The sequence below is a fragment of the Amborella trichopoda genome, chromosome 8 (assembly GCF_054954075.1).
Source record: "Amborella trichopoda isolate Santa Cruz 75 chromosome 8, AtrichopodaSantaCruz75HAP2 v2.0, whole genome shotgun sequence".
In the NCBI taxonomy this organism is placed as follows: domain Eukaryota; kingdom Viridiplantae; phylum Streptophyta; class Magnoliopsida; order Amborellales; family Amborellaceae; genus Amborella; species Amborella trichopoda.
In genome coordinates, this window is record NC_142343.1 from 26,287,455 (window position 1) to 26,359,543 (window position 72,089).

At 35.0% G+C, this 72,089-nt stretch overlaps 1 protein-coding gene, 3 long non-coding RNA genes and 1 pseudogene across 5 annotated transcripts; 4 read left to right on the forward strand and 1 right to left on the reverse strand.

The window, feature by feature from the left end:
- Nucleotides 1-9,116: 9,116 nt before the first annotated feature.
- Nucleotides 9,117-28,040, forward strand: LOC18433142 (uncharacterized). Of its 2 annotated transcripts, XM_088874421.1 has the most exons (4): nucleotides 9,173-9,286; nucleotides 9,393-9,582; nucleotides 25,972-26,146; nucleotides 27,219-28,040. In XM_088874421.1, the coding sequence occupies exons 3-4, from the start codon at nucleotides 26,125-26,127 to the stop codon at nucleotides 27,887-27,889; spliced, it is 693 nt and encodes a 230-aa protein (XP_088730547.1). In that variant the 5' UTR covers nucleotides 9,173-9,286; nucleotides 9,393-9,582; nucleotides 25,972-26,124; the 3' UTR covers nucleotides 27,890-28,040. The 2 variants fall into 2 exon arrangements, with proteins under 2 accessions (XP_006843301.2, XP_088730547.1); XM_006843238.4 differs by lacking the exon at nucleotides 25,972-26,146 and having other exon boundaries at nucleotides 9,117-9,286.
- On the forward strand, nucleotides 22,120-22,229 carry LOC148780979 (U6 spliceosomal RNA; annotated as a pseudogene).
- On the forward strand, nucleotides 22,930-24,859 carry LOC148780980 (uncharacterized). Its single transcript, XR_016061200.1, has 2 exons — nucleotides 22,930-23,405; nucleotides 23,714-24,859. It is a non-coding gene; the product is annotated as an uncharacterized LOC148780980 (long non-coding RNA).
- Nucleotides 28,041-31,715: 3,675 nt separating the features above from the next.
- Nucleotides 31,716-38,859, forward strand: LOC105420563 (uncharacterized). The gene is made up of 5 exons (XR_966640.3): nucleotides 31,716-32,567; nucleotides 33,815-36,135; nucleotides 36,269-36,326; nucleotides 37,153-37,251; nucleotides 38,420-38,859. It is a non-coding gene; the product is annotated as an uncharacterized LOC105420563 (long non-coding RNA).
- A 487-nt stretch (nucleotides 38,860-39,346) lies between these two features.
- LOC105420562 (uncharacterized) lies at nucleotides 39,347-42,874 on the reverse strand. The gene is made up of 2 exons (XR_016061201.1): nucleotides 42,284-42,874; nucleotides 39,347-40,110 (listed from the first exon to the last, which is right to left on the reverse strand). It is a non-coding gene; the product is annotated as an uncharacterized LOC105420562 (long non-coding RNA).
- Nucleotides 42,875-72,089: the final 29,215 nt, after the last annotated feature.

Sequence of the window (72,089 nt, forward strand, 5' to 3'; positions counted from 1 at the left end):
TTAGGTATATCACAAAGTTCAAGAAAATTTCTTTTGAACTTTGAGCTTGATCAATAAAATAAATGTAGCCACCCAATTTCACATCCAACAGTCAAGATTAATAGTGATCATCTTGTACCAAGGGTAAATGGTCTCATTATATACTTTCTTAGAATTAAATAGGCTGGGTAGAGGAATAATTTTTGCGGTAAATAATGAAATAAAGTAAGTGTCAAAACAAAGGAAGTTTTGAGTTAAATAACAGTAACTCATGCAAGCATAAATTTATTTAAGGGTGTGATTTGTAGAAGGCCGAGGCCCAAAAAAATCAAAGTAAGGCGCACCTTCAAATAATGTCGAAAGATGTTGTTTCAGTATTGGAAATCTTTGTGATGATCTAAAAATTTATTTTTCTCTAATTATAAATTTTAAGCTTACAAAATAGTGCAAATTGATCCGATCTATGAACATTTGAAAATCTTGAAAATTGATGGTTTGAAAATGCATTATAAGATGTACTATTTCCAATACTTGAAATCTATTTTTTCTCATGTCCATGCATCGCGAGGTCAAGATGATCAATTTGAGGAATTTTGGGCATCGAAACAATCTCCTCTTGTGAAATTTTTAGGTGACCCTTATTGATTGTTTAGGGCCTTGTCCTTATATAAAAATTTTCTTTTATTTATTGCTTTTTATTTTCATAAAAATATGATTACAAATCTTGTCATTTCCATTAAAATATGGTTACTAATTCATATTTCGAGCCATAAGCAAACTGGTTTTAGGGAATTTGAGAAATCATGTTTTAAAAATTAATAATTTTCTGAATAAATGTGGGGCTTTTGATCCATATAGTTTATTGAAGCATATGGTGTGTGATTCAATCTTCTTTTTTTTCCCTTTTTTTTTTAATTTTCTCAAAATATATGTCATATTTCATCTTTAGTGAAATTTTGTTTTTTTTAAATGTCATGACATAAAAATTTATATAGTTTATATTTATTTTTAATTTTATGATATGGAAGTCTCTTCCAGTATGTTTTTTACTCATGTTTGATGTAATATTATAATATTATAATTAGAAATTATACATTAAGAACCAAATCTAGTATTTATTTATATTTAAATTACAAAATACATAATATATTATTTTTTGTTATAGTTGTACAAAAGATTTTTTTAAATTAAATGATATTGTAATAAAAAGAAAAATTATAGATTTATTCTTAGTTGTATAGTAAAATAATTATAAAATATGAAGCTAAAAATTACAATTTTAGTATATAGTATCATAGTTGGTTAGGTTGTGATAACCTTGGATGGGTAGCATGTGACACTAATTTCATTTTATAATGTTATAATTTGGAAACTTTTTATGGTATTTTTCGAGTCATGTCTAATGCAATATCATAATATTAGATTATAATTAATTATTATACAAATGTCGAGATGGAGAAACAACATATCAATATTCACGTTATTTTACAAAATAATGAAAGAACATAATATAGCAACCCCAAACTTTTTTCAAAACTCAAAAAACACCATTTTTAAGGTTTTTTAGTGGTTTTTTTACATTTTTTTGAAGCTTAGATAGGTCGATCCCTTCTAAAAGGGTCCTGCAAATTAAGCAAAGGCAGTCTTTCAAGCCTAAGTGTTGTGTATAGCTAAGTGTTTGAATAATCGGTGATCCGATTCGGAATCAGCCGATCCGGATTGGGAATCGGCTAGACCATTCCGAAAGTGTTGTGTACAGCCATGTGTTTGAAAAATCGATGATCCGATTCGGAATCGGGCGATCCGGATCAGGAATCGGCTAGACTATTCCGAATTTGGCCATAAAACGGGATTCAACGTTTTTCCTGTACTGCTGACATCACGAATCAGAATAAATCGCGATTCTGATGTCATAAACTCGGACACCTCACCGATTCCATGCTGAAAATTGGAAGTTACCGCGGTTTAAATGGGATATGAATTTTTTTTTTTTTTAAATGCAATACTTACTACATGTGTCCCCACCCTATCGTAAGTCAAAAAACCGCCACATGCTCCTCATGGCATGCGAGTACAACTCATGACGGTTGAATTAGTCTTATAGTGCTTTGTAGTCTCGCAATTTTTCGATGTGGGACACTGTTGTTGGGCGTCATGCATTTAGACGATTAGGGCCCCAAGAGCGTTAACACATTTATATGACCATTGATTATACGACGAATTATACGTATTTATTAGAGGATTTGAAATACTATTTAAGGCACCATGCATTTATACACATTTTTAAACTTTATTATTGGTGCATATTCAATAGAATTTTAAAACCTTCCTTAAATGCATTCAATAGTATTTTAATACTTTTTTATCATATTTATTATAATATTATAATTAATAATTATACATTGATAATCAAATTTTGAATTTGATTTACTATCTTGTTTGCATTATAAATTATGTAATGTATTATTTTTTCTTATAGTTGTAAACAAGGATTGAAAACTCGACGAGTCGGCATGGAATCGGCCGATTCGACCCGGGAATCGATGATCACATGCCGATTAGAGGGGAATTGGTTGTGTTTTGGTTGAACTCCTGGTTGGACAAGTGAATTTTTGCTATTGATTTCATTATGCTTATGTCACTGTTTTAATAATCATATATGATGAAATTGTATGGTTGCTAATTTATCAATAATGAACTTTGACAGCCTCGTCTTTCATTCTGGTATTAGGTCAGATTTTATGAACTGTAAGCTTTATCGTAGTCCACGTATGATTATATACTTCATCCATGATAATTCTATGCTTCTCCTTTAGTGTGATGTAAATTTAATGGTTAACAATAGTTCATAAAGGGAAAGAACATCTCAATATTTGCATATTAATGCAAAAAAATGAAAGTTATTAATGTAGTACCCCTATTTCATATTGGATTCCTAAAAAACAACATTTATAATGATTTTTTATTTTATTTTTTGAATTTTTTTAAGGTTGAATCCGATCGATTTGACCGATTTCTTATTCACCGATCCGAATTGCCGATTCACCGATCTAGATGAGTTTTTGGAGTGCCTGGTCCGTTTTTAAATCATTGGTATAGCCTACTACTTACACAAAAGTTTATGGTGGGGGAGACTCTCATAAGCAATTAGGTGTCGTGGAGAGCAGAGGTAATTCAATGGAGCACTGGAGGTCAAACTGTCCAGTAGGCTCTTGCTCCCATGAAATAAAAAACATAAAGTTCTCCATCAACATAGATGTCTATTGGGAAAAAAAACTTGGAAAGTACATGCACTTGCCAAGGGTGGTGCCCCCATGGGCAGGGGTCCTATCCATGATTGGTGGTTAATAGCTCGAAATTATCTGTACGTATTCACATTTTCATATAGGAAAAAGTTTATATAGGTGTCAACCTTATACTGAAAGTAAGACCTATGTGACCTTTTGCCGATGAATATAAATTTTTTTTTTTTAATTGCCTCTATTTTCTTTGGCAAAAAGATCACTTACAGATGGTCTTAATACAATCAATAAATATTTCAAAATAAAAGCAACTTAATAATAAAATAAAACTTAACCACTTGATGCCATTTATACAACTAAACACTACGCTTGAGAATAAAAATAAATTTTCCATGAAATAAAAAAATATGCTCGAGATTACCCCAACTGGGTTTATTACACCCCACACCGAGTCACCAACATCTAATGGTGCGGGATCAGCGGTCTAACTTCAATCTCGAACTAGGAAAGCCAATTTCGGTCAAACTGAGTAAGCACCCTTAAATCTCTACAAAACCCTAACCCCAAAACTAATTTAGGCTTAACCCTAATTTTTCAACCCTTAGTATCTATAGATCAAGAGAGAGAGAGAGAGAGAGTAGGAGGCCTAGGTTTGGGGCGTGCCTCCTATGGGTCTTTAGGAGAGAGAGAGAGGGTTAGAGAGAAGGTGTAGAGAATAAGAGGGAAAAAAGACCCCTATTTATAGTGCAAAGTTAGGTTTAGGGTTTCTTAAGGTTTCCCATAGTTTACCTCTTTTTTGAGATTGAATATTGACCGTTGATCAAGATGACTTATAGGGTGAGAGATCTGAACCATCCATTCCATAGATGGGTCATCAACATTATGGAAGTGCATGGACCATTATCCCCATTTCCTTAAACCACTTTCTTATCAATATTTTATAAATAAATTAAATCTAATAAAATATTTTTCATTCCATAGAGTAGCATATTCTATCTCATATATTCCATAAGAATATGTCAAATATTATCAAGTTAATATATGCTATCATATATAAATAAGATAAGGTCAATGTTTACTATATACTCAAATTGACCATATCCCTTAAAACATACTTTCCATAATACAAATTTCTTGCACATAAAGAAACCAAAAGAGAATCCAATGGGTGGGGCGTGCCATTCTCATGTGGCACATGTGGTCCCCACCCACATACCACATGGTGGGCCCATATGCACTATGGGCCCCCATGTAATTTTATAAATTTTTTAAAATAACAAAAACAATTTTAAAACTTTTATTTGAATTTTTATAACTTTGTAAAATCAATAACTTTATTTTAGAAGTCTAAAAATCACAAATAAAATATTAAAAGATTCATAAAAATTCAAATAATAAATCTAAAATAATTTCAATAATAAAATGAACACAATTAAATTAATATGATGGGAAATGAATTCTTATGGTTCAGGAATTCCATCAGTGATCACGGGGCACTCCAAGCAGGGGCTCATTAGCGGGTCTCCAAAGTCTGGCTGATGAGCCAAAAGGGTTGCAATCCCAGTACGTGAATTACATGTCATCCCCTAAAGACGAGTCAATGTCACCACGGCCTGATGCGACCACAGCTCTATGGTGCATAGGGGTATCTCTCGCACATGCATACGCTTCATCCAAAGGTGGATATTTGGCTTTCTCGAACGATCTATGGATATGCATGCCGTGTGATGAATCATAGATGAGGTTTTGGCCCCTGTCTCTGTAGGCCTACCATCACACACAAGGGTTACACAGTCCCTCGGCTCACTCATCTAGGCATAAGCTCTAACGCATAACCATTTTCGGTTTATTCTCTATGCTCAGGTACCTTGGGTTTTTCAACCGACTTGCCTAGCTTGTCAAGCACAGTTCGATATCAACAAATATTATTTGCTTCGTATGGTCCTCGAGGGACCACACTCCCACTGAATTTATGTTCCACTATAATAAATGTTTTACATTACACACTCATAAGGCCTTTAAAGGCCATATAAACCCAACATATACCGTATGAGTAAGGTGTAGTAGATAAAAAACCCACTAGAGAAAGTTGTTTCAATGCTGAAAAGTCCTCAGGTCGATCATCTTGACCTCGAGATTCATAGGCATGAAAAAATGGATTTCTAGTTCTAAAAACAGTTCATCTTCTAACACATTATCTGGACCATCTATTTTCAAGATTTTCAAGTATAATAGATCCGCTTACACAATTTCTTGAACTTTAAATTTTATAATTAGGGGCACCAATGGATTTTCATATCATCGCAAGGCTTTGCAGCACCAAAATTACATTTTCAGTATAGTTTTAAGGTGCACCTTATTGTAATAATATAAGGTTGACACCTTATACAAATCTCACCCTTTGGTACTCATACATACACATTGTTTTAAAAACTGGCAGGCCACCCGATCTTGCAGGTTCCTAATGGAGTTTTATTTTTTTCAACATGAAACAAACCTTAGAGAATACAGATCCAGCTCGATTCGACATGTGACATATACTTCAAAGATGAATGAGCAATCAGTTTGTTAACAATTTCTTTTTTCTAAAAATGCATTGAAATACTTTCTCTTGATAAAGCATAAAATTGGAAAAACACATCCATTTTCCATTTTGGGGAAGCACATTAGCAACACTAGCAAGCGTACCACACACACTGCGTATATATACCACAATAACCTTCACTCATTCTGCAGATAAATACGAACCTGTCCTCCCTAGTAGAAATGGGTAATGGAGTAAGTCCCATAAACATTATATGGGCTACCTATCAAGATCAGATTAGCTGTGAGATTCAGGAGGATCTGGTCAAGTCAAAATTGATTCATTTGCTAGTCAAACCAATTAGATTATATTAATACAACAAAAAAATAATATTTTAAAAATATAAAGAAAAAAGTTTACATAGGAGGTTCTAAATAATCAAATTAGAGGGCACATAAAAAATTTCACTAGAAGAGGTTGTTTTGATGCCCAAAAATTTTCAAATTGATCATCTCAACATCAAGATGCATGGACATGAGAAAAAAATGGATTTCAACTTTTGGAAATAGTGCATCAATAATGCATTTTTTGACCGTCAATTTTCAAGATTTTCATAGATCTGCTCGATCTACACTAATTTTTATGGTTGAAATTTTATAATTAGAGATGAAAATATATTTTAAGGCTAACACAAAGATTTCCAATATTGAAACCACATTTCTCGATACTATTTGAAGGTACGCTCTACTTTAATTGTTTAGAGTCTCAGCTCTATATAAACCACACCCACATATAAATTATATTATAGAAATTACTTGACTTATTTTAATTTATTCGTCTAGTCAAAACCAGCTAGCTATATTAGTCAAACTAATCAAAGTTTATTTTAATTAATTTTAGCCAATGTCATTTGCTGCATTGAACTGGACCAACCAAGACATTATACTAAAAGGTAGACTTAAAAGGCTCGTTGGTTAGATTCTATATGGGTAGCAATAACTATGTTGCATTCTATAAACTATAAAGTAGTATTTTAAAACCCAGATCGGTGGAGTAGTGTTGGGTTTCTGTGACCTTTAAAGCCTTATGAGTGCTTGTAAAATGAAATGATATAGTGGAACATGAACTCAGTGGGAGTGTGGCCCCTCTTGGAACATACTAAGCAAACGATGATTTGCTTATACCGATCTATGCTTAACGATCTAAGCCAGTTGGTTGGAAAAAACTCATGTTACCTGAGTATGAAGAACAAACCGATGAGGATTTATGGGTTAGCCCTTGATGAGGTCGGAGAACATGCCCGGATGAGTGAGCCGAGAGACTGTGTGACCCTTGTGTTTGATGGTGAGCTACTGAAATGGGGGCCAAAACCTCATCCATGTTTCATCACACGACATGCATATTGATAGATCGTTCGGGAAAGCTAGATGTTCACCTTTGGGTGAAGCGTATAGATGTGCGAGAGATACCCCTATGCGCCATAGAGTTGTGGTCGCATCAGGTTGTTGTGACTTTGACTCGTCTCTAGAGGAAGAACTGTAATCCACAGACTGGGATTACGACCCCTTGATTCATCGACCTGACTTTGGTGACCCACTAATGAGAAGACTGTGGGTCATGGGGAATACTGGGTCGGTTTGATAAAGCTAGTGTGGTCTGTAGTCCACAGTTGAAAGTGGAGTACCCCGTTATTACAGATTGGATTCCTAAAACCATATGGTTCATTTTCCCATCATATTAATTTAATTATGTTTATTTATTATTGAAATGATTTTAGTTTTATCATTTGAATTTTTATGAATCTCTCAATATTTTATTTGTGATTTTTGGACTTATAAAAATATAGTTATTGTTCTTACAAAGTTATAAAAATTCAAATATATATTTTAAATTATTTTACTCAATTTAAAAAATAATATTATTTTTTTTATAATATTTCATGAGGGCCCATAGTGCACATGGACCCACCATGTGGGATGTGGGTGGGGGCCCACATGTGCCACAAAAGTGTGGCACGCCCCACCATCTTTGGATTCTCTTGTTTGCTTTTAAGATAAGGTTAGTTTGATTTATGGAATGTGGTCAAATCTTGGAAAGGATATATTGGCTATGGCTTTATCTATTTTGTAGCAAGTTTGTTTTAAAGAGATATGGTCAATTTGAATTGATAGGGATCTTATCTTATTTATATTTGGTAGTATTTATCTATTTGATATTATTTGACATATCCTTATGGAATATGTGACATGGATCGTGTAATTTTATAGAATGCGTGATATTTACATGGATCGTGCAATTTTATAGAATGCATGATATTTACATGGATCGTGCAATTTTATAGAAGGTACGATATTTATTTTATTTAAATATATTGATAGGAAAATGGTTTAGGAAAGGAGGATAATGGTTCATGCACATAATGTTGATGGCCTATCTATGGAATGGATGACTCAGATCTCTCACCTCACAAGTCACCCTTGATCGACGGTCTATGTTCAATCTCACAAGAAGAGGCGCTAAGAAAAACCCTAATGTTATTCAAAGCCTATAAAAAAGGTTTCTCTACCCATAAATCTTTACGCCTTATCTTTTGTACCCAATTCCCATCTTTCTCTCTCTTATCTCAAAAAGGGGGTACACACGACTCTATCATGTTTGATCTCTCTCTCACATTGTGAAAGAACCTAAGTATTTAGGTTATGAAGGTCTGCTTTCTTATCTCTCGAATATAGATTTATGGCTAAGGGGTTTAGGGTTTCGCAAAAAGAGAATCTATCTCTCTCAAACTAGGATGCTAAGAGAATTCACTTAGGATTTGAGTTTGTGATCAAAGGGGTTTATGTTTCAGTGGTGTGGCTTGGTCGAAATTTGCTTTTTCGGTTCGAGATTGAAGCTAGACCGTTGATCCCGTACCATCGGATGGTGGCGACTTGGTTTGAGGTGTAATAAGCCCAGTTAAGGTTATCTCTCACACTCTTCTTTTTGTTTCTCGCAATCTTATCTTTTATTTTCAAGTATATTGCATAGTTGTTTCAATGACATCAAGTTGTTAAGATATTAGTTTTACTGTTATGTTGATTTTGTTTTGAAATTTATCGTATTATAATAAAGATCACCTGTAAGTGATCTTTTGCCAAAAGAAAAGGGTGAAAAAAATAAATAAATAAATAAATATATTTCCTGATAAAAGATCACATAAATCTTTCTTTGAAGCATATGGTTCACCTACATATTCGGTCCAAATTGATAATCTAAAAAATATTTAAAAATAAATAAAATAAAATAAAAATTGGAAATAAAGGTTTAAAGAGTGGCGATATAGTGGCACTTGAAAAAACATTCAATAAGCTTTTTTTTTTTTTAAAAAAAAAAACACAATTACATTGAAATGAGGGTTCTAAATAGGACCTCGGACTCATACCAAATCAAAATTGCGCTCTCTTTCCCAACGAAACCGCAGCGAAAGTTTTCTCTCTTCCCAGCAAAGGCAGACTCTCGCCAAGAACTATTCGCGGCCTTGCGACCTCAACAACTACCTCCAGTGAGTTCTTTGTTGATTTTGCATTTTTTTTCTTGCGAATTTCGGATTTCTTGGGCGACACCATTCTTCTGAGGGTTTTTTTTTTGTTGAAAACCCTACAAAACAGTCCTGTGAAGGACATTTTTCGTAGACGGTCCGACGACTGAGGGCATTTTTGCATTACATACTACAAGCTTTCACGGCTCCCGAGCGTCGAGTATAGTTTCATTTGGTGATAGCAATGGCGAGAGCATCTCTCTCGCGCCTTTTGAGCTTGAGCTGCTCACAAAAGCTCTCCAAACCCTATGCTGCTACAGGTATCTCTCTCTCTACTGGGGCCTACTCCATATTTCTCTTCTTACAGTGTCATCTCAGGCTTCTTTGTTACGTGAAATTTAGTGTGCTTATGATCGTTATATTGGATGGGAGTAATTTCTTCTTATATCTTTGCATTATTTTCAATCTCTCTTTTGTGGGTTCTTCTGGGAATCCAAATCACAAACTTTCAATGTTTCAATTAAATGTTATTGCCACACTCCCCTATGGGAGAAATGAGAGAAGAGGAGAACGATTTATTTTGGGTTTTGTGAAGAGATATTATTGGTTAAAATCCATGCAGGGCTTATGAGGGGCTATATTATCTCATCCTTTATTTCTATCTTTTATTTTCTGATTTATTTATTTATTTCTCCACTTCCTTGAATCACCCACTCGTTTATAACTAAAGATGATTGTGGAGACATGGAGGTTGAAATTGTTAATGGGGATATCAATTTGTGGAGTATTTAATGTTTTGAGATGCTAGCCTCTTAAGGCTAAAGAGACTGATATGAGTATTGAGTTTAGGCAAATGTTTAGTGACTAAGTTGAGGGAGGAATTTTGGATACATTCAGACATATTATTTGAGCTGATAGAGATCAGGGAGATTTATAGGTAGTAGGTATAATAAATCTATGGGTGCGGTTTGCATGCGGTGTCAACCTTGAACAATCGAAGTAATGCACACATCCAAACTTTTTCGAAAGATGTAAATTTGGTATCAGAAATTCCTAGGGTGGCCTGAAAATCTATTATATGTCCAATCATAAAATTCAAACTCCAAAAATGGGGCAGATCGAGCTGATCAATAAATACTTGAAAAACTTGAAAATAGACGGTCTAGATAATCTATTACAAGATGCACTAGTTTTAGGACTTGAATTTTTTTTTTTTCATATCCATATATCTCGAGGTTGACATGATCAATTAGAGTTTTTTCTTGGTGGAAACAACATTTTTTTGATGGGTTTTTGGGAGTGCCTTCTACAGTATAAGGTTGACACCTTATATAAACTTTTTCCTAAATCTGTCTTGATGCGCAATTTTTGGTTTTATAATTGCTAGTTATGTTTTCATGAGCAAAAGGTCTCTACTTGTTTGAGAAACTTCAACTTTTCTTGAAATACGAAGAAGTTGGAACCACTGATCTTTAGCTAAATCTCAGCTTGATTAATGATGAATATCAGGTCACACTGCTGATATGATTATATGTAAAGCTTAGGTGAAGGTTGAAATCTTCTTGTTTTGTTTCATTCGATGGGTGTATCTCTGGTGGACCCTTGGCATGAGACCATGCAGGACCATACCACTTCATTCTCTCCATGTTTGTGCCAGTCTGAAAGGTGGAAATCTTACTGATTTGGTACAATACTATTAAATGTTTAAGTAGTTTCTCTAGGATTTAAATTGTTTAACTATGAGTTATGTGTTTAAACGGACTTGTCTTGTAATCCAGGTTTGTGCTTGGGCCTTGGGTAACTAGCCAGTGCTTTGGTATTGCGGACTGTTCATGCAGTACTCAAATAACTTTTCTGTTCTTTGTTTGATTGAGCTTCCATTGACAACGTTTGTGTTTCCTTTAGGCAAACTTAAGTGTCTATAGTCGTCAAAAACTTAGTAGCTCTGCTCCTCAATGTTGTTCCCTTCCTAGAAATTTGAAACTGATCATGTTCACACGTTTTTGAAATCTTATTTGCCTGAGCCATATTGGATTTTATTGGATACCATATTTAAAAACAACTTTTCTTGAATCAATAGTTTGAAACTGACTCAATCATTATCCTATTTTATTCGTTCACTATGCTACAATATGCTATGATTGATAACCTGCTTTAGAACTAATTAGTTTTAGTCACGCCTACGTCTTGTATGTCGATTCAGTGCATCTTTAAGGGTCTCTTAATCTTTGTACCTATGTTTTAGAACCCTTGCCCTGGGACTTGCTAGGTCTCTGTGGTGATTCAGCTGGTGGAGTTCCACGTCGACTTGGTGAGTCTTATTATATAAAACTCAAATATGTTTTAAGAATATCCAATTTCATATTTTTTGAGAGAAAGAATATTTAATTTCTTTTTAGGACTCGAACAAACTCGGATCAGAATCAGATATAGCTTATCAAGTACTTAAAAACTTGGTAACTTACTAACAGCCCTTTGTTACGAAAGTTGTATTTTGTCTTGATCTGAATGTGTTCACCTTTTTTTTTAATCAATTTTCTTTTGAGTTCTAACTTCATTTGGCTTTCTTTTACTTGGGTTGTTTAACTTTGTTTTTGCTCTTATTCTAATCATTAGTACTTTTAGGCTTTGTGAATGATTTGCATATGTAGTCTCTTTATATCTATTGTATACTTGAATAAATGGCATGAGGGATGGTTCCTTATCCAAAGTTGGTGGATCTATTGTTATTTGCAGGCTCAAAAATTGCAAAATCCCTTCTGATGGCAATCTGTCTTTGTTAGGGGAGAGGTTGGCAGGAATATGATTGTGTTTTAAATGCCGAGAGTTGTTCGATTCATGATTCATGTCCTAGGACTGTAGTGTCTTATACAAGATTGACATGAAGAAAGATAACCATGTAACCATGCCATTGGAGTTTGTAGATATGATTCTTCACATCAATGTGGAGTTGGATTTGATCAAAGGATCCTCTCTTATGCTAGGCATGTGCATATTATCTTATCTTCAATGTATGAATGATACCTAGTGTTTGAAAATCCTCTAGGTCTGTCTCGGGCTTGGTCTAGACACATAGATCTAGCAGGGTGCTGGGTCCAAGTGGATAACCTTGTTAACCAACTGACTCTCACCGGGTCACGAGGTTTACTTGTTTATTTGTTATCTTTTTTAACCCTTTTCCCTCCTTTTGAAGATTTCAGTCTCAAACAAGGGTTTGGGGTTCAGTCCAACTCCCCAGAGCCATTGTTGAGTGTCTTCGAGAGATCAAAACTTCCAAAAGAAGAAGATTTTTGAGAAAATTTTTGTTGATTGAAAGAATTTCTGAACAGTTCGATTTCTTGTGAAATCGACTTTCTACCCTATACTTGTTGTGGTTTGAAGTGATTGTGAGAAAGAACCCTCGGTAGCAAACAGTGACCGATTCGAGCCACGATCAATTGCATTTTGAAAAGTTTGTTCATTTTTATGATTTCGGGTTTCGATTTTTTTTTCCAAATTTGGTTTTTGTTTTTGTATTATTTTTTCCAATTTTAGCTTTGGATTTGTGGCATAGATTCAAGAGTTTATGGTTCGTGTTGAATGATATTTTACAGAGATTGGGTAACCGAAGCTTAATAAAATATTATTGAATTTAATCCCAATTGATTGTTTTCCTACTTTATTGGTATTAAATTTGTATTTTGATTAAAAGGGGCAATAATGTGGATTTCTTTCTATTTTATTGCCCATTTTCCATTTTTTGCTGAGTTCTTTATTCAAGAGTGGGTTATGGTTTGTGTTTAATGTAGGGATTAAAAAACGGCGAGTCAACCCGGAATCGCCCGGGTCGACTCGGGAATCGGACACCCCGTGTTGATTCCGATGAAATATCGGAAACCAGATGTTTCTAGAGCTGAAACGGCGATTTTTCGGAAAAATCGGTGACTTGCTATAGTAAATCAGCGAGTCGCTACAATGAATCGCCCCCTGTAATGTCATGATTGCCCTGATTTATGCAATAACTTTTCATTTTTTTTTTATTTTTCAGTTTTTCTATTAAAAAGGTGAATTACTTGGCCCTACCATTGCTTACGTCGGCGTGTTCCATACATGGCCCCACTTACACGTGGCCCTTTTCACATCATCAGCTAACATAACTCATTGGGTTGCTTCTTTTAAAGGGTCTCTTCATCCTGCATCTCTTCGATGTGGGACAATTCTTATATATACACTTTTGCCTTTTACTAACACCTGAGCTTTTAAATTAACATGTGCCTTTTACATACACTACAACGATGGTGTGCTCGAGGGTGTACGCCCGATGGTAGTAATTAAGTTATATGATAAAAAAGGAAAATTATTAAAAATAATAATTGGGTGCTCACCACCTCTATCTTTCACCAAAAATATTTAAATTTACCTACCCAAATAAAACATAAATACTCTATTAGGCTATTATCTCATAGGATTATTTCATCATATGATTAATAATTAATTAAGTAGTTAATTGAGATTAAAAATTAGTACTAGCTCATAGGATATTAAAAAAATAAAAAATAATACTAATTCTAGTTTATTGAATATTAAAAAATATTAGTTTAGAGGATATTGTAAAAGAAAAAAATAACACTAACTCATACCACTTTAGAATTTATTTCTACATTGATAACCAAATCTTTTATTTTATTTATTTTAATTTAATTGCATTATAAATTATGTAATGTAGTATTTTTTCTTATAGTTGTTAATAATACATTTTAAATGAGATGATATTATAAGATATTTTGGATTTGTTATTATTTGTATAATAAAATAATTATAAAATGTAAACCAACAATTTCAATTTCAGTATATAATATTATAGTTAGTCAGGTTGTAATAATTTTGGATTATAGTTAGTTAGATTGCAATAATTAGGGGTTTTTTTTTTTGCCGGATTAGAATTTTCCTTCCAATTCGAGATTTTGGTGGCCATTTTTTCATCGATTTAATCAATTCTTTATTACATATATATGATTATATACTTCATCGATGATAATTTTATGTGGTTTTTCTTTTGTGTGATGTAAACTTAATGGTTAATATAAGTTCATACAGGGAAAGAACATTTAAATATTCGCATATTGATGAAAAAAAAGTTAATAATATAGTACCCCCATTTCTTATTCGGTTCCTAAAAAACAACATTTATAATGAATTTTAATAATTTTTTTAGATTTTTTTAAGGCTTAATCCAATTGATTCGGCCGATTCCCGACCCGGATCGTCGATTCACCGATTCGGATGGGTTTTTTGGGTGCCCGATCTGGGGCACCGATCCGTTTTCTAAACCATTGGTTTAATGACATTTATTAAGTGTCATTGAACTTAGTTCCAATGGATTTTTTTCCCACTTTATTGGTCTAGTTTTATAATTTTATTAATGCCAGAGAGTCTATTAAATTTGTATTTTGATTGAAAGAGGCAAGAATGTGGATTTCTTTCTACTTTATTGCCCATTTTCCATTTTTTGCTGAGTTCTTTATTCAAGAGTGGGTTATGGTTTTTTTATCAAAAAAAAAGAGTGAGTTGTGGTTTGTGTTTAATGACATTTATTAAGATTGGGTAGGTAGCCCAATCTTAATAAATGTCATCGAACTTAGTTCCAATGGAATTTTTTTCCTACTTTATTGGTCTTAAATAGTTTATAATTTTAGTAATGCATGAGAGTCTGAGGGTATTAGACAGTGTTTTCAATATTCTTTTCAGAAATATAGTTTGTATGATCAATTTGGGAGGTTTTCATTCAACCCAACCCCTCAAGCACCATTCTAGCATCATTTGTTGGATTTGGTGCCTGGGCTGTTGTTAATTGGATCACCTTTTCAAGGCTACCTGGAAAAAGAAAAAAATCCCGATTTATTTTAGTCTCTTTTTAATGTGAAAGTTGTTCAAGAACATTCTAGATAGGTTCAGTGGTACTTTTCATTATCATCTTCTTCTTCTTCTTCTTTTGTTTTTCTTTTGTATTTTTTTTATTTTTATTTTATTTTTATTTTTATTTTTATTTTTATTGAGAATGTTTGACTTGTATTAATTAATAGGTAGGTCTTAACATAGTTATTATCCTCACGCCGGATGCTCCTTACATACAAAGATACCCACAATGAGGTCTATACAATCTCCCAACATCATAAAAGTTGGGATCTGATGTACATAAGTGTAAGGAATAAAAATAAACTGATGAGTTATACAGTCCCATAACTCCAAAAATGGTGGGGATACTGATAGCTATTCTCAGTTGGTCTTCCTGTGCACCCTCTTTGGCTAGAGTATCAAGTATCTAGTCAGCCTCCTACTCAGTGGGACTATTTGGTGGGTGGAATTGACATAGAGAAAGGGTTTTATATTGTCCAAATGAACAAGATTTGTCCAACAAAGGACAATAGCGACGTTGGAAGTTGGTAACGTTATTCTGACTAAAAGAGCACTCACTGGAAAATGGTTGTATATATAAACATAGATGATGATGAATTATGGTGGTATGTGTTGCCTGGGAAATATGTAGTAGATTGTTCATATGATTTGTTAAAGATAACTACATATGGATCAGTTAGATCGTGATTTAGGAGTTCAAAGCTTATGGGGTTTCTCTTTTGAATCCTTGTATAGGATGCTATGTGGGACCAATTCACCTTATGTTAGGTGCAAATGTGGATGCTCCTTTATTAGTTACTATTTTGTGATTTCTGTTGTGGAAATAGCATTATTGACCATTGGTAACATTTAAAATGATATAAAATGAAAAGATTGACCATCTTCTGTATAGAAGTTTCCCCCAGGCTAATATGTGCTTTCTATCTATTATTAGGGAAGTTTTCATAGATCACCTTTTGTGTCTGTTGTTTTAGTATCTATGTTACATTTATTCGTCATCATATGGGCAATCAATTTTCGAAAGAAGGAAATTATATGTACAATTATTCCTTTATTAGTTTGATTGGGGTTAGGTGCCTATGGCACTCAACCAGCCGGAACAAGCTCTATAGTGAGCTTGTTTTTTTGGCTGTGAGCATAAAGTGAGAAACAAACTAAATTTATTATCAAAGGTAGAGAGTACCAAGAGATATTGACTGATATGATATCATAGAAACATATATGTCTGGATGGGCCTTGCCCAGAGGTTTTTGGGAAGGAGGACTACCTTATTAGGTTCAAAGTAGAAATTTGCAGTCACAGGGAGTTTTATTGCATCAAGATGGTATACTGTTGTGAAGAATGGTCAGTCTCGATTTTAGGTAATGAGGAGATCTTTATTGTGACTCAATAGCACATTGTTTGTCACAATGATTGCGAATTGCTGTGGTAATTTATTTTATAATGTGTACAAAGCTTCATTTTGTCCCATAATAGTGGTGATTATTCCTTGCCTTTTCATAAATAGGCGGACCTTGTATCCTTGATTTGGAATTTGATGGAACTTTTGGGGTCTAAATTATATTTGTTTAATTTGAGCCAATAAAATCTAATGACAGTTGCTTCAAAGCATAGTTTTTTGAGAAATAAAGAGAATAGAACCCTATCTCACTTCATGAGAACCAAGAAAAATCATTGCAGTCAATCCCTATTAAGCTCACTGTAGCCAATCTCAATTCTCCAAAATCTGAAATCTTCATTTTACCATTTGTAAAGTGTCTCATAGTGATATTACTATTAAGTAATTCATTTTCAGCTTTTCATAAAGCTTTTAATTACCTGTATATTTATTGAAAAATGATGGCAAGAGACTACAGAAGAAGGGCTTATAGCACTTGAAATGGTCACCAAAGGCATGTAGTTCCCCTACCAAACATCCTATTGGATGCAAATGAATGTACAAGGAAAAGTTCAAATCAGGACATCCTATAGATAGAAAGGTTCATGCAGTCATAAGGTTTCGATTTTATTTTTACATTTCATATAACAATTCATATGCTCAAATATATATAGCAGAATAGTAAAAATCATATATCTGTGTAAGCTCAACTATTTCTTGGGAATTGAAGTAGCTAGGTCAAAGAAAGGGTTGAGCTAGTGGAGTTTTACCTCCCCATTTGAGGATTAATGATTATTTCAGGAGATTAGTTCTGTATGCACAGAATGATCACCCTCTTTCGAACTTACAAGAAGGGTAGCCAATGTGGTAGTGGACACTTTTGCCTACAAGGGCATTGGGCTGGATACTATTTTGATCAAGGAGTTCTCCTTGCTAGATCCTTGAGATGCTACTTTGGCTTCCTTTTTGTATTTTTATTATATTTTATTTTCAACTGTTTTTGTTTTTGCTAGGGATCACCGAACAAGAAACAAGAAAATGAAGAAACTTTCTTTTCCCATAGAATTTTAGACCTTCACGTAAAATTTGGGCTTCTAGCTGAAAAATGGTGTACCATTCCATCTGAAATGTAATTTATCAAAACACTAGTGTGTGCGTATGATTGTGCGTGTGCGTGTGCATGTGTGTGTGTCCCTGAGCATGTGTGTGTGTTCAGTTGGGTGGGGGGAATACACCAGTCGGATTTGAACCTAGGAGAATCAAGCTAGGTGCCTATATCCCTGTTTTTTCATCATGTAAACTGGTTATTATGGAATTGTGTAGGTAAGAGTCCATGTAGAGTACTTGTATGATATCTATAGCCTTTGGGACTTGTATTTAGACTTTACTGCATAAGTGCTTTCTCAGTAAACCAGAAATAGGATGATTCAAACCTGTCATCTAGTTCTGCACTGAACATCTCGATATTTTCTTAATCCATCAAAGATTCAGTCCTACACGTGGTCGCCTATTCCCTTGCCAGGTTGATCCTCTATTTTCATCCCCAATCGCCTCCCTAACTAGAACCATTGAGATCACATCTTGATGCTCCATATCTACCCTCATTCCAAATTCTAAAGTTCCTTCTTTCTTACACTCCTTGAAACTTTACTGGACTATCCCTTCACATGCTACAATTTCACCTCATAAAAGGGATGGGTGTGAATGGGCAAATCATAGTTGTTGGGATCTCTCAACAAGGTGGATACCCTGCTTCAGAATCTTGATCTAGCACTTTGGAAAAAGGATCTACAAGGGATATTTGAAATTTTTTGAATCTCGATCCCCATTGTTAGGGATCTTGATCTCTATCTGAAAGACCAAGATGAGGACCAATCTGGTGATTTTCTTTATTTATAGCCACCTACCAATGCAACTATAGATTTAATATTGTTGCATTGCTTGTTGGTTACGAATAAAGAGATCTATACTTTGAGGAGTATATATAGTTGTAGACTACATTATTCTTTTTAACATTGGTAGCAAGATCCTTAAAATGTTAGGGATTGAGATCCCAAAAGTTTGGGGTTGAGATTCCCAAAAGGTTGAGATTGAGATTCCTAACATTTGGGGATCTTGCATTAGACAAAAGAAGCCAGAGCTTATATTCAAAATTGACTGGGAGAAGGCGTATGACCTCGTTGATTGGTCAATTCTAGAACAAACTCTCTCCAGAATGGGATTTGGCGAAAGATGGAGAATGTGGATAAAGATGCTACTCTGGTCCTTATTTCTCCGTCTTAGTTAACGGATCTCCTAAAGGTTTCTTCCCTTCTTCTAGAGGACTAAGACAAGGAGACCCCCTTTCCCCCTTCCTCTTCACTATAGTGGTAGAGGTCTTCAGCCAATCAATCTCGAGGATGTTCCAGGCTGGATTACTACCTGGATTCAAAACAAGTAGAACGGGGCCAAGCGTGTCACACTTACAATATGCAGACGACACCTTGCTATTCCTTGACGCAAATAAGACCGAAGTTCAGAACCTAAAAATCTTCCTTGCTTGCTTTGAGTTGGCCACTGGATTTAAGGTCAACACGGCGAAATCCAAAATGATGGGAGTTGGCCTTAATCCTTCAACAACCAGGAACCTGTTAACAGATTGGGAGTGTGCAGTGGAGGAAATCCCAACCTTTTACCTAAGGCTCCCCTTAGGCCTTGGAAAACCCAATAAACTGATGTGGGCCCATGTCATTGATAAAATAGATAAGTCTGGCAGGATGGAAAGGGCGATATCTGTCTATGGCTGGCAGATGTACCCTAATCAAAGCATCCCTTGCTAATACCCCGATTTACTTCATGTCGCTCTTTCAAATTCTTGCTTTAGTCTCTAAAAGGTTAGAACAAGTTATGAGGAATTTTCTATGGTCGGGTTCAGTGGAAACAAAGAAAATCCATCTAGCATCTTGGAAGAAGATATGCTCACATAAGAAGAAGGGAGGTCTGGGGATAAGAGATATTAGGAAACAGAATTGGGCACTTTTGGGGAAAAGTTGGTGGAGGCTAGCAAATCATGAGAACCAACTTTGGACACAGGTGATAAGAAGCAAATATAAAATCTCCTCACAAAAGTGGCTGCCAAAGACCGACTCTTGCTCCATAGGATCAGGTATCTGGAAAACTCTGATCTCTATCCTTCCTTGGTTTAGAACCAATACTCGCTTTCTTGCAAGAGGAGGGAATAGAGTGAGTTTTTGGGAGGATTTGTGGATGGGCTCTGCACCACTAAAAGAAAGATTCCCCCTACTCTTCGCCATCGCCAACCACAAAGAGTCAACGATAGAGGACGGAATGACCTTATCCGACCACAATAGGGCGTGGAACCCATCTTTGAGAAGGTCTCTGGCTGAGGACGAACTCCTTCAATTTGCAACTTTAAGCTTTGAACTACATGGAGTCTTCTTACCACAGTCAGGGATGGAGTCCATCATTTGGTCCCCATCAAGCTCAGAATGGTTCACAGTTGCTTCTTTCTATAGAGTCTTGGTAGAGGGGACAGACTCCGATGGCCCATCATATAGAGCGTGGGATTCTATAGCCCCACCAAGGACTAAACTCTTCCAATGGTTAGCGATTCAAGGGAAGCCTCTAACCTTAGACAACCTTCAGAAAAGAGGATTCCAATTTCCTAACAGATGTATAATGTGTCTTAATGAAGAGGAAACAGTAACACATCGGTTATTACACTGCAACTTCGCATACTCAATTTGGAGTCTAACTATTCAGTTATTTTGACTCTCGTGGGCTCTTCCACATTCAGCCCAGGCTTTGTTAACACAGTCCTTTGAGGACAGTTTTAGGAAGTCGGGGAAAATCCTATGGAAAGCTTCGGTAGCAGCTACCCTCTGGCACATATGGGGGGAAAGAAATTCCAGGATCTTTCGAGGAATTAAGAATAGTCCCCAGTCCATGTTCAAAAAAACAACGTCCTCAGTTATTTTCTGGGCCTCCCACCACAAATTATTCGTGAGTACTTCCGCCTCTTCCTTTATGCGAGATTGGGAAAATCTTATTAATCTTAGTCATCGTCAAAGCCGAAGTACCCCTTGATGGACCCCTCCTCCAGAGAATCAAGTAAAGCTCAATTTCGATGGTAGCTCCTTTGGAAACCCCAGTATGGCAAGAGTAGGGGGGGTGTATAGGAGTTCCGAAGGACAAGTCCTTCTCACCTATTCTGAATACATAGGTATTCAGGACTCGTAAACAGCAGAAGCCAAAGCCCTGCTAATTGGAATCAAGAAATTTAACCATTCTTGGGGAAGAATACTACAGATCGAAGGAGATGCCAAAAATATTATCAAGTGGGGTTCTGGGATAAGTCATCCACCTTGGTATTTGATCAATATTTTTGATGAGATTCATCACTTATGCAGGGACCTGGAAGTCACTTGGAAGCACACCCGAAGGACCGCAAATGAGACCGCAGACACACTTGCTAAAGAAGCTGCCCGGCAACACACCTAATTGGATACAGTTGGTCTGAGTGAATTTTTATTCGCCCCTTGTGTAACAGTTAGTGTAAAGGGCCAATACTATAAGCCCCTACCATGCTTTCCTTTTGTTCACTTTTGTAATTGGGCATATCTATAAGCCCTTTTCAGCTATTGTGTGTGTTTGGGTCTGTATCGTCTGGTCCTCCTCTCAGGGACTATGACACAGCTGAGGTCCACGAGTGGTGGACCTAACTTTTACGGTGTAACTCCTTTTATTTTAAGTTTAGTCAACTTCTATCAAAAACATTTGGGGATCTCAGACCCTAATATATGCATTGTACAGATGGTGCTCCCAACTATAGGGATCTCTTAGCCTTTCACAATCCCAAGCTCATGATCCTTATCCAAACAACTATGGAGCAAATCAATGCTTCTCGAGTCTTTGCTGACATTCAGTGGAACCCCAAGTGGCTAGTGAAGTAACATTAACCCTTCTAATTAAGTGTAGAAATTGTCCCTAGACTTCCTGTCAGACAAATTTGGATCTGATTTGGCTATTGAAAGTTGTTATTCTGAAAATGGTTCCCGTAAGGATAATATCTGTGGACTGTAGCAAAAGCCCAACATGACACAGTGACCGGGCCCTGCAGGTCCAGCAGGTTTACTGATTTTACACCCAATAGAAGGATTTGACCAAGTGTACAATGACTCCAACTTCTGGACCATGTCTTTCTACCCACCTCTAGCTCCACGAGTCGCACCCTATTTACCCAGTCTAAACCTATGGAAAAACCATACACATTTCTCCCAAAACAACAGGATTCAAAATCATTTCTATGCACTGGTAACCTATAGAGACTAAAAATCTCAATAGTCATTATTAAGGTCACCCCGTACCACATGCTCACGTGGAAGCTAATCCTGCTACTGCACCCAATCCTAGAAATAATATCCTATTCAAAAGTCTGCACTCCATCTGTTGCCCTACTAGTGGTCGGGGTTTACTTCAACCATTGGACTATTTACTCAAAGACTATTTGAGATTAATACTTCTCAGTAGCAGATGCAATATATTTGTCTTTTGCATTCTCGTCATTTTGTTATCTTGTTCTGAAGCCTTAAAACTCTTTGTAGACATCTGATAAAATTGGAATGACAAATAAAAGATTAGAATGGCCACTGTACAAGCATGACACCCGCCATTTGAGGATCATGGTAAAACAAAAAAAGAAACGAGAAAATTTTTGTACTTCTATAAATATGGTTTTCTTGCTTAATGATTCTTTAACAAGTCCAGAGAAAATACAGTGAACTATCCTAAAGGATTTACCCAAACTGCAGGTTCTTGACTGATTTGGATTCCAGTAGGTAGTCACAAATATCTCATGATTTGCAGCTTACAAAATTAAGGCATGTGAAGGGTGTCTAGGGTGCTTGTGAAACCGAAGAATTGTAGTTGTGCTACCTCCTAGATGGTTGAATTAACACTTCTTAATGGTTTTATATGCAAACTTCTGACTTTTACAACTAGTCATTTTTTAACATTTTCTTTAGTGAAAATTCTTTCTTTGTTCTTTTTCTAGGATTTCTTGAAACATCAGAGACCTTTTAAAAGTTGCTTAATACTTCATCTATGAAGTGCAAAGTTTACTAATAGAGCACATAGAAATCTGAATTTAGTAGCTCGAACGCTGAGACAGGGAGACTCCCTCTCCCCATTCTTGTTTCCAATTGTGGCTGGAAGTCTTCAATTGCTCAATTCTCGGATGTTTCAACAAGGTCTTCTCAGCTGCTTTAAGTCCTCAAGGGGGAGGCCGGGAATTTCATATCTGCACTATGTGGATGACACTTTGATCTTCTGCAACAAAATACCCAACAGGTTGATACTTTGTGGCTCTTCTCAATGTGCTTTGAATTGTCTGTAGGTATGGGATTCAATTTGACTAAGACCAAGCTCACAGGAATAGGAGTGGAGCACCAAATACTAGCTGGCTAAATGACTGGGCTGTGCGGTAGACTCGTTGCCTTCTAGTTGCTAGATTTCCTCCTCGGCCTAGGTGAACCGAGAAAACAACTTTGGGATGATATTGTAGAGATAGTTGAATGCAGGCTGGCAGCCTGGATAGGAAATTTCCTATCTTTGAGGGAGGATATCGCCCTCATCAAAGCAGCTCTGTTAACGTACCATTTTTCTAGATTTCTCTATTTCATATGCCTGTGTCTATCATCTCTTAACTCGCTAGACTGATGAAGGAGTTCCTTTTGTTCCATGATGGAGCACCGGCGCAAATTTCATTTGATGTCTTGGGAGAAGGTGTGAAATCCAAAAAAGAGAGGGGGCCTATGTTACATGGATTCTTCTGTTTGGTGCCATACCTGTGTTGAAGATGTATTAACATAGGTACTGATGCAGAATCTTTGGGATTCTTCTTGTTGTTTATCAACCATTGCTTGCATCATTTTTAGAGATGATCTTCTTTTTTGTTTTGAGCAGACATGAAAGTTTTGGAAAATGTCTGCAAAACTTTCAAACTATCTACTTTGATTATCTCTTGCTCCTCATCATGAAACTGGGTACTAGTAAAGTATAGTTGAATTTGGTTGTCTTTTCATAATAATGCCATGTCATAGAATGCTCTTCTTCATGGCATGTGGAATCCAACACCCCATACTGTGCAGACACTAACACACATACACATGTCTATACAGCATGGGACGAGGGGTCGGTATTCAGAATCTCAGGAATTGCAGTGTTGCACTTTTTGGGAAGCATTGGTGACGTGGTCATACACAAAATTGGCAGTTGTGATAGACAGGCGCCCATCAATAGTGCGGCCTCAATGAGACCGAGTGGTTTTCCAAGGGCGTTGCGGATGCTTGGGCCTCCAGAGCATGGGAAAGATTGGTTTTGAGCTACCAAAGTTTCAGGAAGCATGTTCATTCAGGATTAGAAGAGGAGATAAAGAGTGAGGTATTGGAGGGATCTGTGGTTTAGAGATTGCACTTCAGAAGAGCACTCCCTAAGACTCTCTGTTAGCCAGAGACCAAATGTCAGGGTCACACAATCACATGAAGTTTTAGGGTGTAATAGAGTCTGAACCCCTACTTTCAGGAGGGCTTTGCTAGATATCGAGATCCCTGATCTGACTACCCTCATAGACTTGCTTCATTTGGTATGTCTGCCTCAGTTGGTTTGTACTTGGGCAAACTCTAGTCGATGCTCAATGTCCTCTATTTACCACAGTGTCCTATTCCCACCTGCCCATCCATTGTGAACAAGGCCTGGCTTTTACCTATCCCACCCAAAATCCAGGCGTTCAACTGGCTCCTGCTCTGTAGGAGAGCACTTACAATCGACCAGCTCCAAAGAAGAGGGATCTAGATCACGAATCGTTGTAACATGTGGAAGGAATCAGACCAAACCAAAGATTTCCTATTTGCCCATTGCCTAGTCACTATCAAGCTTTGGTCAGCCCTACACCAGGGTGAGATCCTGCTGACTTTTACAGGGGGCATAGGCATTGTTAGCTCTGCAATGGGAGAAGCTCTTGTGGTCTTGCCCTTCTCAAAGGGATAGAGCGATTTGATCGGAAGTTCAGAACTAGGAAACACTCTAATGAAGGGCGCTCAAAATGTGAGATTGTGGCCCTCAAAGGTCCACTCAGTTTCCTTGGGGACTTTGGCCTATTTTTGATAAAATATATCTGGGCCCCTACGTGTAACTTTCAAGCACATCTAGCACGAGCATAATGTAATCACTGATCCATTAGCCTAAGAAGGGCTGCAGGAACAATGTTTTTGATCAGTTGGCAGTTTCTTGAGAGTTGTTCATGTGGGGGTTCCCTACCTTTCCCCTCTTTCCCCCCTTTTTGGTGGTTTTAGTCACTTTGTTATTGAGCATCTGGTTTGTCTGTTGCCAGTTTATGTAGCCATGTCTATCGGTATTTACAGTACATAATACAAAGTTTCAAGTTACTCAGAAAAGAAATATGAATCCAGCACAAACTTATACTTTTTCTATTGGGTATTCTTTATTTGTAAAATGTTCACTTTGAATTAAAAAAAATTGATCATACATAAGAAGATTACAGATTAGCAACAAAACATCCAAACTATGTAGTAAGGTAATGAACACTATCACCTAGCAATAGAAGAAAATACTCTTGTCTGGGGATTAAGATGTGTGCGTTTTTTTAGTGGACAGTGAATATTTGCTGTGAATTATGCTGATTTCTGGGCTGAATCTTTGACCAGTATCCTAAAATATTGGTAGAAATTCTGCAACAGTTTTCTTGTTTTAGTTTTTTCATTATAAAGCGTGCTTTTCTTGTCATTTTGTTTTTAATCCTTCTCCCGCATATTTCATCTTTTTTATTTCATTTTTTTATTTATTTCATTTGTATTTAGCTATTCGGCCTTGTTTCTATTCATTAATTGCTTTCCATGATGCCTACTTTCCATTTTCATTTATGTCATCTTTCCACTTTGAATTGTCCTTTTGATTTTTTTTCCTAGTATTGTTTTTTTAGGTTTTCTACTCTGGTTTTCTTCTTTTTTGTAATTAACCGTCACTATTTTGTGTTTCCAGTTATCTTCTTTTTTCTTTTTCTAGTTGTCATTTTGTTGTGTGTTTTGTATCATATTTCACTTTGTTTCTCGCATCTCATTATTTGTGACTTCATTTAAGTCTCGTAGCGCTTTTGCCCTTTCAGTAGTTTAAGAAACCAGATCCATTATGACAAGTACATGCTTGCATGGAGCTATTTTCTGCAATGGACATTAAGAAATTTTGAAGTACTGTACTATCCTCTTCCACACTTGCAATCTAAAGGAAAGAGGACAACCCTGTAGCCCCATGTTATTTAGATATGTGCTTTTTTGTTAGTGGAGATTTATTTTAGAAGTATCCAGATGTTTGTCTTTACCCTTGTCACTTTCTCCTTCTGTAATGTGTATCACGGAAACAGGTACTTATCTGAGGGGGGGCGGCCAGGCCGGGTTGGCTAGCTGAGTCCTGAGTTTTCTTTGTGAAGCTCGTCTTAAAGAACTGCAAATGTTAACAATGTTCATTGGGTCATTCAATGATTCAGAAGAGTTTCGTCAAACCTGGATAGACTTGGATGATGGGGATTACTTACTTTGGTATGCCATCCGTTTAGAAATTCGAACTCTATCCTAAGATCCTGGAAAGGGATCTTCTATGGCTCTAGTTTTTTAGATTTTCTGATCTTGATCCCTAGGACATAGGGATTGAGTTCCTTAGATTTAATGTTGAACAGACATCAAATTCCAGCCTCAATCATTTTTTAATGAAACATATGCAGATAGCCAGTTGTATTGGCATGCAACACTTCAAGTGCACATGCTATAGAATCATACAAAGTGGAAGATATCATATGAACCTGTATAAGGAGCTCATAGTGACTAGGCTATGATGCTATTTCTATCTAATTGGGGAACTTGATCCTATGTAATTGGGGATCTCGATCCCTGGAACACACGGATCGAGTTCCTTGGATTTAATATTTTACGGACATCAATCCCTATCATAAGGAGCTGTCCGGTAGCCTCGATCCATTGATTTCACCCCTGATCATGGAACTGTTTCCAACAACTATGCTTGGATTACTTAGTTTGGATCGTACAGAACTGGCATCCTAGTAGGGTGCTAGTTTTGAGTTGTTTGGGCAAGTCCGACTTTCCCGAGTTGGACTTGCAAGGTTTTTAAACGCTGTTTGTTCTTGCATCTTTTCATGAGTTCCACAAGTTGGGATAAATTGGTTTTTATGTAATAGGGTGCATAACGTAAGCATTGATCAACTGCAGAACTTGCAAAATAAACCTAGCAATAGAATTTATAAATTTATTCTCTTAGTTGCAACACGTGCAGCTTGGGATTGATAAACCTCATAATAGAATTGATCAAATTGCAAAACATGCAAGAGAAACTTTTATTTTGGTTTGTGGTGAGAAAAGTTGAAAAGTGAACTTTTTTCTTTTTTGGAACCTCAACCCACTAATGGTTGGTCTGTTTTTAGTTTCACCATGACAGCTCCAAGGTAAATCACAATTACCTAACAAAGGAGTTGCATCCCAACTTCATCTCTTATTACATACTCAAATATCATTTTCTCTGTTACTATGATCCATCTAGAAAATACTGGAATGAGGTTCTGGAGTATAAGTTCTATCTCGCCTCTTGTTTCTTTTCCAGGCTTCAATTCTTGTTGCCATGGGAACTGGAAACATTACTCTGCCATTCGAAGGGGACACTCTATTTTCAACACAGCTACGAATGTGGAGATTTCTCACAAGAGATGGCAGACTTCACAAGCTGCAACTATGGCTACAGTTAGAGAAAGTGAGAGCAAAATAAGCATAGGACCCCACCGCAAAGGTGAAGGCGTGGAAGATGACACAGGTGTGGTCTATTATGGGCCCATCTCAGGAACCATCAAGAAAGTGAAGCTTCTCTCGCTCTCTACATGCTGCCTATCTGTCTCTCTCGGCCCTGTAATCACGTTTCTAACTGCACCTGAAATGAATGTGATCCTCAAAGGGGCAGTTGCTTCTTCCGTCATATTCCTCAGTGCCTCAACCACTGCAGCTCTTCATTGGTTTGTTAGCCCTTATGTTCACAAGCTCAAGTGGCAGCCTGGTTCTGACAGTTTTGAGGTAGAGATGCTCTCATGGCTAGCGACGCACATACCAAGGACCATTCGATTTGCAGATATCAGGCCACCAGAGACTCAAAGACCTTTTGTGACATTCAGGGCCAATGGGTCCTTCTATTTTGTTGATGAGGAGCACTGCCGCAACAAGGCTCTCTTGGCAAGGCTCACTCCCACAAAACCAGCGCAGGAATCGACTTTTAAGAATTTGTGACTTCTAGAATACCCTGTTCGTGTTATTGTCTGCTTTTATCTGGCTGAGTGCAGATGTGACTATACCTTTATGTTTTTATCGGATATTAGTGCAGGAAACCCAATGGTTCAGTCCAAGAGATCCATATAATACAAATAATATTTTGGAGGCAGTCCATGTTTATTTGTTATCTTTGGAGTTGCAGATGGAAGAGTAGGAGTTTAATATTACCCTCAAATTTTCCTTCAAATGTCATTTTCTTTTGGGAAAAATTCAGATATTCTATAGATTTCTCAGATTAGGGAATTGAGGGCATTGTTCGTTTTTTTTTGACAAGATTACATAGGAATGGAACTTGATACGCTGTGCTATGAAAATCCAGACTCTACTGTCTTGACCCAAGCTCGATTCCACGGGCATTGTTCTAATTAGCAGAACATCCCCCTGTTACATCGCCTTGGACAACTTTTGCGTTCATACCAGATTTCAGTCACTGCCTCAAGCGCTCTCTCTCTCTCATACACACATTCTGCATGTGTACTATAACGCTGCCATTACATTAGAATTTAAATAGCTGCCTAATTTGTCTACATCACATCCAAATCAACTTAAGTTTCTAGAAGGATCCATCTGCCATGATCCACATAAGATGTTGAGCAAGCTCAATGTGATTCTGCTCATTTGGCACAGGAAATGGTGAATGCAAGGCAAGGTATACCGTATGCAACTTGCCCTAAGCGCTTACTTGCATGCTTTTGACAAGCCACCACTCTAATCTTGAACTGGTGAAAGGCAATTTTCACCAAAATGTTGGTATACGGCTTCTTTCAAGAGGTGCTGAGCGCTTTTCTCTTGATAAATTTACTTGAATATCCCATTCAAAGAATGTAATTATAGAAAGGGAAAAGTTTATATAGAGCCTAGGCTCTAAACAATCAAATTAGAGCATGCATCAAAACTTTCACTAGAAGAGGTTGTTTTTTATGCTCAAATATAATTAAATTGATCATATCGACATCAAGATGTATGGACATGAAAAAAAATAGATTTCAAGTTTTGGAAATAGTGCATATTGTAATGTATTTTTAGACCGTCAATTTTCAAGTTGTCATAGATCTAGTCATTCTACATTATTTTTGAAGAAGATGTAATTATAATTTAAGGCTATTACAATACTTTCCAGTATTGAAACTATACTTCTCAATAGTATTTGAAGGTAGGCTCTAATTTGATTATTTAGAACGCCGGCTCAATACAAACCACACCTTGATAAAAATCCCCCTCAGTATATATTATGCTTATGCGCCTTTTGTCTTCATTTTTTTTTTTTTTTATTCTATTTCGAATTTTTCGCCTAGCATCCGGATCAGAGTCACGAATGACTTTGTATTTTCAATGTTCGTGGTCATATTTTTTTTGGTGAAAAAAATTTATTTTTTGGGGAGGGGGGAAGAATGATTAGCAGTTACATCAAGATAACAAAATATCAAAAGCTATGAGAGTTCCCTTCAACTACGGAGAAATCACCAACCTGCCTCTCCTAGTCCTAGAATATCACTAAGCTCCGCCTGCCTCCTATCATTGGAGGTTTCAACTTAACATAAAACTAATAGATCAAATCAAAGTTTAAAAACCCGGATTAGTGACTCAGATCGTCTTCACCCGTGCCTATGTCAGATCGGAGAATCGACCGAATTGATTAGTTTTGTCTCAATGTTTTTTCAAAAAATCACTATTCTTTTAGTTTCTAAAAGAAATTAGGAGTGACGAATTATGTGCTCTCATTACTTTGTAAAAATAGGTGAATATTGTATACAAAGTCTAAATGAAACATAATACTATGAAAAAACAACTTAATACCAAAACGAAAGACGGTTTCATTCTTGCTCGTCATGGCGTTGATGCATATCTTTGTGACCCACTAATGTCACTTGAGTCAAAGGACATCCGTGTTTTGGGCATCAAACTCAGAATATATTTTTTCATTTAAAAGTTATGTTCTCATTGCAATAAGTGGCTTATGTTGAGTCCCGTTTCAAGTTGTAAATCACTCTTTCACCACCGGTGCTTGCTTCAAGGAGCAAAAGAGAGATCATGTAATTTTTAAGTTGGGTGTCCACACATCAATATAATTCCAATTTTGCATTCCAAGTTAGTTATAAAAAAGTAAATTTTCTCCCATAAATCAAAATACAATAATAAGCCATCATGCTCCAAATCAGAATAATTCCAGCAAAATATAAAATGCAATTGTAGGATAAGAATAGGAATACTTGAAGTATTTATGATGAACATACATTTTATTGCATGAAAAAAATGACAATATAATTGAAAAATACAAGTTCTTTTCTCATGATATTTATAAATTTATGACATAGAATTGAATATAATTACAAGAAAATATAAAAATGGTATTATTATATTGTTTGTCTCAAGAACATATATTTGTTAAAATTCATAATTTTAATAAGCAAATTAATTTAAAATTAATTACTCAAAAAACTCTGAAATGTATTAATATGTATCTTGTGAAATGATCCTAGAAATCAAGTTTAATCATACGAATTAACTTCATGATCATATGGACAAAATCAATAGCTTCAAGATGCCTCAAAATTTACATAAAATGGATCAAAATTGAGGCCATAATAATAAAAAAATGCTCGATGAACCCTACTCGTAGTGACAACCACAAAGCATTTGAAAAGAAAATTAATATATATGGAAAAGAATTGGTAGATTATCGCTAATATACCCGTATTTTCAAGAAATTGGAAAAAAACCCCAACTTCCCAAAGCCTGATCTACACCCTTTTGCTCCATTTTTGTGAAATTTCAGACGAAAATGCCTTTTACGATAGTCATCGTACTGTAAAAACAATTACGGTCATTTTTATGACCGTAATGTTTTTTAAGAGCATTACAGTTCTAAGAGTACCGTAATGCTCATTACGGTACTCTTAGTACCGTAATAGTCTAAAGAGTACCATAATGGTCTAAAGAGTACTGTAATGGTTTTTTAGACCATTACGGTACTAAAAGTATCGTAATGGTTTTTTTTTTCTTAATTATCGATTTATCCTAATCTTGGACTATTACGGTATTGTTAATACTGTAATGTTATTTAAAACCATTACGGTTCTAAAGTACCATAATGGTTTTTTTTTTTTGCTTATCTTGGAGCATTACGGTACGCTTAGTACCATGATGTTATTTAAAACCATTACGGTACTAAAAGTACCGTAATGGTTTTTTTTTTTCTCTTAATTATATCGATTGACCAATCTTAGAGTATTACAGTACTCTTAGTACCATAATATTATTTAAAACCATTACGGTACTAAAAGTACGGTAATGATTTATTTATTTTTTTCCTTATTTATATTGATTGGCTAATCTTGGAGCATTACAGTACTCTTAGTACCGTAATGATTTTTTTTTTTTCTCTTAGAGCATTACGGTACTCTTAGTACCGTAATGTTATTTAAAACCATTACAGTACTAAAAGTACCGTAATGATTTTTTTTTTATTTTAATTATATCGTTTGACCAATCTAGATTACGGTATTAAAAATACTTATAATTATTTTTACGGTACAACGACTACCGTAAAAGGTATTTTCGTTTAAAATTTTACCAAAATAGAGCAAAACGGTGTGGGTGAAGTTTGGAAAAGTTGGAATTTGTTTTCAATTTCTAAAAAATATAGGTATATTAGAAATAATTTGCCAAAAGAATTCGATACGCTCAAGTTTATGGATCGGTATGCCAACGGTTAGGATCTATTTTCTCGATGGAGATCTCGCGGTCCCCAACGCTTACCCAATCTCTCCCTCAAGCTGCAGTTGCCATCTGACATTTGCAGAGGGCGTGACGGCTCGCGTCTTTCACTCTGAGGAAGCCCCCCTCTCTCTCTCCTGACTCTCACGATGGCATGTCTCTTTCCCTTCTCCATATTCCACCCCTTTCTCTCTCTCTCTCTCTCTCTCTCCTCTGCTGTCACTCTCCCCACCCACTCTCTCTCCATCCCCCGCTCCCCTCTCTCTCCACCCAAACTTGACAGGCCTCTCACTCTCTCTCCTGATGTCTCACGATTGCAGCTCTCTCTCCCTCACTCGCGCTCCTACTGTCTCTCACGAGGATGGCAACTCTCTCTCTCTTCTCAATCTCTCACTGCTGCCGATCTCTCCACCCAAACTCCATCTTCTCCCCTTCTCTCTCTCCACCAAACTATCTCGCGCTCTCTCAATCTCCCTCTTTGCTGCTGCAAACCTCTCTCAGACGATTGGGGAACCCAAACTATCTCGCCCCTCATTCAATCTCCCTGTTTGCTGCCCCATTGCTGCTGCCCTATCTCAATCTCTCACGCTGCTGCTCCATTGCTACTGCAAACCTTTCTCAGATGATTAGGGCACCCAAACTATATCGCCTCTCACTCAATCTCCCTCTTTGCTGCCCCATTGCTGCTGCCCTCTCTCAATCTCTCCCTCTCGCTGTTGCCCCATTGCTGCTGCAAAACTGCTCGATTGGGGCAATCGTCGGGATTTGAGGTGCATCCAAGGTTTGCTTCTGTAAAATTGATGCTGCTCCATTGCTCGATTGGGGTAATCTTTGGGATTTGAGGTGCATCCAAGGTTTGCTGCTGCACCATTTCTCGATTGGGGCAATCTTCGAGATTTGAGGTGCATCCAAGGTTCAGGTATGCATCTGTGCACCATTACTGTTTGATTGATACTGTGGGCAATGAAGTGCAACATTGTTTCATCCCTCAAATGGTATTCCACCACCACCTTGTGGATACTAGAGTTCTATGTGAGTGTATTATTATTTCTGTTAGAAGAATACATTAGTTTCTGGATCTAAGAAGATGTGAGATGTATCTGAGATGATACAGGAACATGGAGAAAGATGGGGTTGGGTTAATTTGATTGCTAGACCTATTTGAAACGAAATGATCCTATTTGTGCCTTACTTGGAAAAAATCCATGAGTCAAGTGTTTCTATAAGTGTTGTGTGTGCATGCGTGCTAGTTGTTGTGGGGTACATATGGATGAATGTGCCCCCTGTTAGAAATGGAAATTCGTGAAAAAATTTAATTGCAGAGAACATATGAATGCGTCTTCATGGGGTTTTACTGAAAATGCAATCCAGTTTGTTGCTTAAATATGAATGTACTTAATGTTGTGACGTAGAATAGATCATACTTATGAAATGGCCTATAATCAGTCCAAAAATACTAACTGCATTCCTCTTCTCTATTCCTTTTTCTAATCTTCTTTATCATAACTATGTCCGTGCATTTACTGTAACATCACTTTTGTAGAGGCTAGTAATTGATCCTTTGCCCTGATTATTTTATTTATGAATTTAGAACATCCATAATGAGTACATCCATAGGTGACATTCCTTTTGTATCATGGTTACTTTTACATAGATTTAATCCGCCTTTTTATTATTCAGAAAAGCATATAAGAGATGCTTTAATGAAAATGCAGGACATGACATTAGACAAGACCGAACTTTTGCACATAGATTTCGATTGTGTGTTCCTTGAAAAACCTTTCCCAATCAGTCCTTCCACCAACTATGCATTTCCCTCATCAATATGAACGCATGCACCAGTTTTCTACTGCATCCAAACATCATAAATTGAAATGGTGACTTAGTTGCTCATCTTTTTGATCTATTACTAAGCCAAACAGGCAATTATAAGCTTTTGAAAGTGAATTAGATAGTCCAACAAGATATCAAAAAATTTGTAAAGTATTGACTCATCTTACTTTATTGTTTGTTTGGTTAAAAACATTTTTAAAACTTCCATAGACAATCTGTTATGGTTATTTTTTTGTGATGTTTGTATATATAGTGTTTTGATAGGACAACTCAATTGATTTTTGCAGACAATATTTGCAGACATCAACTTATGTGGTTTGTTTTTTTATGTAGGGTCAATTGAAAGATTTATATGGACCCTACCTTATCAGTTGGTGTGATATCTTCCCCGTGCCCAATTGTAGACAACACAAATGACACCATTAAGACCATGGAGCAGGTCCTTATCTTATAGAAATGCGAGATGGGGAACATGACTCATCAACCAAGGGCCTACAAATAGAAAAACCATATATGGGGATGAAGTTTGGTTATGAGAATGAAGCATATGAGTATTATAAGGAGTATGCATTAGTCAAAGGTTTTGGCGTTCGTAAAGGGACTACCCTCAATAAAGATGGTCCAATGATTGATAGAGAGCTTAATTGTTTTAAGGAAGGGTTTCGCCGTGAGAAAGATCGGGTAGGTGCAAAGGTACACTCTGAATCAAGGTATGGTTGTATGGCTAGGATGGGCCTAAGTAGAAATGCAAATAATGAGTGGGTTGTTACTAGGACTGTTACGAAACACAATCACGATCTTTTGTCTTCAAGAAAAGCTTGTTTAATTCGCTCACATCGAACAGTGTCAGGCGCTACAAAGTTGATGATAGGTTCAATGAGTTCGGCATTGGTGAGGGCCATAAATATTCATGACATTTTCATAGAGCAATCTGGAGGGATTGATAATGTTTATTGTACACAAAAAGACATCCAAAATGTAATCGCCAACTCCAGAAGAAAGCTAAGAGGAGAAGATGGAAGTTTGTTATGCAATGATTTATAAAATGAAAGAATTGAACCCATCTTCTTTTTATAGAGTGAAATTAGATAATGTGATTGACTTCACATCCTGAGCATCTTATGGGTAGATGCCTTTTCTTGCGTTTCGTACTAGTGCTTCTCTGATGTGTAACTTTTGATACCACATACAAAACAAACACCTATGGTATGCCATTTGCACTCATTCTTGGTGTAAATCACCATCACAGTACAACTTTATTTGGATTTGCACTCATTTTTTAAGAAAGTTGAATCATTTATATGGATATTTGAAAATTGGTTAGAAGCTATGGGGGGACATCAGCTTGGAGTTATTCTCGTTGATCAAGACCATACAATTTCGAATGCAATGAGATAAGTTTAGACCAAAGTAAGCATTATTATTGCAAGTGGCATATAATATTAAAGATTAAAGAAAAAGTGTGCCATATCTGCGTATGCATCCAAATTTTTCAAAAAGCTTCAGGAGGTGTGTGGCTAGTGCAACAGTGGAAGAATTTGAATTGGGGTGGAAAGATATGATTGAGAATTATGGGCTGGAAAGTAATGAGTGACTTACTAGGCTCTATAGTTGTCGCATGCAATGGGTCGATGCATACTTGAGTGACATGTTTACAATGGGTATGACTTCCACTCAAAGGAGTGAAGGGATGAATAAACATTTCGACACATATGTAGCCTCTTCATCATGCTTACGTATATTATTAGAAGTGACTGCAAAGGTGCAAGATATGAAAGTGCGAAAAGAAAGGGAAAATGGCTTAAGAGACATTAATACTACTCTAATATTAAGAACAACTTCTTTTATTGAGGCCCAGGCAGCAAAGATCTATACTCAAAAGATTATGAATCTATTTGGGGAAGAGGTGGTGATTGTATTAATTGGATGAGCGAGGTAATTGAGGACAATAGATTGCTTGCCACTTTTAAGGTAGCAACACCAAGAACCTTGTCGAATTCAATTCCAATGACAAGAGCGTTTGTTGCAGATGTCACTTATATGAGAGGATGGGTCTTCTTTGTAGGCATGTGTTGAAGGTTTTTATGGTGAATAATATATTTGAAATACCCCCACAATATATAATGAGACGTTGGAGAAATGATATAGTGGCAATCAAATTCAAGAAACAACTCAACTACCATGCTCCACTCGATATAACGAGGTCTATCCGGCAACTTGATACCTCGCCGAGCGTGCTTCAGAGAGTGCGGAGCTCCATGAATTTATAATGGCCATAATACGCAACAGAATTTGTCAGGTTGATAGCCAGTTTGGGCGTAAGGGAGGTCCACAAAATGACGCCACAATCAATTGTAATGCTGAAGAGAATGGTAATGTTGAAGCGAATGCTAATATCGATGAGAATGCAGCTAGTTGTAGTGACACACCAATTGAAAGTGACAATTGCCAAAATATCCTTGAGCCTCCATAAGCACGGACAAAGGGAAGACCTACAATAAAAGAAAGAAAGCGCGATCAGAAGGGTGGAAGCCAAAGGATACCAAGAAGCTGAAAGAAAATGCCAAAAAGTCGAAGGAAAATACCAGGAAGTGTGCAATTTGCAAGGGCAGTGGGCACGACAAAAGAAATTGTCCATCATTCATTCATGCAAAGTAATAATGCATACCATCTTGAATTTTCATTGTACAAGCTTTTAATTCTGGATGTAGTATAGCTTACTTATAATTGTAGAACTTTTAAATGTAATATGAAATGCTAACAGTGCAAATTGTCTACCTTCTTCAGGTTTGCTGACAAAATGTGCCGAACGGTCTGCTAGGAATGCCGAAGAAAACCATTGATCGTAAGGAGAACTATGAATTGTAGTGATTGCTTGCTAGTTGTATAGTGATTGATTGTAGGGTTTGGTTTTGATGTTGTGGATATTGCTGAATAAGATGGTCATATGATACCAAATTAGAAGCTGCTATTAAAGTGTTTATCTGTAAACCCTTTAATTTTTGAAGCACCTGTAAATACTTGTATAGTAATTGATTGTAGGGATTGGTTTCCATGTTATCCAACACTCCCTTTAGGGTCTGCATTCAACATCTTGGGAGATAGATGTCCTCTTTGGTACTACAACTGAACTATCGAAGAGAAGTTTTAAACATGAATTGGAGATGTCTTGTTTGGCAATAGCTAAGGAGTCTTAGCATGTCAGTTTGTCGAACTGCTTGTCTTTGATTATAGTCCTGGATCATAGCAATGTTGGTTTTTATTTTCTTTTTTATATTGAGAAACAAGAATGCAAATGTTCATCTATCCGATAAACCTTTTTTGTCCTTCATTGTCTAGGCACATGTAATCTCATGAATTGGTACTGACATTTTAGTACTAGGCCTGCATTAATTTGTCCTTTAAATGTGGGATCTGGGTTTCTGTTCATGCGTCTCCATTTTCGAAAGACTCTTAGACAAGACAGAAAAACATGGATCAAGTTCTCTTGTATCTTTTCTTTCCTTTATGTTACAATTTTTTGTTGGCTTGGCAGGCATATCTTTTTCGTTTGTAAAATAATTTTTTAATGGATATTAAATGCTACTAGTTAAGTGTAATAGCTTTTTGTTCTCTAATTAAGGGTATTATTAGGAAGATGGTTTAATTTCCTTTTCTTATTTTTATTACAGGCCGAATGGGTGTGAGAACAAGGTTTTTGTTTCTTCTTCTGTTGACTATCATTTGGACCAATGTGGATGCTAGAAACTATTTGACCCATAAGGATCTTGGTGAGTGTTTACAATGATTTTGTACCAATTAAAGTACCCATATATCGGATTTGTATTCTCTTTTCGTGGATCCAATGTAACAACAAGATGTCAATTTTAAATGCTCTGTTCATATATGTATGAATGTATCTGAACATATATCATTTATATTCCTTTTAAGCTAGCAGTTATTTTTCGCTTCTATGGGCTACTCACAAGATATGCTTGGGATGTTACTTTCTTATATCTATTGCAATCTATGGTCACTTCAATTGGGTAGATATGGCTTCAATGAGCATGGTGGAATTTTATTTAAAGTTGATTTTTCCATTCCTTGGTTACCAGAAACTCTTAGGAAGTGATGCAGATGTAGTGAACGATGATCGTCCATTAGAAATCTACTTGGTACCATCGGTTTCAGGGGCATTATTGTTGCATAGACATCCTTATTTGTGCTTATGTAGCTCATCTACTTTCAATCAGTGGAATATTCTTAACATAATAATGCTTTTCTTTTTTATAGCTTGTGGGTCTATATGAAAATCATAAAGTTTTGATGCTAATGAGCATTCACTTCTTGATGACAGAGCTATGTCATATGCAAACCATCTTTCCACTGCTGATCAAAAGTTTCCCTTGCCCGGGATAGTTTTCTTCTTGAAGCTCTTATGTAGTCCTGCTTGATCCTTAGTTCTTCTGTGTCACTTCATTAAGAATGTTTTAATATTTTTCAGCCCTTTATTTGTATGAAAATATTTGAAATTACCAAATCTTCCTCAATAAATAAACTTCTTGTTTAGACTTGGGAGTTAGTTGCCTCCTCACTAATTAATGGTTAAGAATTCAATTGCATTAACAGCCTAAGAGGTGTTCATTGCTGCAATCATCTGTATTAACTATAAAATATTGCTTGAGTGCTTTTAAAGAACATAAAGACTAGTAATCATACTGTTTGGATATCCTGTCTTGTATAGCTACCTTTTATCGTCTAGACTATCTTATTTTGTCCATCTACAACCCTTTAATTTTCCTGTCTTGTATAGCTACCTTTTATTGGATACAACCCAGGTTTAATGTTTGAATTGTCAATGATTGCTTGTTATTGATTGCAAAATTTATAGAACATGAATATGATTATTGAAATACAATGTGGTTTTGTGAATTTGGTTGGGTGTAACAAAATGATCAGCAAATTGGTGGAAAGCAATAAAGTGATCGTCATTGATGCATACAAGAGCAGATGGTTCTCAACCATCTCAGGGAACACTAGGAAGAAATTTGTTGCTGCAAACTCAAGATGTCTATTTTGGCTTTTTCAATTTTCTGTTGCGGACTCAAGATGTCTATTTGGCTTTTTCAATGTGCAGTTGCGGACTCAAGATATCGATTTTGCCTTTTTTTGTTGTATGCACTTTATAAATGAACATTATAGAATACATGTTCATTGTGTGGGTACACGTTTCTGGATATGTCGGCATCATGGGCACCTAGAAAGGAAAGAAATGAGGATATTACACTTGTCATATTCGGGATCAAATGTTTCCCTTCAATGTGACTGTAATTTCAGTATTGCAATGAATCTTGTCTATAACATTGATATTCTCTCTTATAACAATCAAATTTGTGCAATGTTCATATGTGCACCTCACGTTTAGTTCTCAAGTGTCGAGTTGCAAGAGTGCTTGTCCTCCATAAAATTATTGTCCATTCAAATGCCATTCACATTCGTGTAATGATAATTGAGTTGTATAACTGCTCACTATGCTTGGGGAGTGCATTGCATGGCTTCTGGATATGACATCCGTATTGGACTTTTTTAAAGGAAGGAAAACTGCTTATTACAAAACATCAGTGCCCATTCTAACTTTTCTTCTATTAAGTATCAGTGTATGCAGTTAGGAAATAATGGGTGTTGCAACGTGCAATGATAATTGATTATGGGAGTTGTTGTGTATGTCACTTTTAGATGTTTTTTAAGTTCGTATACCGCCACATTTGATCTCTATTGTTGGATGGAAGGATCAAAACGATAGGGATATTATTCTTCCACCCCTCAATTAAGAGAGAAAAAAGCGTATTTGATTTATCCCTCAATTAAGAGAGAGAAAAAAGCGTATTTGATTCATAATAACTACAATTGTAATAATATTTTTTAACCTACTAACCATATTACAATACATCACCAAATAAGAAAGAGATATATGACAACTGCATTACAGTTGTAATGATACCATGAAACAAATACCCGTTCCTTTCAAAAGAAAAGGAATGGCGAACATCAGCAATATAAGAACAATTCCGCTTATAATAATAATAATAAATTTTACAATAACTACTTTCTCGGGGACCATAGCAACAACTTTGAGCTTCTTTTCTTCATATAGAGCAGGATGTACTCCATCAGTGATACCAACATCCGAGCAAGATGTACGCCTTTAGTGATACCAACATCTGGCATATGAGCAGGATGTATGCCATTAGTGATACCAACATCTGGCCTCTGTGACACGAGCTTTTTGACCATGGGTTTCCTATTTTGGCCTAGGATCTTGTCACACCACACTAGATGGCCGCATTCCACTTCATTCTAGTGGTTAACTTCATTCTAGTGGTTAACATAAACATATAAAGGGTTTCTGACCATGGGTTTCCTATCTTGGCCTAGGATCTCGTCACATCACACTAGATGGCCGCATCCCACTTCATTGAACGATGTGCTTTTACATTATTGATGAATGAATGTCACATACCTTCCAGTTGGAGCATTTGTAGAAAGGTCTATTGTAGTTATCTCGTGTTTTTACGATAAAGATGTGCATTCGACCACATTGTGGTCTGTGTTTACAAAACCATGGTGGGAACTGGTTGTCGAGATTCATTCTACATAGAAGTGACGAGAACTATGAAGAACTTCATCGTTACTATTCTAAAAAGAAAAGAAAAGAAAAGAAAAAAAAAGAATACTATATAGAATTTCATCAAAACCATATGAAACACAAATAGTTAAATTCATGCATAAAGCTCTCAACACTTTACATTATAAAATTATGATGTTACAATGTCAATTTATGATGTGTGGACACAGTAAAAAATTGGTGCATGTGTTCATATTAGGTATTGATTATTCAAGTAATTCTCTATCCCAACCTCTTATGCATTCTGGTGCATGTGTTCATATTAGGTATTGATTATTCAAGTAATTCTCTATCCCAACCTCTTATGCATTCGATCAGTAACAAGTATACACATGTTCTTCAGAACCCAAAAATACTTCTTCACTTGAAAGATCATAAGTGAAAGTTATTTTTTGCGTTGTTATTTTTTGCGTTTTACATTGCCTATGGTAGATATAGCTGCTATCCCAGTAGCAAACTCAGAATCTCCACTTCAAAGGGCAGCCTATATGGAAATTACCAAATTTTGGTGACTATAACTCAAGAAACACTTAAAAAAATTGTATGAATGAAAGAAAACACCTTGGCATGGTACATGCAGGTTTCACGCAAATTTTCCAAAAATTTTTAAGTTAAGTTGTTATTAATTAGCAGCTGACAACATGAATATTTCCTTACAAAGTAGAACAAAACAAAAAAAATCATAATCAGTTTACAGGTAATGCAAGTTAAAGATACCAAAAAGCTTCAAAGACGAGTAATCTCTGTTAATAAGTATGACTGGGTGAGATAAACTTATGATGAGCATGATTGCATAATGTGCAGTACATTACATGAGAAGCTAGGAAGAAAAAGAAAACTTACCCACAGATTTGTGTTGAGATTTTCATGAAAAATAGTATGATGAGAATGAGACAACAATACAAATTAGAGAAGTAGGACCTATATTTCTTTAAATTTTCTATAAGTTAGGAAAAGAGACCTGATATAACCAGGCGACTGCTCAACTCCTAGGAAGTGGGTGGGGGAAGGAAGGTAAAACATATGCCACGAAAGGAAAAGAAGAAATTGCAACCAATACCTCCACATACCAGACCCAAATAAAAAAGAAAACTTGTTTTATCATATTGAGAACAAATCTCAGAGTAAAGCTTGTGATAAGCACAAAGACAACCAAAACCCCCAAAACCCAAAACAAAAGATTGATATCACATGTAAAAATCAAAATAACGCACTAACATAGTATTCTAAAAAAATAAAGATCAAAAAAAAAAGCACTAAAACATATTCAAAGATATCCTAAAAACATAAAGAGATTGACTTTAGAATTCAAACTAAAGCAATAATAGGGAAAATATTGAAAGATAGCGTACCTGAACCTCGGATGAACCTCAAATCTACTGAAGATTGCCCCAATCATCTTTGTAGCAACAATGGAGCACAATATGTTTTAGAAATTTCAAAAAATTTCTGTGTTTTAGGTTGCATTTTTCAAGAGAGAGGGACATTGAGAGAGAGGGGACCCAAAAAGAACTTGATGGAGGTTAATTGCAGAGGAGTCACAAAGGTTTGTTAATCATAACCTTCATGCATACTAACTAAATCTTGGTGTGGTCTCAAGTAGATACCAATAACTACAGGCTATGCTTGTCACTTAGCCATTGTCATTTCTTTCACAGTGAGAAGAAGTAGAGGGATGGTTTTGGTTTCCTTAGTGACTTCAGCACCTTAGATGGTTTTGGTTTCCTAAGTCATTTTCATCAAAATTGACGGTTTTGGTTTCCTTAGTCGATTTCATCAAAATTGAGTTTATAGTACCTGCACATTTGCTTGGGAGACCTGGATAGTTTGTCAATGGAATTGGTGCTACTGTCGACAATTTTATGAGCTATGGACAGTTCAGCTGTGCCAAGGCAGGTGGGAAATGTTCACTTCTATGTTTCATGATTTTGGTTAGGAATTCTATCACTTAACCTCTCAGTTCATTCTTGCAGTTTATTGAAATTGTAATATATTAATGCGTACAGAATTTTTATGACCATAGTTTTGTTGCTCTGTATCTATTCACAGTAACACATTCAACGACTGGAAAACCAAAACCCCCAAAACCCAAAATGGAACAAACAAAATCGAAATGCAAAGATTAAACGATAGCGTACCTGAACCTCGGATGAACCTCAATCTACCGAAGATTGTCCCAATCGTCTTCGCAGTAGCAATGGAGCATAGAAAATTTGTGAAATTTAAGAAATTTTCAGAGTTCTAAGTTGTATTTCTAGAGAGTGAGACGGGGATAGAGGGAGATTGAGAGAGAGGGGAGCGAGAGATGTATAGAGAGGGGCGGAGAGGGGTAGGCCGAAGAGAGAAGTGCGAGTTTCAAAGAGATTGAGAGAGAGGGGCAGCGGGCCAGCGAGGGTTTGTGAGAGAGGGTCATCGAGGGTTTGAGAGAGAGGGGCTCGCCATAGTCAGGAAAGGGATGAGAGTCATATGGCTACTGTATTGGAGCAATGAGCAGCAGGAGAGAGAGAGAGCCGTCAAGTTTGGGTGGAGAGAGAGAGGGTGGGAGAGTGGTAGTAGGAGAGAGAGAGAGAGTTGCCATCGTGAGAGACATCAGAGAGAGAGGGGGTCTTTCCCAGAGTGAAAGACGTGAGATGTCAAGCCCTCTGCAAATGCCAGATGGCTACTAGCTATGGCTACCGTAAGTTTAGAAATGTCGTTAGCATTATACTACGATATAACTATTGTATGTAATCATTATCCATATATATATATATATATAAAAGAAAACTATTATATTGTCTATAGGCGAAAACACGAATATAAGTGTAATTTTGTTTATCTTCATCACGATTCAAATTTCATCGTACGATCACAGTTGTTTAATAGTGTTTCAATTTTTATTTGTTTTCTATAAATCCAAATTACTTGAAATTTGGAGTGTGTGTACATCTTAGTGAGGCGCACTTAATAAAAATATGAAAAAAATAATTCGTAAAACATAAATAGACCAAAATACCTCGTCAAAATTTAAGAGTATTTTGGTCAATTTATACTTACGAATTATTATTTTTATATTTTTGTTAGATTCTTCTATTTTTGATGACCACATGCTTCAAATTTTAGTTTATTCTGATTTGTAGAAAAAAAATAAAAATTGAAATACTTCCAGATAACTATGACCGTGCGATGAACTTTAGACGGTGATGTGCATAGGCGAAATCACTGTTCATTTTCACCTATAGGCGTTGTATAGTATTTTATATATATATATATATATATATAAGAAGACTTTCAACTACTATCAAGAAAAATTATTGAAAAACATAAAGACAATAATTATAAATATTTACACATTGGGTTAATCCAAATAGCCATTAAACCTTTAACCCGACTAGGGTTAAACACTTCTGTGCTTGTATGCCTATGAGATACAAGACACAATAACTTTGCAGATGCACTCCTAAGTATGGCAGAATCCAGCCTATGTAGTGGACCAATATATTTTAATTGTTTTCCAAATTTTTCTATTTTTTAACAGATCCAAACATATTAGATATATTAGCTATAAATTTGAAAACTCATGGATTTAATATGATGCATGGTTCTCATAATTTAGCAATAGTATGTAGAATTTATTACAAAGTAATGAATACCCTTTGTCCTAATAGTATGCAAGTTGACAAAAAAGATCAAACTATATTATTTCAAACAAATATAAAAAAATCACATACAATTGTACCCAAAACAATTACTTGGTCCGATATTATTTTGCCCTAGTCTTGGGCATTACAACATGCAAACCAACCCCAAGAAGCACCTAGAAATAATATTCCAAATCAAATAATTGAACATCCAGATGGAAATATTGAAATAAAATTCCAACAATCTAAAGTCAAGGATGATATAGATATTAATAGGAAAACAAATAAAAAACTATTAATACCTGCTAGAAAATCCTGTCATACTACTCCTGATGTCATCATACTTCCTTCTACTTCACAACCTACACCATCTTCAGAATTCCAACTACAAGGAGTAAGAAGAACGACTGATCATGTAGTTCTTCCTACATATATTCCTGAACCTAATATAGAGGAATTTCAAATACTAACATTACAAATAGAAAATGACATAGAAGAAGAGATAAATACTAATAATACATATGATGATGAATATATAGCAGCATATTTAGCCGCTAAATTAGAACGAAAAAAGAAGAAAATCAATATTGAATATCTTAAAAAAGATTATCTTTCTGTAGAAAATCAAAATATTAGAAAATGGTATCTTCAAACCTTTCAACCTAGATTAATAGAATTAATACATAAAAAATACAATAAATTTCTCAAAAAAGAAAGAGAAACAAAAAGATTTTTTATATGGTTAAAAGAAATATGTATTCAATATAAAATAAATATTCTTTCATTCGATAATCTTCAAACTTTAGAAGAAAAAACATATATCAGCACGGATGGTACTACTACTGCTAGTACACACCCTCCTGAAAAAAGTATAATACTCAAAGGAGTAACCCCATCAAGTAAAGGAGAACCACCACAATCTTTATATGATATAATTGCCACACCATATAAAGTATTACCCAAAAAAATAGGTAAAAAACAGGAACTTATTCCCCATATTGTGGAACAAAACAATTATACTAATCTATATATGCAGTCTTTAGGAAAACAGGCAGAACGTATAGAGAGATTAGTCTCGAAGGAGGTAACTCCTTCCCTTCCTAAAGCAGTCCTGTTCAAACCACCTCCAGAGCTGAATAAAAATAAATTTCATATTGGTGAAAATAATAAAACCTTAATGGATCAGTTATTAGCCAAATTATCTCAATTAGACATAAAAGGAATTCCTTCTCCCAAACTCAGTATTCCCACACCAAATATACCTGGTCCATTACCAGAATCTTCAGATAAAGGAAAATCCAAAATACCAGAGCATGAAACAATGATGCTCCAAGAAGTAGAACCAATTATTAAAGATACTATACAAAACCAAGAAAATGCTTTTATGGATACTACACCTATTGATATAAACAGAATAGCCTATGGTAAAACTTGGAAACCAATAACAGCTTTACCATACTATAAGAGAGCTACACCTGTTGATATCCAACTTGAAGAAGATGCCATACAACAAGTTGTTTTCTATTCAGGAGATCAATAGTTAATTGGACAATAGATGGTTTATCTGAATTAAAAATATTAGATGTCATGAGACACATGACAATGTTTGCGTCTGCAAACAAAATGACAGGCAACCCAGACCAAGAGGTTGCTAAAGCAATAGTTAATGGATTCACTGGCTGGTTAAGAGGATGGTGGGATTTCTATGTTGATGATGAAACTAAAAATAGAATCCTTACTAATACAGGAAAATGGACCACCAGGAATGAACAAAATCAAGAAAAATTTATTGCTGGTCTACCCTATTTATTTACAGAAAAAGTCAAAGATAGACTTAGAAAGAAACATAATGGAATTATAGTATATTCAGCCTATACACTTGGAGAACTCTCAGCAGAAATATGTGCTGAAGGATTAGCTTTATGTACTGATCTTAAACTAAAAAGACAGTTAGATAAACAACAAATTACCAAGCGTAAAGAACTTGGTGATTTTTGTGAACAATTTGGATACCATATAGATAGGAAAAATATGCCTGAAAAGTTATATAAGAAAAAGAAAAAATATAAAAAAGACAAATATAAATCAAATAAAATACATAAACAATATAAAAAGTCTAAACAAAAATTTATAAATAAATTTTCTCCAAATACAAAGAATAAAAAGAAACTTCCAGTATGTTATAAATGTGGAAAAATTGGTCATTACAAACACCAATGCAAATTAAAAAAGAAAATAGAATCATTACATTTAGATTATTCAATTAAATCAAAATTATATAAAATAATCAACTATGATTCAATATCTTCAGATTCTACTGACTCACATATAGAACATATTCAGGATGATGACCTTTTATGGACAGAATCATCTGATTCTTCAGATTCTTCGACAGACACAGAATCATCCAATCCAATAAAAGATACTAATTGTAGTTGCCCTATACCTACACATAATCTTCATATGCTTACTCAAGAAGATAATTTAATATTAGATATTATTGAGAAAATTACAGATCCAGAGGAAAAAAGATCTGTCATCACCAAATTTATTACAATAGCTAAAACAAAAGCAAAGACACCTCCAATAAATAAAACACCTGATGAATACAATTTTGCTTCTATTATGAAAAGAGTAAGTGAACAACATACTTTTCAACAAAAAGAACCTTCTATTTTAGACTTAAAGCAAGAAATCAAAGAAGTTAAAAAAGAAGTATTTCAATTAAAAAATAGGATCAAAACTTTAGAATTACAACATTTATCTCAACCAGAAACAGATACAGATGAAATAGAATTCGACCAGCTTGTGACTTATGATCCTGATCCACCAGAAGATATACCAGAAACCTCAGAAGCCAAACCTCATCTAGTAACAATACCCTCTGTTAATCTGATAGATAAAATTATTATTAAAAAATGGTTTGTTCAAGTCAAGATAATTATAGCAAAAGATTATAGCTTTCAAACCTCAGCCTTAATAGATTCAGGGGCTGACCTTAATTGCATCAATGAAGGTTTAGTACCTTCAAAATATTTTGACAAAACAACTCAAATCTTAAATACAGCAGATGGTAGTAGACTCTTTATCAATTATAAATTATCTAATGCTTTTGTCTGTAATAATCATCAATGTATTAATACACCATTTATTATGGTCAAAGGATTAAGTCAAGCAGTTATACTTGGAGTCCCATTTCTTACACTTCTATATCCTTTATCAATAGATCAAACAGGAATATCTTTGAATTATCAAAATGTACCAATACACTTTGACTTTATTCATAAACCAAAATTAAAGGAAATCAATAATGTCAAAAGTCAGTTACAGAATAAAGAAAAATTTCTTTGTACTTTAAAACAAGAAATCAAATATAAGTATATAGAAGAACAAATACAAGATCCTTTGATCCAACAAAAGATTCAATCAATTCAACAACAGATAGAAACCTCTATATGTAGTGAGCATCCCAATGCTTTTTGGGAAAGGAAAAAACATAGTATTAGTCTACCATATGAACAAGGATTTGATGAAAAACAAATACCTACAAAAACTAGACCAATACAAATGAATACTACTTTATTAGACATGTGTAGAAAAGAAATTAATGACCTCCAAACAAAAAAGCTAATAAGGCCAAGCTCATCACCTTGGAGTTGTGCAGCTTTCTATGTCAATAAAAATGCTGAAAAAGAACGAGGAGTTCCTCGATTAGTTATTAACTATAAACCTCTTAATAAAGTTTTAAGATGGATTAGATATCCTATCCCCAATAAAAAAGATTTATTAGATAGAGTAGCCAATGCTTGTATCTTTTCCAAATTCGATATGAAATCTGGATATTGGCAAATACAAATTCAAGAACAAGATAAATATAAAACAACATTTAATGTACCATTTGGACAATATGAATGGAATGTAATGCCATTTGGTTTAAAAAATGCTCCATCAGAATTTCAGAAAATAATGAATGATGTCTTTAATGCTTATTATCAATTCATGATAGTTTATATTGATGATGTTTTGATCTTTTCTGAATCTATAGATCAACATATCAAACATATTAATACTTTTATTCATGGAGTCCAGAATGCTGGATTAGTTGTATCAGCCAAAAAGATAACTTTATTCAAAACTAATATTAGGTTTTTAGGACATATGATTCATCATGGTACCATTATTCCCATAGATCGATCTATACAATTTGCAGATAAATTCCCTGATCAGATACTCGATAAGAAAGAACTTCAAAGGTTCTTAGGATGTTTAAACTATGTAAGTGATTTCTATCCAAATCTCGCCATAGATGCTAAACCTTTACATGATAGATTAAAAAAGCATCCTTTACCATGGACAAATATTCATACTAAAGCAGTTCAACTCATTAAACAAAAGGTAAAAACTCTTGTTTGCCTTTCCCTTCCTCATCCTACTGCTTTCAAGATCATAGAGTGTGATGCCTCTGAAATAGGCTTGGGTGGTATTATCAAGCAACGCATTGATAACCAGGAACAACTACCCAGGTATACCTCTAAAGCCTGGAACCCAACCTAGAAAAACTATTCCATGGTCAAAAAAGAATTACTGGCCATTGTTCATTGTGTTACAAAATTTTAGAGTGATACTCTCAATCAACAATTTCTCATACGAACTGATTGCAAAACTGCTAAAGATATTCTGCAAAAGATGTTCAAAATCTTGTTGCTAAACAAATTTTTGCCCGCTGGCAGGCTATCTTGTTCGCCTTTGATTTTACTATTGAACATCTTCCCGGGTCTTCCAATTCTCTTCCTGATTTTCTTACCTGTGAAGTTTTACAGGGGGCAACATTGACGCCAACGACGAAGAATCACCACTTTCACTTGCACTACAGCTCTTTGCAGCTAATAGAAATAATACTACTCTATCACATCCACCTAATCTCATGGGTTCTCGTAGCAATTCTCGCAACGAAAAACGCCCACTGAATATAATACCATTTGAAGGTGAATTCCCCCCTTTGGCAACCCTTTCACCTTCCAATTCTCCTATTCACCAAATTACTTACCTAGATGCTAATACATCGACTCCTGCTTATTCTCAAGCACAGTCTAAATCCAATCAGAGACCTAATTTGCCTAGGTCTTCATACATTGAAAGAGCACCTTATGGACATCACCATTGATGACCATCATACAAATATGGACCCCATCAAACTCGCTCCGTTATATTTGATAAACCATTTAAATCCAACCAATGGAGTCAAAACCAGAGAATATTATGAAGCAATTATTATAGAAACAAGATCTATATCTGTTGTCCATTACTACCAACAGAATACTAGAGTCATTGCTTACTCCAAAGTCTAGATTAAGAAATTACTCTCTTATGATGAGTGGGGTTGCAATCCTGCTCAAGGAAAGAAATTGCATAACCCTGACTTTTCATACAAATATTATAAATATGCCGAATATATAGAAGCCGGCATAAAATGTTTTATTATCAAAATCCAAACAATACTCATAGCTGGTATATCCAGTTCAGATTACCTATTTTCGAACGATTCCCCAACTGGTTTAAAAATTGGTTTTCAGTTTGGGGATCAACTACTTCAATTTTACCTCCTGCTTTCCAAAAAGTGCAGGAACAATTTGTGCAGTTCAATAATAGTGATAATAATACTGACAATCACTTATACTTTGTGGCACTATACCAACTCCCATGGATAATGAAATGGGAATATATCATCTCTGTTAATAATACAGCCGACCATACCTATATTCCAAGACTGGGAAAAACCATCTCAGTTAAATGGTGGGACATCTTTAATATGGATCCCACAACTATAGTTCCTAAAAGAATACATCCCCAATGCTTCCAAAGAAATATTAGAACAACAAATGAAAGAGATCTTTGGAGAAGCAGGAAGAAAACTGGTCTCATCAGATGAAACCGTACAATCTTCACCATTGCACGTCAACAAATACTTCCCACTTGAAGAAGCAGATCCAGAAGACGAAACAGACTCAGAAGAAGAAGACCCAAATGAATTCAGCCAAAGACCATAACAGTACCTGATCACCTGTCACCTCAAGATATTATGCCTTTCACTATGCTGCCGACATATACGACAAATACTTGATAACTGTCACTGTAGCCACCAGCATAAGAAGACAAAAGGATACTGTTCACAGATGCCTTTTCACTGTAGCCACCGACATAAGAAAACAAAATGTCACTGTACAAGATGCTTCTTTAAGCATATTCTTTTTCCGTTTTTGTCGTTTTCCCTTTTAGCTTTTCTGCTTTTTGTCTTTTCCCTTCCTTTTCGTCACATCAGGTCATCTCACCTTTTCCTTCGGAACGAAGCAACCTCCTCCTCCTTTGCCTATAAAAAGGGAAGGCTCTCTCCCATTTCTCTCAGGTCGCAAGTCTCTCCTTCTCTAAGGACGCAAGTCTCTCCGAGCTTCTTTTCTACTTCTCTGCTCTCCTTCTTCTCTACTTCTTTGCTCTCCCTCTCTTTTCTCTCTCTCCCCGAAGATACTCTGCTATATAACAGCTATCCTGACCTCATAACTCATGAATACCAAGTCACTTTAATTACCAGGTTCTATCTTTCCTCCTTTTTCTTTAAACCTAGCATGTGTGATTGCAATCTTCACTCTCTTCCTTCCTATTGCCCTCAACACTGGAAACTATTTTCCAGTTATTGCATATGTAAACAGTGTGTTATTTTTTCAGTTACAGATAGTTCCTTTTGTAATCTATTTGTATCAGTTTGAATACAGTTCGTTTTTTGTAATGTTACAGATTGTTTTCTTTTCTATATGAACAATTTCTATAAGAATGAAATATTAATGTTATGCAATTCAAAATAGTGTTTAGTTTTAAAATAGGAGATTTCAACCACACACAGTCGTTAGTCATCGATATATCAATCCTACCTTTCATCTGCATAATTCTATTCTGTCTAAACTTTTACAAAATTTTACAAGAAATAGTTAAATATAACAGTTTAATATTAACATACTTATTCTAAACAATTACAAGAATTAATCAAATATTTGCTTACTTGTTATAGAATAGTTGGTTCAAATTCACTGTAGATCTTGGCGTGTTAAGTATAACTGCTTGACTTAATCCTTTGACCATAATAAATGGTGTATTAATACATTGATGGTTATTACAGACAGAAGCATTAGATAATTTATAATTGATAAAGAGTCTACTACCATCTACTGTATTTAAGATTTGAGTTGTTTTGTCAAAATATTTTGAAGGTACTAAACCTTCATTGATGCAATTAAGGTCAGCCCCTGAATTTATTAAGGCTGAGGTTTGAAAGCTATAATCTTTTGCTATATATATATATATATATATATATATATATATATATATATATATATATATATATATATATATATATATATATATATATATATATATAGGGTAGGGTATTATAACCAAACTGTTCACAAAAATCTCCTAACTCCTTTCTCCTCGTTAATCTCTATTTTCCAATTGTCTCCGAAGCTTTAGGTCTGTACATAATGCTAGACCTTCAGCACAAATTTCGGCTGATAGTTCCCCTAAGGTATATAGAGAATAAGGAATAATTCCACCATGCTGATTTTTAAGCCTTGTTTTTACCTTTTCTGCAAAAAAGTGTAGTAATCCAGCTACAAACTTTTCTTTCCAATGATCTGATTTACTATCCTCTCTTGATAGTAATCTTGAGAAAAATACATCTTTATACCATTTATAATGAGAGAGTGTATGACATCTTAGATTTGATAACAAATCTTCAATCTTGTTACCAACAAAGTAGTGCTTCCTACGAAATGGAGGGTGATTGTATATATTAGTGTATTGACTACATCTACCTCTTGGATTATATTGTATTGGCCAGTTTCATTCTTGACTAGCCATTATTTTGAGGCATTCAATATTTGATTTTTTGATTCTTGAAAATCCCACCAACCACTTAACCGTCTTGTAAATCCACATATTATGGCATTAACTATCTCGTGGTCTTGATTTCTACTCGCCTTGCAGGGAGTGACATACATAGTCATGTGTTTCATAAGATCTAAGATCTGATTTTCAGCCATGCGGTCTATATTCCAGTTTATTATAGATTTCCCCGAATAGGAGATCGAGGTAGAAATTAGGTCTTCTTCTATTTGAAGGTCTACTGGGGTTAGTCTAGGATAGTACATTCTGGTTTGGGATACTGGTCTAATTTTTCTCCCATAATCAATTCTATTAACTTCCAAGCTTTATGTTTTAAAAGCTTTTTCTATATCAGAAATTTTTTGGTCAGGTTCCTTTTGTAGGACTTCAATATCTCCTTCCTTGGCTTTGACTTTAGAAGACTGATCTTTTTTCCTTTCATTGATTTTCAAGTTTTCCAATCTTTTAACCAATTCATCGACTAATTCCCTATTATCTTCCTTTTTCTATTCTTTGTAAGCTAAAATTTCCTGTCTCAATAGTTGGAGAAGGTTTAAACAGAACAGCCTCTTTTTGCTTACCAATTGTTTTATCTTTTGCAGTTGGTCTTAAATTATTAACTGTATTTTCTATTCTTGTAGCTTGCTTTCCTATTGTTTGGAGGAAAACATTTGTATAATTATTTTGTTCAATAATATGTGGTATTCCTTCAAGCTTGGTAATATTATGGTCAGCTTCTTTAGGTCCTATTTTAAAGGGTGAGGCTTTTACTTCAATTTTCTCCCCGAACGTTTTTCCCTTAAGTTGTAAGCTAGTCTCAGGGGGATGAATAGACTCAATTATCTCTCCTTTCATGGTTTGAAAAGTCTGAAAAGATTTTTTAACCGTATTTATTTCAAATTTTGGAATTTTTATTCCATAGTCTTTAGCTATGTATTTTAACCATTTAAAGACTTTGACATTTGCCTTATGTTTTATCATGAACCTGTTAAATTTTAAATGGAAGGCATCCCGAAGAGGTTCTTTAAACTCTTTGAAGAACCATTATCTTATTTGTCTATTTTCTTCCGAGAGGAAATCCTTTTTGATCCATTCTTTGTCAATTTCGAATTCTTCTTCCTTCTGTACCACACATATATCAAAATCAAAATCAAAAGGTGTTGGTTCTCCTAATTCAGAGGATTCCGGAGTGTCTACTCTATAGACTGGTTGTTGAACTTGGTTTGGAGCTCTATTGAGTCTTTCAATAATAGTTCTCCTATGAGTGGGTATTCTTTCATATTCAGATTGTGGAACCGAAGAGGTTGAACTTCTAGGAGGATCTCTAATATTTGAATTATCAATTCTTAGTGTAGTCCTTCTTGAAGATGGAAAACGGATTTCTATTTCTCCGTCAGTATATTCTATTATTTGTTCTGGATCTTTATTTTCAGGAACTTTAATCTGAGTTTCAGATTGTAAAACCCAACGCTCTGGTAGTCTTACCTGAGACCATGCCATTGATTTGGGTATGACTAAATTTGATTTTTCCATATTTGTCTAGAAAAATATAGTTTGACCTTTCAAGTCCATTTGTCTGGCATTTGGGCATAAAGTATTCATTACTTTATAACAGATCCTATAAACAAATGCTAAGTTTTGAGAACCAGGGTCCATATCAAAACCTTGCGTTTTTAGGTTTCGAGTTAAGACTTTTAACATATTTGAATAGGTTAAAGCTGCAGAGAAATTTGAAAAACAATTAAAGTATATTGGGCCATTACAGAGACTAGATTCGACTATTCCTAATTAATAATCAGTCAATCTTTTGTGTCCATTATCTCTTAAACAGAGTAGAATATAATTATTTAATCATGTTCTTGTCAATGGTTTGACAGCTATTTGAACTAGTCCAATATGCAAATATTTATAATCTTTCTTTTTACGATCTTCGATCATTCTTTCTGAAAGTAATTCCTCAGTTTCCATATTATAAATATTTTTTTCGATTATTTTTATGGAAAAACTACTTTTGAAATCAAAAGTCCCCTTATAATAAATATCTGTTATAGGTACTTTTGGTATATCCCAATTTTGGATTTTTTTTTTATATTATCTATTATAACTTCTTCTCTATTATTAACACGAAGTGTATTATTAGTAATAGCAGATCTATTCGATAATGATCTGATGAAATTTGCCATTTAGTTCGAGTCAACTGGAAACAGTCCCTACACTTTCCTGGCTCTTCCTGGCCTTAGTGATCTTTGGGTTACAATGACTTTGAACTAACTTTGCAAATTTCTCAGACTCTTACTTAATAGTTCAGCTTACTACTAGTAGTACAATTATACTACTGTAAACTTAACTTGGCTCTGATACCATAACTGTACTATTAATAGTAAGCTGGACTATTCATCCCCCTGAGACTAAACTTAAGGGTGTGTTTTGTATAGAGCCTAGGCACTAAACAATCGAATTAGAGCCTACCTTCAAACAGTGTCGAGAAATGTGGTTTCAATACTGAAAATCTTTCTGATAACCTTAAAATATATTTTCATTTTTATTTATAAAGTTTAAAGCTTCAAAAATAGTTTATATCAACAAATCTATGAAAATTTAAAAATCTTGAAAATTGACGGTCAAAAAATGCGTTACAAAATACACTATTTCAAAACTTGAAATCTATTTTCTTTTCATGTCTATGCATATTGATGTCGAGATGATCAATTTGTTGATATTTGGGCATCAAAACAACTTCTTCTAGTAAATTTTTTGAGCTAGACTCAAATTTGATTGTTTAGAGCCTAGGCTCTATATAATTTTTCTTTATATATATATATATATATATATATATATATATATATATAAGATGAGATTAGCCCACTAGCTCATATGAACATATGAGCCGAAGGCTCAGATTTTAATCTGGGCCAATTTGATGATCATGGATGTCCAGTAGTGTTTTAATTTTAATTTTTTTTCGACAAATCATGATACTACTGGATATACAAATTGAAACAATGAGGATCAAAATACATACCTCAATTGGATCTTAATGGATTTATAATGATAGAAGCTTTCGATTAAAAAATTAGGGTTTTCGGGTTCTTGTGGAACAATCGCAATTTCTTCATAACTTGGTCAACAAACCTTGCTTAATCATACAAATAATAACTTAATCATCTAAAAAATGTCATTATTTTCAAAACCCCTCCGATATTATTCAAAATGATGCCCACATTGGCTTGAAATCTACAGTTTGGTGGATAAATGATATGTTTTTCAAAAAATGTTGTCAGAAATCGATTTCTTCTAAAATCGAGCAATAGAACTTGTTTAATCAGAAAAACGTGATCTACAATCATTTGAAAAACATATTTTCCTTCAAAATCGCTTTAATTTGAATCAAATACATCTCAATATAGCATGAAATTAAAGGAATGGTGGAATTTTTTCTTTCTACGAACTGGTTTTCAAAAACTGTGGTCGAAAAGTGCAATTTGTGATTTCAACACGGTGTTTTCAATCTTTTGTATTGCATTAAAGAATTATTAGTGACAATAATGCTCTGCAAAAGCCTGCAATGGCCTCCCCCTACCATCCATCCGTCCAATTTTGATCAAGAGAGCCACTCACCGTTTGATCTTAGATTCGACGTCTCAAAGTATTTTATTTTTAGTTATTTTTTTATAAAAATTGTATGAGTATGAAATACGGTACATGCCATCTTCTCATTGGGGCGCACCTATAAAAAATATTAAAAATAATTTTTTGATAAAATATAATAACCAAAATACCCCTTGAATCTTTCAGGGGTATTTTGGTTATTTTATTTTATTGAAAATATTTTTTTATATTTTTCGTTAGTGCGAGTTTAATAGAGGAATGAACATCCAAATTTGGTGTCAATATAGTTTATAGAAGAAAATTAAAAATAAAATTGTGTAGAGACATGACATTGTGATTGGGGCAATCTTAGCCTTCCATTCAGAGTGGACGGTTGGATAAGGGGGAGGATAGAACTTCTATGCTGTTGGGGAAGCATAGAAAGCTTGCCCTAGAGAGAGATCCAAAGAGTTCTCAACTCTTAAGATAGATAGGTTAGAGAGAGGATGACTTCAGATTTTCAATATTCAAAGTGAAAAATCACCTAAAAAAAAAAGATAACTAATAACTTCGAATTTTCAATCAGCGTAATATTGTAAAAAAAAGAAAGAAAAGAAATAGATATGGGCGTAATATGCAAAAATTTAAAAATATTTTCATAATTACAATTTTAAATGAGGTATACAGGTAAATTTGTCCTTCCTCTTTAATCTTGTGTATTTTTGTGAGAAGAAGATGCCATACTTTTTTAGGTGTAAAAGTGCTTTATCAGGCAAGAGGAAAATGTTGGGTTTATGTGACCTTTAAATGCCTTATGAGAGCTTGTATGAACATTTTATATAGTTGAATATAAACTCAGTAGGAGTGTGATCTTTTTATGGACAATACTAGGCAAATATTATTTGCCGATACTCGGATTAGGCTCGACGAGCTAGGCCAACCGAGGTTTGGAAAAACCTAAGATACCTGGGTATAGGGATCTACCGAGAACGGTTTAATGGGTTATCCCTTGATGAGATCGGAGTATGTCCAGTTGAGTGCCAAAGGACTGTGTGGCCCTTGCGTGTGATGAATAGCTTTTAGAGACGGCTAAAATCTCATCGTTACATCATCACACGGCATGTACATAGATAACGGTTTTGATATTCGCTAATGAGCGTGAAACATGTACATGTGCGAGAGATTACCTTTATGCACTATAGAGTCATGGTTGCATCATGGTCTGGAGGACCATGATTTTTTTATCTCTAGGGGAGAACCTGAAATCCATAAACTAGGATTGCGTCCTCTAGTCTATTGACTGACTTTGGTGGTCCAATCGTAAGCCCCTGCAGTGGGCTGTAGATCATGGGAACTGTTGGTCAGTTTTAGAAAGCTTGGTGGATCGTGATTCACAATTGAAGGTGGAGTGCTCCCATATATTGATAATTTCCTAGATCTAACGGATCCGATTCCTATCAAAATTAATTAATTTTAATTAATTTTATGTTATGTGATTTTTAGAATGTTTATTTAATTTTTTGTGAATTTTATGATATTTTATTTTTGTTATTTGGATTTATAAATTAAGATAAATTAATTTTTCAATGTTTTAAATAAAATATAAGATTTAAAAATTCTAAATATGAAATAAAATATTTTCTAAAAATATATAGGACCTCCATAAAATATGGGACCCAAAATTTAAACACATGTGGATTAGGTGGGAACCACACGTGGCCATCAAAAGGTTGGCACATCCTACCCATTCACGCATTCTTCTTGGGAAGAATGTTTATCCCTTGTTGGTTTATTTGTTGGGTATAGCCAACTTATGTGATAAAGTTGAATATTTAAGATATTTACTAAATCTTTGAATCAATATAGGTTGATCCAATAATTAAGGATTGAATATATTAAAATATAAATTTTTTTTATTTAATGGCAATCTTGATTCAATAATTAAGGATTTGATATATTAAAATATAAGTTTTCCTTATTTGATGGGAATAGATTTAGGAAATGGAGGATAAGGCTCTAGCTCATTACTTTGAATCTTGATGGTAGATCAAAGAGATGGATGACTCAAATTTTAGTGGACTTTTGCCATAATAGGGAAATCAGCATACCGATCATAGATCCCGAGCACCATCGGAAGGAGGAAACTCGGCATGGGGTGTACTAAGCCCGGTTAAGATAATGTTCGACAATTTTATTTTTTAAATATCTACTTCTCTTCCCATAAAACATTAAAGTCTAGCTTTTTTTCTTGAATAAAGAATTATATTTGAAGAGGTAACAATTGAGAACTGATTTTATTTTTATTTTATTTATTTCAAGAGTGGTTTGATTATAATTAGACATTGTAAGTGATCTTGCAGGTGTAGGGGTAAAGTTATTTTAAAAAATACATACACTGTTATTTATCATAAAGTCCTTTCATTGGTAACAGAGCGAGGTTTATATTTGAAGTCACTGGATATCTTTTCCCTTTATTGAGTCGAGATCAAACTTGGGAACGAGATTTAAGATAGCTACTAATCGTTGTGGTCAAGGCATATACCCCGGATAAGAATTATTGAAATATTCAAAACACCGAGAATACACTTTGCAAAATGGGTATTCGGTGCTATTTTGGAGTAGTTTATATTGCATACTTCAGTGATTTTGTTTCTCTTTGAGAGTAGGATCTACCTACAAAATTTCAATGGGAGATCCTAAGGGAATTGAAAGTTATGGACACATCAACGAAGGTTGTCAGTTCTGAGCCTACAAAATCCATGAACTGTCCATATGAAATTTTTGTCTCTAGGGGAGAACCTGAAATCCACAAATTGGGATTGTTTTTTGTCTCTAGGGTAGAACCTGAAATCCATAAATTGGGATTGCATCGCCTAGTCTGTGGGCCAATCATGAACCCTTGCAGTGTACTATGGGTCATGGGAACTGCTGGGTTAATTTTGAGAAAGCACGGTGGATCGTGATTCGCAGTTGAAGGTGGAGTGCTCCCATATATTAATAATTTCCTCGATCTAATGGATCTGATTCCTATAAGAATTAATTAATTTTATGTTATGTAATTTTTAAAATGTTTATTTGAATTTTTGTGAATCTTATGATATTTTATTTCTGTCATTTGGATTTATAAATTAAAAAAAATTAAGTTTTCAATGTTTTAAATAAAATATAAGATTTAAAAATTCTAAATATGAAATAAAATATTTTCTAAAAATATATGGGACCTCCATAAAATATAGGGCCCAGAATTTAAACACATGTGGATTAGGTGGGGCCCACACGTGGCCACCAAAAGGGTGGCACACCCTACCCATTCACTTGTTCTTCTTGGGAAGAATGTTAATCTTTTGTTGGCGTATCTTTTTGGTAAAGCCAACTTATGTGATAAGGTTGAATATTTGAGATATTTACTAAATCTTTGAATCAAGAGTGGTTGATCGAAATATTAAAATATAAACTTTCTTTATTTAATGACAATATTGATTTATTAATTAAGGATTTGATATATTAAAATATAATAGATTTAGGAAAGGGCGGATAAGGTTTTAGCTCATCACTTGAATCTTGAAGGTGGATTAAAGAGATGGATGTCTCAAATCTCTCACCCCGCAAGTCTTCTTAGATTGACGGTTGAGATTTGACCCTACGAATCGAAGCAAAATCTATGACATAGAAAATTTATAAAAGGAGGTCTCCCCTCATAACACGAGATACTCTTCTCTCTCTTTAACAATTCTCTTTCTCCCTACCTAAAATTTAGCTCTCTTCCAAAGGGAAGGCAAGCCCCAATTTTTTTTATCTCTCTCTCCAAGTTGCATCATGTTTTGGTGGTACGCACCATGTTTTGGTGGCACGTTGACGGTGGCAAAGGGGTGAAACCCCTTGCTAGTAGATCTCTCCCTCTCTCTTCATATTCATTTCTCATCTCTCTAAAATCAAGCTAAGAGATTTGATCAAGATTAAATCATTGACTGAATTTTTACCAAAGTAGAGAAATCAATATACCGATCATAGATCCCGAGCACCATCGAAAAGAGGAGACTCGGCGTGGGGTGTATTAAGCCCAATTGAAGTAATCTTTGACAATTTTACTATTCAAATATTTACTTCTCTTCCCATAAAGCAGTAAAGTCTAGTTTCGTTTCTTGAATAAATAACTGTATTTGAAGAGGTAGCAATTGAAAACTAATTTTATTTTTATTTTATTTATTTCAAGAGTGGTTTGATTATAATTGGACATTGTAACTTCTCTTGCCGGTATAGAGGTAAATTTTTTTAAAAAAATATATACACCATGCGTTATCATAAAATCCTTTCAAAAAAACCCTCTGGACTTTTCTTGTAGCCCTAAGAAAGCTCTTTCCCAAGAAACAAATGTGTCCATGTAGCAGGTAATTTGTGAGCCATGGCTTTAATCTCCCTGGGCCGTAGCATATAAAACAAGTAGAAATTGTAGATTACAAAAAAAAAATTCTGAATGTTTAAAAGAATAAAATTTGGTGATCTTGCAAGTTCAAATTTCACACACTCTAGCGGGTGAAACACCAGCTTAGAAATTGTTTTGAATCCAAAACTTATATATTAATCATAGAAAAAATAATCTTTCAAAGGAAACTTAATTTTGTGCCCTAAAAATGATCCAAAGGAATGCCTGCTCCGACAATGAACTACAAGATGGTATTGTATTTTATAAGCCCATTTATTTTTGTTACAAAGGGGTCAAAGTTACTCCTAGCCATTAGATGTCAACTTAGATGGCTTGAGATGTGTCATGAAGTTCCATAAATTTCTTTTTTAACTTTGAGTCAAGCCAATAACATTCGTACAAGCGTTTGATTTGAAATATGATGGGCAAGAATATTTGTGACCTCCTTGTAAAAAAAAGTAAATGGTCTCTTTGTATATTAAGAGTTCAAATTCATTTTTTTTTTTATTTTCCAGAAATTGTTCATCAAGTGAATCAAACACTTCTTATAAAAACAAATTCTCTTAAATAGATGTTTCTCCATAGAGCTAAGGGTATAATATGTTATTCTCGAAGTACTTTAATCATAAAATGGAAATAATGGGTTTTTGTTTTTTTGTTCTCCTTTGTTCTTCTATGGTTTGTTGGACGCGGTTTCTATGCGGCCAAGCCGAAATGCGGGCCTATTAATAAATTTATTTTTGGGAAGGATTTTTTGACTTAATTTTTAAGGATATGTAATCTCTAACATGAAGATCATGAATATGAAAAAATAAATAAAGTTTAAAAATTAAAAATAATAATTCTAGTAAGAAAATATTTGGACTGTTAGTTTCTCTTGGTTTTAGATGGAACACCTACTTATATCCATCTTCAAGATGGTTGCTTTACACTTTCAGGACCGCAGCCCGCATGAAACACTTTTTCTTGTTTTCTGCCCATGTGAATAATTTTATTGGGTTATTTGGAAGGAAAGCTATTATAAGGCAAGCTTGAGCCTAACTTGGCCTAGACTGGGCCGCAAAGGCCCTAGCCAACTTATGTGGTGCCCAACCAGACCAACCCTGTCATGGTCGTAGCACAACCTTGGCCCTTGGGCCACATTTTGTTGCTTAGGCCTTCAGAGCGGGGCTATCTAACCCATTGCCACCCCTACTCTTACCTTGATGCAATGAGAGGCAAACATTCTCTTTTGATCGGTAACATTAGAATTTTATTAACGGTGTGGTTTCTATAAGGTTGCAACCTTAAAATTCCAATTAAAGCGCACCCCTAAATTTGATAATTACATGTAATTTTTGTGTAAAGAATACTTAAGATTATCTGAAAATTTATTTTTCATATCTAATTATAAAATTTTAAACTCTAAAAATGGTTAAAATCAAGTAGGTATATAAACATATGAAAATTTTGAAAATAGACGGTGTAGATATTGTGTTGCAAGATGCACTATTTTATGGACTAAAAAATCTTTGCCTCTGTATTTTAAAGTTACAACTTTATATAAACTTTTTTCTTTTATTAATTAAACTAGATAGGGAAAATTATGTAAATATCCGTTTTATTTTTTGTTGTTATTAAAATACCTAAATTTTTTTTGTTATTATTGATATGTCTGTTTTTTTTAAGAAACTACCCATTTTTTATTTTTCAAAAATAGAAATGTATCTAATTTCGATTTTTAAAACCTAAAATAGCCTCTCCTCTCCCTACCCTAACCTTTCTGTCTCCACTGTTGTTCTCTGCATTTTTTTTTCCCTCTCTTTCCTTTTTGCGTCCATGGAAATAGCAGCGAACATGTTCACAAGACGCAGGGATTTCCTTGCAGTCATTTCAAGGCATGATTAAAAGTGGTTGTTTTCTTTTTATGAGAGGAAGCCATTTAGAGAGAGGGAGAAAGAGGTGAAGATAGAGAGAGATTGCAGAGGTTTTGCTTTAGGTCCAGGCTTTTACACAGGGGCTTACTTCTAAATTTTGTGGGGTTTCCGGTGTTAATCAAAAGGAATCCAGCAGCTTCTTTATTTCCCCTTAACCTCTCTCTTACTTTCTCGCTCTACTTTATTTCCCCTTACCTCTCTGTTACTTTCTCTCTCCAACTGTGATCATGTTTTCCTGGCAATTTGAATATGGCCCTGGTGTTGGAAATATGGCCTATAAGACCCTTTTATCGTGGCAATTTATTTTTCAATAATGGTATAAAAGCTATATTGTATAGTATATGTGAAATCTCATGTGGTTGACATGAGGCAATGCCATATACTAAAATCCATTTTAGAGCATTTATAGGATGTTGTACTAGAGGGAAAACCCAGTGATGTATTTGAATTCTTTGTAAGAATTTGTTTATGTTATAGATGTACAAAATTGTTTAATTTCTAAATACCTTTTATCAAGTTATAGGAAAGCTTGGATGACATCCTGTTATGAGAGTCATTAGTGCACTAATGATAGGTTTAGCTCATTGCATAGGATTAACAGTTTGGTGATAACTTGTTAATCCTAATTGATTGCACTTAAGGAAATTAAGGTAGGAGTTATACTTAGATTTCAACTCTTATAAACCGTGAATGTGAGAGTTACAAAATATGGTTATCTATAAAAAGAAGTTAACTCCTCAAGTAAGAAAGAGAGAAAATGATGAAAAATTTGTAAAGGAGATTCACCAAGAGGACTCTCAAGTTAGCATGTCACCAGATGACCTGGTCTATAGGTTTTGGTATGGAACGTTAAGTCCCTCGTGTGATTTAAAGACAGATTCAAGTAAGTTGTTTATTTATTTATTTATTTATTTTCATTATTGGGAGTAACACTTGGGTGGAAACAAAGGGAATTTTGTTTTCCAAAATGGGTAGTTTCATTTTTTTTTTTTTTTTTTTTAAAAATAGTTATGAAGTCAATGATAACATAAAATGTTAGGTATTTTAATATAACAAATTAATAATAACAAAAAATAAAACAGATATTTACACAATTTTCCCAACTACATATATGTTTATGATGAATGACACCACCATATTAATTAAACTATAATGTGTATGAGATGTATATCAGCACCCATTGATTCACCCTTAATATAAAGAAGACATTTCATTCCATTCCGTTAAAAAAAAAATACATTTCATTCCATTACAAAAATCATTTTTCTCCGTTGAACTGTGTTTTTACACTTGTTTTATGTTTTGAAAAATATTAGGGTTATTTTAAAATAATATACTTTTAAATCTTTTTTTTTTTGATAGAATTCAAAATTTATTCGTAAAAAGGTACAAATTACATCAACGAATCCACATTATTAGTGATCGCTAGTGAATCCAAGAGAACTCTCCTCTTAACCAAAGAATCAGCCACACCATTAGCCTTCCTATACACATGGTCTAGAGATAAAGATAATAAAGACAGAAAATCGAAAATCTACAGCCCGATCAGTTTAAGTTGCCAAGGAAGCCATTGTTCTTTCTTTCACCATTTAATAACATTAACCGAATCCCCTTCAATAATAAAATCACCTCTAAAATTCATGTCTATAATAACTTTCAAACCAGTCAAAACTCCAAGTAATTCAGCATATGCAAGTAAAACATTCCCTTGGCAATCTCGGATTACTCCATCAAAACCAGCTAGACCTAGATTCCCCAAAGAGCTACCATCAAAATTCAACTTTAGGACTCCCTGATTTGATGGCTTCTATCTAACACAGGGTCTATTTCTAGGCTCATCTAATTGAAAAAGATTCAAAAGATTAATCATAACATCAGTTTTGGAAATACCCCAACCCTCTTTAGTAACTGATAACTACTATCAGAGACTTAATTTGATGTCATTGATCACCCTTTCTAAGCTAGAAACCACCCCTTCAAAAGTTCTCCTGTTCCGTTCCAACCACCCTACCCACAGAATAACTCATCGTAAAACTTTCCAAATTTGTCCTCCAACTTTTGGGAGAAGCACATTCATTTGAATAATCAGATCCAAAACATTTTGTGGTAGTCATAACTTTATCCCCATCAATTGAAAACACCATCATCAAAATTTGGAAACAAATGAGCAATGAATAAGCAAATGCGCCCCCGTCTCTCCATTATCCTTACACATTAAGCACACATTCGTAATTATCTTCCCTCTCTTAATGAGATTATCTATGGTGAGGATTTTATCTTGAGCTGCCAACCAAATAAAAATTTGCACTTTAAGAGGAATAAACCATCTCCAAATCCGTGAAATCTTAGGAAGACTTCATCGCACTCTATCAAAGGAAAGAAGTTTGTAGACAAATTTTATTGATAATTGTTCATCATTATCTATTTCCCATACCAACTCATCCTTTTGATGCTGCCTAATATCCACCTGATAAACGATTGATAAAGATAGCTATGGATTATATCATAAAGGAAGGTGATATTCCAACTAACCTTATCACCTATCACTTCCACTACATCAACAACCAAAACATGGGCCGCACTTGTTTTTTCATATAAAAGATGATAGCTATTTAGGGGCATATCACCCAACCACTTATGGTGCCAAAAAGATATCGATGAGCTCTATCCAGGCAACTACGTAACGTTGCGATCAACCACTTGCTTAAAAGCATAAATATTTCTCTACAGAGAAGAAGTATTTACCGTACCAACTCCCCTATTTACCAAACCTATCCACACCATATTTAGAGGCACACGCTTTATACCACAATTGATCTTTAGAGTGAATGCTTCGCCACCGCCATTTGCATAACAGCGCTGTATTCATAAGTGGCAATCGTCTCAAACCTAAACCCCCCTCACCCTTTGGGGTACAAACCTTATCCTATCGAATAAGATGATATTTCCACTCTTCTCCAAAAGATAAAAATTTCGTATCATAAGTTCAATATGCCTTGCCACTACCCTTGGCATGAGCATCAAAGACATTTGATAAATTGGTAGATTTGCTAAGCAAGACTGCAACAAACTAACACGTCCACCCAAAGAGAGATACTTATGCTTCCACAGATCGAACTTAAATTGAACTCGTTGAATAACACTATCCTAGGCAGCAACATGCACATTCCCTATCGAAATAGGTAAGCCCAAATATTTGAACGGAAAAGGGTCCACCCTACACCCAAACTGAACCGCTAAGCTTTGAACCACTTGCTCATCACAATTCACCCCAATCAATGTTATTTTACCAAAATTCACCTTCATCTCATAAGAACCTCACAACAAGTAAGGAAAAACTTAATATTGTCAACTTGAGCAACATTCGCATCATAAAAGAGCAGCTTGTCATCGTCATAATGTATATGGGAGATCCGTAAACTATTCTGGGCAACCTTAAAGCCATTGAAGTAACCCTTATCTAAAATATTATAGATCATCTTACTGAAGCACTCCGCGTATAGAGTACAAAGAAGGGTGATAGGGGGTCACCTTGTCTAAGCGCCCTGGAAGCCCTGAAAAAACCATTTGGGCTACCATTAATTAGGATCGAAAATTGAGCCGTCGAGAGGCACCAAAAAATCCAGCTTCTCCATTTAAGAACCTCCATCAGAATACACCACTCTACCCTATCATAAGCTTTATCCATAACCAATTTTATCACTACATCCGGCTCCCTACTTAATCACCTAGAATGAACGCTTTCTTGCATGGTGAGCACACAATCTGAAATCATTCTATTTTGGATAAAAGCCGACTGGGTTTCAGTGACCAATAATGGAAGGACTGTCTTCAAACACAGCTAATATTTTGGCAATGATTTTATACATACTAGTATGGAGACTAATGGGCCTGATATTAGAAAGGGAAGAAATAACGGATCTCTTTGGGATTAATGCTATAAAAGTAGCATTGACACCTTTAAAGAGTTCTACAGTCTCCATAAATTCCCTAACCATATCCAGCAAGTCCACTTTCACTACTGACCAAAGTCTCTGAAATAAATATAAGGGAAAGCCATCTAGTCTAGGGGATTTATCCCCTGGAAGTTTAAAACCATCTTGTTGTGAGTCTTCCATCGAAACCCCAATCTCAAGGCTTTCAGCTAACTCAACAAGAATTCTAGAAAAAGAAAGACCCTCCATTTTAGGCTTAAAGGGAATTTCAGAAGAAAAAGCTTCTTGAAAATGAGAAATAATACTAGATTCCCATGCAGTAATGTCCTCCACATTAACACCAGGAATCACTAAGCCCGATAAATTGTTTTGTCTCCTTTGAGCACTAGCAATTGCATAAAAAACCTAGTATTATGGTCTCCTTCTTTTAGTCATTTTACTCTCGACCTTTGCTTCTAAAAACTTCTTCCAAACAATAATAATCATCCAAGGATGACAGCAGCCCATTCTTATGAACCAAGTCACCCTCAGAAATGAGGCCTATATGTTGAACATCCTGCTCCCATCTCCAAATAGTAGTAAGAGTCTGATCAATTTTGATTTTCAAAGACGACAAATTTTCAACTTTCCATGTTAACAATTTATGCTTAACATTGAGAAATTTTTTATGGATCCGAAAAGCAACAGAACCAAAAGAAAATGAATTAGCCCTTAAGGTGGAAGGCTGATGTTAACCCTATTGCTTCCATTCTCTCTCTGTTGATCATCTTTGTCCTACCAATCACATTTCATTTGATCCATAGTTCAAAATTTAAACTTCGAATCAATCTCCATATATTTAGATCTTTCTTCTTTTACCTTTCTCATTTTATGATGCTAAAGTGAAATTACTCAGTGTAATCCTTCAAATCTCATATTGTGGCCGGCAATTTGTAGTGGAGTGAATATCTTAATCTTAGGAAACCCATTTAATATTCTAAGCTTCCAAACGTGTCGTCTCTCTCACATGACTATTATCATTTTGATGTTTCCTAGTTCCTAAATTTCAAATAAAACAACAGCATTTATGTTCTGAAATCTCGTTCTTGTTGAGTTATTTTTTGAGAAAATTTCGTATAGAACTTTAATTCCTCATATTATTTCATGGTAGACCCTTTTTCCATTTTTTTTTAAGCGGCATGAGAAACCCCCTCAAAATTTCACCATACTCCCTCATCTCTTATCTCCATATTTTATAGACTTTTGAAATTAGCCTCAATAAATTTTTTTATACCATTTCAACTCAAAAACCTTTTTAATGGGTGGAAAAGGAAAAAGATGGTTAAAAAAGTTTTGAAGATGAAATGGTATAAAAAGATTTGTTGGGGTTAATTTTTATAGTCAAAATGCAATAAAAGAAGGAGATAAGAGATGAGGGGGTACGGTGAAATCCATAAAGATTTTCTTATGCCGTTTGAAAAAAAACGGAAAGAGGGTATACCATGAAATAACATGAAGAATTAGAGTTCTATACAAAATTTTTCCTTACTTTTTTTTGGCAAAATCAACAGGTATAAGGTATAACTATAAAGAAAAAAATAGAGATTAAAATTCTCTCAGAAGCCACGTTACCATTTATTAAGGTAAATATTTTCCTTTTCGTTCTTTAGAAGTGTGGTATGACAGTGTCTTAGAGAATTTTAAATTTTCCAAGTTATTATGCTATAACCTCTTGGATTGAATCAATTTGCCCTGAGATCGAGAGTATTTGAGCTAGTTATTGAATTAGTGTTGAATCTCAATAAAATTGTACGGAAAATGTGATAGCACAAATTTGCAAGTTACAAACACCTTACATTACTCTCAATATCGTCTTGCACAAGGAACATATATTTTTCAATTGGAGACCCCATCTTTAGATTCTATCATTAATGAGAAACCAAATTTAGGTAACCTATTTTGACACTCTCTTAGTAATTTATACTTAACGTGGGGAGAAAAATCCCCATCTAGTGTAGATAAGGAGCTCAATATAATTCCTTGGAGTGGCATATGAATGTTGGAATGCAACATTGAAATTTCCATATAATCCCTTGTTTATGCTTTGATGTATTAGTTTTATCCTCTTTCACCCTCTGATTCATTTCTCAGCAAATCACCCATATCATGGTAGAGAGAGATGTTAGATTTGTGTCATTTCAAGACCTTAACAAACATTATCTTGTGATCTTTCTAATAGTGGATTTTTTACTCCAATGGGTTGGCAAATCAGGATAATCCGAATCAGTACTTGATATGGTGAGCTCCACACAATAATAAATCCAACATCTCTCAAGAGCAGTAATGTGTACAATATATTTGAAAAAATATGAAAAATAAGAAAAATGTGACATCACTAAACTATAATACAAGTAAAAATAAAAGACACACAAAATTTATGTGGTTCACCCAAAATAGGCTACATCCACAAGTTAGGGGCAAATATGTATTCACTATCAATAAAAGAAATTTACAAATTTGTGTGTTTTGTAGATATTACCTCATACAATGGCAAAATAAAGCTCGAATAGACTTTTCTATCATAATATCACTACCAATCAACTCCCCTCTTCATCACTGTTGATCAAGACCGTCGCCGCGAATAAATACCTATGAAAAACCGGTCCAATAGAAAGTCACAATGGTGCTAGGGTTTGTGTAAAAAACCTCAATTTCTATCTCCAAACTTATCTACATTTTTCTTATATTTTATTTGTCCAAAAATGCATTTTTATGGGCTTTCATAAAAGGTTTTTTTCTGCTCAAGAAATACCCCTAAAAAAATATAGAAATTCCAAATGGTGGTGATTTGCATCACTATCCCACGAATCTCCACCTTGTTGCCAAACCCTCATTTCTTTCCTTTTTTGAAACTTAAAGAAATGCTCCATTCCATCTTCTCTGCTTGAATGAGCTATGTAAATATGTCCACAAGATCGTCTTCGGCATTGATATTGACCAATTGAATTCTTTCAGCTTCAACAACTTGTTGAATATAATAATATTGGATTAATATGTGTCTTGAACTCTTGTAGTAAACCAGGTTCTTGGCCAAGTGAATAACACCTATATTGTTACAAAATAGTTCCATATGCTTGCAAACAATAGCCATCTTACCCAAAAATCTTTGAGGTCACACAACTTCTTTTGATGCCGTCATATATTCGACTTCAGCAGTTGATAATGCTATCGTTTCTTGGAACCCAAGTATCCAGCTTATTGGTCCATTCGCAAACCAAAAACAAATGTGGTAGTTGATTTACCTTAGGCGAACTGAACCCATTCCAACTTCTTTGCCAGTTGAGTGACCCATGGATACTGATCCTTTCACATGACTCATATGAGTCAAACCATGATCTATATAGGTGCATGTGATGGGAGGCTCCATTATCAAGTATCCAATTTTGATTAGAGCTTCCAACGCGCAAGGCTCGGCTCGGCTCGGAGCCTGGGGAAGCCCAGACCGGATTCTGCTCAGCACGAAACTTTGCCCTGTAAGGCTCGCTCATTAAAAGCCTGGAAGCCCGGCACGACCCGTTAAGGCTCGAAATTACACTCAGAAGCTTGGCCCAGCCCCTTAGGCTTATTGAGCCTGGCCCGGCCCAATTTAGACATCTTAATTATTTTATTTTTTTTTCTAAATCTCTGCAAATTTTCTTGTAATCCCAAAAAAAACAAAAAGCTAATTATTTGGTCTTCCATTTACCCACCATTGCTAATTATTTGGAGACTTATTTGGCACTGAAACACATCAACATCATCCTCCAAGGTACAAATGAACTTATATAGGAGACCACACAAAAAATGAGGTTAGGCATCTTGCTTTGTGATTAAGGTCCAAGAACTTGTAAAATGTTTCAAAGATATTGCATACACTTTTAGAGAGAGAAATTTGTAGAGAGAAGACCTATGTTTTCAGCGAGAGAGAGAAAGAGAGAGAGTTTATGTAAATCAGAGACATGTTATGGGTGGCTTCTAGAGAAAGAGAGATTCTTTATGTAAGTTGGAGAGAGATCATTTATGTAAGTTAGAGAGAAATCTAGAATGAGAGAGAAAGAGAGAGTGGCTTCTAGAGAGAGAGAGTTTCTTTATGTATATTGGAGAGAGAGATTCTTTATGTAAGTTGGAGAGAGAGATCATATATGTAAGTTAGAGAGAAATCTAGAATGCCAGAGAGAGAGAGAGTATGGGTGGTTTCCTTGAGTTCAAGAGATGTTTCACCATTGAAGAAACAAAAACAGAATAACATGTAACTAAGAAAATTGTTTATGTTAGAGAGAGAGGAAAAGAGAGATGTTATATTTGGCTTTTCTCTGAGTTTTAGTGATATTTTATCAGTGAAGAAGATATTTTATCAGTGAAGAAACATATACAGAAAGGACATGTACCTATTTGGGAGAGAGAGTATGGGTGGTTTCCTTGAGTTCAAGTGATGTTTCACCATTGAAGAAACAAAAACAGAATAACATGTAACTAAGAAAATTGTTTATGTTAGAGAGAGAGGGAAAGAGAGATGTTATATTTGGCTTTTCTCTGAGTTTTAGTGATATTTTATCAGTGAAGAAGATATTTTATCAGTGAAGAAACATAAACAGAAAGGACATGTACCTACTTGGGAGAGAGAAAGAGAGGACGTGCACCTACTCGGGAGAGAGAGAGATTATGTGCATGAGCAACAAAGTGATAAATGCAAACAACTCCATGTAATAGAGGAAGATTATGTAGTTTGTACTAATATTTTGTAGATGCCGAGAGAGAACATATCCAACAAATTGTGTCGTTGTGTGTGTGAGAGAGAGAGAGCATGCCGTTAATGTGTGTATCCAAGGGAGATTATGAGACAAGCTTATCGGAGCAGCCCGGCTAGGTGACTAGATTTCATGCTTTGTTCAGCCCGGCCAGGCAATGTCCGATAATACTATTATCCAAAATAATGGCCCGCCCCCCGCAGCCCGTTAACGACCCGTTAACCAACTCGCTGGAGGCCCGTTAGTTGGCCCAGCTCGGAAGCCCAAGGCTTGACCCTATCCATTGGCAACCTAATTTTGATATAATAGAGAATTGTATGCCACCACCAATACTTCATCTTTGATGAATCCAGATAACTCTTCAACTTGATTTGCTTCATTTTTATATTCATTTTGCCTTTCACCTCCCGCATTAGAATTTTTGAAGAATTCATTCCCTTTCTTTTAAAACAATTCTTCCTTGTATAATCGGGCTTCCAACAAAACCAACAAACGTTCTTGTTTTCAGCCCCTATGATTTTGATCGAAATTTGGAACTGTTTCTTGAATGATTCATTAATGAATCACCTCATTCATTTGATCGACCCCTTACTACAAGGGATTCCGAATTTATTCTACCGAATTACCGAAAGATGTTTTCTTTCGAAGCTCATCGACAAGGAGAGTATTACAAACCGAACCCAAATCAAGATAATGTTGTTTACTACAACTCAATGTAACAAATTTACGGAGAATTCCGGCAATATACAAAGTAATGTAATAGCCTTATCTTCATCCTTCATCCTAAATTCATTCAAGTGTTCCGACACTTTTGCACATTCTTTATCTTCAAGGAATGCATTTTTATTTTCAAGAAAATTCGATTTGTGAGAGATTTTGTTTGATACAAACTTTCTAATTTTTCACAAATCTTTTGTTGCCTTTTCCCCAACAATATTAGACCACTTTATTTGTTAAACACAAGCTAATAGTGGTTCGTGTCTTCATATCAAATTCCTTCTAATCAACATTGGTCATAGTTGCTAGTTTCTTATCTTTAACAAGTAATGCCTTATGTTGTTTATGATGCACTAATAAATCTTGCATTTTCAATTTTCAATTTTCAAATTTCAAATTTCAAAATCATCTTTCCTATTAAACTTCTCCACCTCAAACTTGTGAGTTATTATTTTCCTGAATTACTACACCACTTTCTTCAGCTCTGATACCATTTGTTGAAACATGGGGATAATCCAAATCCATACTTTATGTAGGGAGCTTCACAAAACAATGAATCCAATACCCAAATAAAATGCCTAAGAATATTAATATGTGCAATAAATTTGAGAATATTAATATATGTAATAAAATACCTAAGAATATCAATGGAAGAGATTTACAAATTTGTAGATTTTATAGTGATTATGTAATACAATGGAAAATAAAGCTAAAATAGATTTTTTTTCTACCACAGTACCACCATTAGTGTTGCAAACGGGCCGTGCCCAGCCCGAAACTATGCAGAAAAGTCCCGGCCCGGCCCAGCCCATCATGTCCTGTTAAGGACCTAGTTTTTTTTTTTATGTTTTCTTTCTTTCTTGTTCATTTTTTGTTTTTTTTTTAATCTCACTCTTCAATATTTTCTTCTTGTAGTAAGCAAAAAAAAAAAGCTAAAATGTTGTTTAGAAACTTTTTTTTGGGTTTTTAGAGAGAGAAAGAGATATTGGGTTTTTAGAGAGAGAAAAAAAACGATATGAGATTTCTAGAGAGAGAAAAGAAAGAGAG

Excerpts from the sequence above, each read along its gene's own strand:
- LOC18433142 (XM_006843238.4), top strand. The coding sequence starts at position 9,507 with ATGGCGAGAGCATCTCTCTCGCGCCTTTTGAGCTTGAGCTGCTCACAA. Across the intron at positions 9,583-27,218 it reads CAAACCCTATGCTGCTACAG|GCTTCAATTCTTGTTGCCAT; the intron begins GTATCTCTCTCT and ends TTTCTTTTCCAG.